Source organism: Carassius gibelio, chromosome B22, assembly GCF_023724105.1.
Source record: "Carassius gibelio isolate Cgi1373 ecotype wild population from Czech Republic chromosome B22, carGib1.2-hapl.c, whole genome shotgun sequence".
NCBI lineage: Eukaryota > Metazoa > Chordata > Actinopteri > Cypriniformes > Cyprinidae > Carassius > Carassius gibelio.
This window is the reverse complement of record NC_068417.1, coordinates 38,267,927-38,330,830: the sequence shown is the minus strand read 5'-3', so window position 1 is coordinate 38,330,830 and position 62,904 is coordinate 38,267,927. Positions and strand designations below refer to the sequence as shown.

The 62,904-nt window shown below is 40.5% G+C and overlaps 3 protein-coding genes across 4 annotated transcripts in view; all 3 read left to right on the top strand.

The window, feature by feature from the left end:
• The first annotated feature begins 5,340 nt into the window (after positions 1-5,340).
• On the top strand, positions 5,341-12,208 carry LOC127987415 (vitellogenin-like). Its single transcript, XM_052589732.1, has 28 exons — positions 5,341-5,474; positions 5,686-5,706; positions 5,819-5,970; positions 6,099-6,350; positions 6,439-6,600; positions 6,691-6,839; positions 6,930-7,080; positions 7,163-7,320; positions 7,395-7,560; positions 7,645-7,770; positions 7,859-8,077; positions 8,163-8,380; positions 8,451-8,548; positions 8,660-8,784; positions 8,852-8,953; positions 9,054-9,173; positions 9,284-9,470; positions 9,559-9,661; positions 9,742-9,927; positions 10,035-10,146; positions 10,253-10,442; positions 10,528-10,808; positions 10,880-10,924; positions 11,011-11,088; positions 11,179-11,385; positions 11,461-11,603; positions 11,699-11,837; positions 11,921-12,208. The coding sequence occupies exons 1-28, from the start codon at positions 5,435-5,437 to the stop codon at positions 12,044-12,046; spliced, it is 4,056 nt and encodes a 1,351-aa protein (XP_052445692.1). The 5' UTR covers positions 5,341-5,434; the 3' UTR covers positions 12,047-12,208.
• Positions 12,209-25,261: 13,053 nt separating this feature from the next.
• On the top strand, positions 25,262-32,092 carry LOC127987409 (vitellogenin-like). 2 transcript variants are annotated; one of them, XM_052589727.1, is made up of 28 exons: positions 25,262-25,397; positions 25,558-25,578; positions 25,689-25,840; positions 25,969-26,220; positions 26,309-26,470; positions 26,561-26,709; positions 26,799-26,949; positions 27,032-27,189; positions 27,265-27,430; positions 27,515-27,640; positions 27,720-27,938; positions 28,023-28,240; positions 28,333-28,430; positions 28,556-28,680; positions 28,754-28,855; positions 28,955-29,074; positions 29,182-29,368; positions 29,457-29,559; positions 29,644-29,829; positions 29,933-30,044; positions 30,151-30,340; positions 30,426-30,703; positions 30,775-30,819; positions 30,895-30,972; positions 31,063-31,269; positions 31,341-31,483; positions 31,584-31,722; positions 31,810-32,092. In XM_052589727.1, exons 1-28 carry the CDS (start codon positions 25,358-25,360, stop codon positions 31,933-31,935), a joined length of 4,053 nt encoding a protein of 1,350 aa, XP_052445687.1. In that variant the 5' UTR covers positions 25,262-25,357; the 3' UTR covers positions 31,936-32,092. The 2 variants fall into 2 exon arrangements, with proteins under 2 accessions (XP_052445687.1, XP_052445686.1); XM_052589726.1 differs by having other exon boundaries at positions 29,155-29,368.
• Positions 32,093-60,704: 28,612 nt separating this feature from the next.
• The window catches only part of LOC127987411 (vitellogenin), a 7,571-nt gene continuing 5,371 nt past the window's right edge, over positions 60,705-62,904 (top strand). The window contains exons 1-9 of the mRNA XM_052589729.1: positions 60,705-60,822; positions 61,031-61,051; positions 61,162-61,313; positions 61,439-61,690; positions 61,779-61,940; positions 62,031-62,179; positions 62,270-62,420; positions 62,503-62,660; positions 62,734-62,899. Coding sequence (XP_052445689.1) covers positions 60,783-60,822; positions 61,031-61,051; positions 61,162-61,313; positions 61,439-61,690; positions 61,779-61,940; positions 62,031-62,179; positions 62,270-62,420; positions 62,503-62,660; positions 62,734-62,899 — 1,251 coding nt within the window. The 5' untranslated portion in view covers positions 60,705-60,782. The remainder of the gene's footprint in view (positions 60,823-61,030; positions 61,052-61,161; positions 61,314-61,438; positions 61,691-61,778; positions 61,941-62,030; positions 62,180-62,269; positions 62,421-62,502; positions 62,661-62,733; positions 62,900-62,904) is intronic.

Genomic DNA, 62,904 nt, shown 5'->3' with positions numbered 1-62,904 from the left:
CAGAGATAGCATTCAATAAAACCTTGAAGCCTTGAAAACACATAGCTTACTGAAACAAGCTTACTGAACACATAGGGACTAGTTTACTGAAAAAAAGTTCTTCTTTCAGATGAAAATAATGACAACTTGATGTCTAGCATTCAATAAAAAAGGTCACCCAAAATACTTGTTTAGAGTAATTGAAAGAATACAGTAACCAATGTAAACTTGAGGGCTAATACAAAGAGTGCTTTTCCAAAAAAAAAAAAAATAATTAACAGTGGGAGCCAGCAGCCTGTCATGGAGAGAAAAAAATCTCAGAATGCTCCACGTGAAACGTTGGCGTTCCGCCCTTTTTCTATTGTGTTTAATGAATTTGGAGGGAGAGAGAGAGAGAAACAAGACAGCGCTCGTGTAGTTTGAAGACTGTGAGTGCGCGAGCGCGCGTGAAACTTTGGTGTTTCGCCCTTTTTCTATCGTGTTTAATGATTTTGATTAATATGCACAAGGGAGAGAGAGAGCAAGAAGCGCTCGTGTTGTTTGAAGACTGTCAGTGCGCGCACACAGCCTGGACTCTCTCTCGTATGTGCCCTGTCAGGAGCAAATAAGGCTTTGACATCCGGCAGAAAAAAAGATCAATGCAGAAAAACCCCTGGATTGGTTATATAACGTTGGACAGAATGTTGATCTGGCCATTGCGTATATTCAGCGCACATAAGGTAAACGTTTTGCAAAAGTTATAGAAATAAAAACAGGTCGATGAATCGATGCACATATTTTGCGTCGACGTCATCGATGACCTCGACGCGCTGTCCCAGCCCTAGTACCTGTTCGATTTTTTTTTTTATATAAATGACTAAATTCACACACTTTTACGATGTTTTTGGTACTCAAATTTTGAAAGTATTTTTTCTGAATTAGCGGTCCAACAGTTTAAGACTTTATAAAGCCGTGATAAGACTTTTTAATACTTTTTAATTAATACTTTTTAATTTTCCCAAAATTGATTTATCACCTTTGAATACTTTTCAAGACCCCGCGGATACCCTGTCCAGGTATACAGACGTGTCAAGGAATTCGGCTACAGTTTTTGTATACCTCTTGTCTTACCTGGGCTAATCAGACGAAGAACTGGACTGTTGTCCAGTGGTCCAAAGTCCTCTTTGCAGATGAGAGCAAGTTTTTTATTTCATTTGGAAACCAAGGTCCTACCATCTGGAGGAAGGGTGGAGAAGCTCATAGCCCAAGTTGTTTGAAGTCCAGAGTTAAGTTTCCTCAGTCTGAGAAGATTTGAGGCCATGTCCACACTAATATGTTTTAGTTTGAAAACGTTTATTTTTCTCTCCATTTTGGCTTTCCGTCCACACTGAGACGGCGTTTTAAGTCAATGAAATCGCCTTCGCATTGTAGTGTGGACTGTGAAAACGTAGGCTTTTGGATATGATGAGGCATGTTTAATCATGTGATGCAGTCCTATGACCAATTCAGCCAAGATGGTGAACGACATTGTACAGCAGTTATTTTGGATGCTCTAATTCTAAACCATTAGAATTTTGGTGATTTTCTATTGCGTTTTGACTGCCTTGTTCAAAATTAATGTACAGTTTGTACTTTATACTCCTGTGTTACTCACAGCAACATCTCCACCTCACTGTCGGTCCATTTAAAAAAACTCAGTGCCTTTCCTCGACATCGTTAAATCCCATCCTACTGTAGATAAACGGTAATATAATACATATATATAATCCCCTTATTAACAACCTAATCATGTGCCTAAAAGAAACACAAATAAAGATAGGTGCAAACAGAATACAGTGACGTCAACCTTGGTTTTGATAAGCAGTTATTTTATGACATAGAATGCGTTGGTGAAACTCATGCATCTGGCAAGAACTTAATACACAAAATAATCATATTGACTCAAGCATTTAACATTTATGAATTAATTAAATGTCAGTAATGAACAAGACTGCACAAATTATAGCGATCACGTGGAAGGTCCGTGTACAGTAAAGTGGATAGTGTACAACACCCCATAATTTATATTCAGCTCTACAGTGCCACCTGCTGACACAGTTTTGTAACTTCTTAGAGAAAATTAAGTAGTTAAAATGAGAAAAAAACTTTCGTTATGTCGAAATAACACAAAAATTAAGTGGTTATAATGAGAAAACGACTTTCATTATGTCGAAACTACAAGAAAATTAAGTCGTTAAAATGATAATAATCAGATAAGAAACTTCCATAATATTGTTTTACTTGAGCCAATGAAAAAATAAATAACTATTTGCTCAAGTTAAAAAATATAGTTGTGAGTTGAACTGAACATCCCTTCACTGTGTCTGCTTGTACAGGGAGTGGACAGGTACTGTACACTCATGCAGGAAAGGGGCTCTTACTTGTGCGCCAGTACACCAACGGCTGTCCGATTCCTGCTATCTGTGCCTCAGACATGTAGCTCTGCACTCCGAGTGCTGAACAGCTGTCCGTGTCCTGCACACAGCTTTCAAAATACTTCTAAATAAATGACATTATAACGAATGATTACAATGGAGTCTGTGTACGCGGACCATTGCCGATTGCGGCATCCCTAGCTAGAAGTAGGCTACTCAAGCCCCTTTTGTTTCTGAATGTTGAATCTTTGCCCCCATGTACCACAAGAGCTGAAGATAACACGGTTATTTTAACAACAGTAACAGAACACATTGAAGCTATAATAGTACAAATAACATTTTTCCAACTGTTTATTATCTGTTTATTTGTAATGAGACAATGCAAAACACTGTTTTCGACTTGCACATAAAAAAATCCCCTTTTTGGATGAAAGTTCTGTACAGTACTAAAATTGGTTTGTCCTTGCTGATCTGAGTTGATCACACTACATGACAAATTATATATATATATATATATATATATATATATATATATATATATATATATATATATATATATATATATATATATATATACTGTATATATATACACTCACCTAAAGGATTATTAGGAACACCTGTTCAATTTCTCATTAATGCAATCATCTAATCAACCAATCACATGGCAGTTGTTTCAATGCATTTAGGGGTGTGGTTCTAGTCAAGACAACCTCCTGAACTCCAAACTGAATGTCAGAATGGGAAAGAAAGGTGATTTAAGCAATTTTAAGTGTGGCATGGTTGTTGGTGCCAGACGGGCCAGTCTGAGTATTTCACAATCTGCTCAGTTACTGGGATTTTCACGCACAACCAGTTCTACGGTTTACAAAGAATGGTATGAAAAGGGAAAAACATCCAGTATGCGGCAGTCCTGTGGGCGAAAATGCCTTGTTGATGCTAGAGGTCAGAGGAGAATGGGCCGATTGATTCAAGCTGATAGAAGAGCAACTTTGACTGAAATAACCACTCGTTACAACCGAGGTATGCAGCAAAGCATTTGTGAAGCCACAACACGCACAACCTTGAGGCGGATGGGCTACAACAGCAGAAGACCCCACCGGGTACCACTCATCTCTACTATAAATAGGAAAAAGAGGCTACAATTTGCATGACCTCACCAAAATTGGACCGTTGAAGACTGGAAAAATGTTGCCTGGTCTGATGAGTCTCGATTTCTGTTGAGACATTCAGATGGTAGAGTCAGAATTTGGCATTAACAGAATGAGCTGCTGGTGGTGTAATGGTGTGGGGGATGTTTTCTTGGCCGCTTAAGGCCCCTTCGTGCCAATTGGGAATCATTTAAATGCCACGGCCTACTTAAGCATTGTTTCTGACTATGTCCATCCCTTTATGACCACCATGTACCCATCCTCTGATGGCTACTTCCAGCAGGATAATGCACCATGTCACGAAGCTCGAATAATTACAAATTGGTTTCTTGAACATGACAATGAGTTCACTGTACTAAAATGGCCCCCACAGTCACCAGATCTCAACCCAATAGAGCATCTTTGGGATGTGGTGGAAAGGGAGCTTTGTGCCCTGGATGTGCATCCCACAAATCTCCATCAACTGCAAGATTCTATCCTATCAATATGGGCCGACATTTCTAAAGAATGCTTTCAGCAACTTGTTGATTCAATGCCACATAGAATTAAGGCAGTTCTGAAGGTGAAAGGGGGTCAAAAACAGTATTAGTATGGTGTTCCTATTATTCCTTTAGGTGAGTGTACATGTATGTATGATATATATATATATATATATATATATATATATATATATATATATATATATATATATATATATATATATATACAGTACAGACCAAAAGTTTGGACACACCTTCTCATTCAAAGAGTTTTCTTTATTGTCATGACTATGAAAATTCTAGAGTCACACTGAAGGCATCAAGGGCTATTTGACCAAGAAGGAGAGTGATGGGGTGCTGCGCCAGATGACCTGGCCTCCACAGTCACCGGACCTGAACCCAATCAAGATGGTTTAGGGGGTGAGCTGGACCACAGACAGAAGGCAAAAGGGCCAACAAGTGCTAAGCATCTCTCGGGGAACTCCTTCAAGACTGTTGGAAGACCATTTCAGGTGACTACCTCTTGAAGCTCATCAAGAGAATGCCAAGAGTGTGCAAAGCAGTAATCAAAGCAAAAGGTGGCTACTCTGAAGAACCTAGAATATGACATATTTTCAGTTGTTTCACACTTTTATTGTTATGTATATAATTCCATATATAATGCCACATGTGTTAATTCATAGTTTTGATGCCTTCAGTGTGAATCTACAATTTTCATAGTCATGAATATAAAGAAAACTCTTTGAATGAGAAGGTGTGTCCAAAGTTATTATTTATGGTCTCTGAATATAGATTTCATCTTTAAATCAATGAAGTCTGCTGTTACTGAATATTCACAATAATACCCGTTCTTAATGCATTTAATAAAAATAACTTGATTTAACCATTATAAAACTATCCACAGATCATGCCACGTATAGTTACAAAGTTCATCCAATGTTTTTGCAGTCTTACATTAAAATAAATAAACTAATATGGACTTTAACAGTTTTTAAGATTAAGGGCCAGGGTAACCTAACCTGGAACTGATAGCTAACAAAAAAAGTAAAAAAAAATTTTTTAGTATAAGTATTATAGCTTACTCTATAGATATATGTATTTATAAAAACTTAAATTTGGTTGCTTAAGCATTGTTTAATGTGTATGATATAGCTGGAAATAGAATTGCCTATTTGAAGATAAAAGTCAAATGAACAGCATTTCACTGTGAATGTAGACATAAAGAATGTCAATTTGTCAGGCCAGGTTAACCTAACCTCTGACTGATATTTCTGTTAAAATAAGTTGACTTTTCTTGTTAAGTTTTCTCTTGTGTGTAATTTGATATGCACTTAAAGACATCGGTTAATAATTAATTTAAGTTTTAATAATTGGTCAGCAAGAAATCACTATAAAAGGTCTGTTTCTCTGAAGTGTTCTTTACAAACCATCAGCCATGAGAGCTCTTGTGCTTGCCCTGACTGTGGCCCTTGTGGGTAAGTCAAAATATATTTATATTTATATATATATATATATATATATATATATATATATATATATATATATATATATATATATATATATATATATATATATATATATACATTTTTATTTTATTTTCTCTCTTTATACTTATTTAAAAAAATAGAACCTCTTGAAAGTATTCTCTCTCTCTGTATATATATTCACATACATATTTTTTTTCAGCATGTCAACAGATCAACCTTGGTAAGTAATATGACTTGGAAAATGAGTTTGTAAGTGGTTACTTACACTGCATTACTGCTTCTTAAAATTAATGGTTATAACAACAGACTTAAAAATAGTCTACCCTTTTCAGTCCCAGAGTTTGCCCCTGATAAGACCTATGTGTACAAGTATGAGGCTCTACTCTTGGGCGGTCTTCCTCAAGAAGGTTTGGCCAGAGCAGGTATAAAGGTCAACAGCAAGGTTCACCTCAGTGCTGTGACAGAGAACACCTTTCTGATGAAGGTAATGATTTAGAACTGTAGAAATTGCTAGATTTTCACACTTAAAGAAAATTACAACAACAAAAATATGCCGTAACTGGATGTTAAAAACAACAATGCCCTAATTTAAATGGAAAATGTCCCTTACAGCTCATGGAACCTGTAATCTACGAGTACGCTGGTATTTGGCCAAAGGATCCATTTTTTCCTGCCACTAAGCTCACCTCAGCATTGGCTGCTCAGCTTCAGATTCCCATCAAGTTTGAGTATGCTAATGGTGTGGTTGGAAAGGTATTTGCCCCTGCAGGAGTCTCCCCTACTGTATTGAACTTACACAGAGGTATACTCAACATCCTTCAGCTCAACCTCAAGAAGACCCAGAACATCTATGAGCTGCAAGAGGTGAGAAATTAATCCTAAGAACATTTATAAAGGCATTAAGAAAGCCTTTTTGAGTTCTGCAGTCTTATTTTTTGACTCGTCCTTCCAGGCTGGAGCTCAGGGAGTGTGCAGGACCCACTATGTCATCAGTGAGGATCCAAAAGCCAACCACATTACCGTAACCAAGTCTAAGGATCTGAGCCACTGCCAGGAGAGAATCATGAAGGATGTTGGTTTGGCATACACTGAGAGGTGTCATGAATGCACAGAGGTAATGAACAAGACTGGAATGACTTGAAATATTCCCTCAACAATATAATTTTTTAAATGTTAAATTCATCACATACCTTTCTCTCAACAGAGAATCAAGAGTCTGATAGAAACTGCAACTTACAATTACATCATGAAACCGGCGTCCGCTGGTGTACTAATCGCTGAAGCAACAGTTGAGGAAGTGCATCAGTTTTCACCTTTCAATGAGATTCATGGTGCTGCTCAGATGGAAGCAAAGTATGACTGATCCTCTGTGAGAAATATGAACTAACAATATGCCCAACACATTTCATTATGTTGACTTTCAAAAATAATTATTTGTTTCAGACAAACCTTGGCTTTTGTTGAGATTGAGAAGACCCCTGTTGCTCCAATCAAAGCTGATTACTTGGCTCGTGGATCCCTGCAATATGAGTTTGCAACTGAGATTCTTCAGACCCCCATTCATCTAATGAAGATCAGTGATGCTCCAGCCCAGGTAATACTTTAACTATCTCAGAGTCAAACCCTTTGAACCACACTGAACATATCAACTGAAACTAGCTCTTACTCTCTTCTAGATCATCGAGATCCTAAAGCACCTTGTTGCAAACAATGTGGACATGGTCCATGAAGACGCTCCACTCAAGTTTGTTCAGCTCATCCAGCTCCTGCGTGTTTCCACCCTGGAGAACATTGAGGCTATCTGGGCTCAGTTCAAGGACAAACCAGCTTACAGGTACAATTTGTCAGCAATACATTAATGGGATTTTTTTAATTTTTTATTTACATTTTAAACAATGACTCTGTTAGGCGCTGGCTCCTGGATGCTCTTCCTTCGGTTGGCACACCAGTCATTGTAAAATTCATCAAGGAGAAGTTCCTGGCTGGTGAACTTACCCTTCCAGAGTTCATTCAGGCTCTTGTGGTTGCTTTGCACATGGTCACTGCTGATCTGGAAACAATGCAATTGACAGCTGTGAGTAAATCTAACTATACTCAAAATGCTGTTCTTCAAATCTTACCCAATTCAAATTAATAATTTTTTTATTTTGCTGAACAGAGTTTGGTTACACACGAGAAAATTGCCAAAGTCCCAGCTCTCCGTGAAGTTGTAATGCTTGGATATGGTTCCATGATTGCCAGGCACTGTGTTGCAGTTCCCACTTGTTCTTCTGAGCTCCTCAGGGTAAACAATTCAAGTCTTACATTTTACCTTTTCAGATTTTCATTTACCTTTTCAGATTTTCTAATTGTATGTGCCTCAATCTCCTCAGCCCATTCATGATATTGCTGCAGAGGCAACTTCTAAAAATGACATTCCTGAAATCACATTGGCTCTTAAAGTTCTGGGCAATGCTGGTCACCCTGCTAGTCTTAAACCCATCATGAAGCTCCTGCCAGGACTGAGAACTGCAGCTACATCTCTGCCCCTTAGAGTCCAGGTTGATGCTATCTTGGCCCTGAGGAACATTGCCAAGAAGGAACCAAAACTGGCAAGTGTCAGTCATTGTAGGAATGAATTATTGTAAAATGGCCCATTTTTTTCCAACAATAAACTGACCTTGTTTCTTGCCACAGGTTCAGCCAGTGGCTCTGCAGCTTGTGTTGGATAGAGCTCTCCACCCAGAAGTGCGCATGGTTGCTTGTATTGTATTGTTTGAGGCCAAGCCATCAGTGGCTCTTGTCTCCAGTCTTGCTGGTGCTCTGAAGACTGAAACCAACATGCATGTTGTGAGCTTTGCTTATTCCCACATCAAGTCCTTGACCAGAATCACTGCTCCTGATATGGCAGCTGTGTAAGAAGTTTTATCATACATTTTATTTATCATGCCAAATGAGCATTTTAATAATAGTTGTCTATTTCAGTGCTGGTGCAGCTAATGTTGCCATCAAGCTCATGAGCCGCAAGCTAGACAGACTTAGCTACCGTTTCAGCAGAGCCCTTCAGCTGGACTTCTATCATAGTAAGTTTTGCAAAATTCTCAAGAAAGCTTACAAATGATGTGTTGGGTGTTTTATTAAAATGTATACTGTAAAAGACTGCATCAATGATATTCTTTCCTATGTCTGTGCAGCTTCACTCATGGTTGGAGCTGCTGGCAGTGCCTACATGATCAATGATGCTGCAACCATCCTGCCCAGAGCTGTTGTAGCTAAAGCACGTGCTTATCTGGCTGGAGCTGCTGCTGATGTTCTTGAGGTGGGTAGAAAATCTGATTCATGCTTAAAAATGTTTCAGCCTTCACTCAATCCATGCTCGCAAACAGATTGGTGTAAGAACTGAAGGAATCCAGGAGGCTCTTCTGAAATCTCCTGCTGCAGATGAAGGTGTTGACCAAATCACAAAGATTAAGCGCACCCTGAGAGCAGTACGTTTTCATATCCAATGCACTGTTTAATTTTATACTTGTAAGCAATATTACAAACATGACAGGGAAAATGTGTATGACTTATGTTTTACCCCTCAAGCTCACAAACTGGAAGGACTTACCAAACAATCAGCCATTGGCTTCAGCCTACATTAAATTACTTGGACAAGAAGTGGCTTTTGTCAAGATTGACAAGACCATCATTGAAGAAGCTATACCGGTATTGTGTTGTAGTTTATCTCTTCTCTTTCATTACTATTTCTTTTTTAGATTTTTCTCACAAATTATTGTCATAATTAGAAATAAGATTCTCATTAACACTATCCCCAGATTGTGAGTGGAACCAAATCACGTGAAATGTTGAAGGCGGCTCTTAAAGCTTTGCAGGAAGGAATTGCCTGGCAGTATGCCAAACCTCTGCTTGCAGCTGAAGTGCGTCGTATCTTGCCAACAGCAGTTGGTTTGCCCATGGAGTTTAGTTTGTACACTGCTGCCGTTGCTGCTGCAAGTGTCAATGGTATGTTTTTTCTTAGAATCTTAAATCCTTTTCTTCTTATATGTTGGGGTCGCCACTTATGTTGATGTGGCTCCTTTCTGCCTTTTAGTTAAGGCCACCATTACACCTCCTCTCCCTGAGGAGATTGAGACCATGACTCTTGAGCAGCTGAAGAAGACTGATATTCAACTCCAGGCTGAAGCTAGACCAAGGTACACTTTTACAGCTACATTCATAGAGATGAGATATAATGCACACAACAAGCTCTTTACAATCTCCTTTATTTTCTCAGTATTGCTCTCCAGACCTTTGCTGTGATGGGAGTGAACACTGCCTTGATCCAAGCTGCTGTTATGGCGAGAGGAAAAATCCGTACAATTGCTCCTGGAAAAGTAGCTGCAAGAGCAGACATTCTCAAGGGCTACTACAAGGTGGAGGCTCTGCCTGTTGAGGTTCCTGAACATATTGCTGCTCTGAGGTAATGAAATCTTAGTGATGCCAGTGAAGAAAAAGTTTTGAACCAATTATTAATTCATATTGTTTCTAAAAAGTCAAATGCAAGTCATCTTCTTCTTGTTCTGACAGCTTTGAGACTCTTGCTGTGGTCAGAAACATTGAAGAGCCTTCTGCTGAGAGGACTGTTCCTTTAGTATCTGAGTTGGCTGTGCAGAAATCCCAGACATCTGCTGAATATATGGTAAACTTTGATCACTCACACAACTTACTGTGTATGGTCTAGTATGCTGAGCATTCATTTGCTTCACATTGTTAGACTCATTATAATACTTGATTTTTCTTTCCAGTCATCTGAGAATTCAGATGAGGTTCCTATGAGAGCTCCTGCTCCATTTGACAAGACTCTCTGTCTTGCTGTCCCATACATTGAAATCAAGGGATGCGTTGAGGTGCACTCTCACAATACTGCTTTTATCAGAAATACTCCTCTGTTCTACATTATTGGACACCACACAGCCCGTGTTACAGTGGCAAGAGGTATACTTACAGAATTTATTACATTCATGAAACTCAATAATTTTCAAATAAAATGATAATTAAGGGTCTGTTGTTTTGGCTTTAGCGGAAGGTCCTGCAGTTGAAAGACTGGAGCTTGAAGTCCAAGTTGGTCCTAGAGCTGCCGAGAGGCTCCTTAAGCAAATCAGTCTCATTGATGAGGAGACTGCAGAAGGAAAGGCTTTCCTGTTGAAACTGAAGGGCATCCTGGAGACTGAAGATAAAAACAGGAACTTTTCTGAAAGCAGCAGCAGCAGCCGCAGCAGCAGTAGTAGGAGTAGCAGCAGCAGCAGCAGCAGAAGCAGCAGCAGTTCAAGCTCCTCAGGGTCCAGGTCTCGTGTGACCAAGGTGAGGATGAGGAATGTCATGTGTGATAAATCTGTATATTAATTTGTACTGAATACTTTATTTATTTTTAGACTGCCACCATCATGGAGGCTTTCGGGAAATTCCACAAGGATCGGGTAATTACTAAAAATATTTTAGTCAACAACATAGTTTCTTTAGATCAAACACTTATCAGACACTTATAAAACCTTATTTCTTGCAGTATTTGGCACCCCATGGTGACTCAAAGAAAGTTAGCAGTGGAAGTTCCGGATCTAGCTTTGAGCGTATCCAGAAACAGGTGAATCAATTAATGTCATTTGTTTTGTCATAATAACAGAAAACTCTAACTAAAATAAGATATTTATCTTTGTATGGTGTATGCTTTCAGGCTAAGTTTCTCGGAAATTCAGGTTCACCTGTTTTTGCTGTCATTGCCCGTGCTGTGAGAGCTGACCACAAACTGCTGGGCTACCAACTTGCTGCTTACTTTGACAAACCAACTGCAAGAGTGCAAATTGTTGTTTCTTCCATCGCTGAAAATGACAACCTGAAGATCTGTGTTGATGGGGCTGTGCTGAGCAAGCACAAAATGACTGTAAGTGTTGAAGTGTGATTAAAAAATTGTAGGGAATAATTTCTTCTCAGGTTTAACTACAACTCTGTTTTTCAGGCCAAGCTTGCTTGGGGTCCAGAGTGCCAGCAGTATGCAGTCACTGCTAAAGCGGAGGCTGGTGTACTGGGTGAATTCCCTGCTGCGCGTTTAGAGCTGGAATGGGAGAGGCTGCCGATTACTGTCACCAGCTATGCTAAAAAGTAAGGTTCATCAGCACAGAACAACAAATGTATGAAGTGATGTAGAAAATGACACTGACTTAATAATTATTATCGGTGTATCCTACCCCAATTAGAATGTCCAAACACATCCCTATGGCGGCTTTCCAGACAGGATTCAGACTTGAAAGAGTAACGAACAGTGAGAAAGAGATTGAACTTACTGCAGCCTTGCCAACCCAGAGGTCCTTGAATGTCATTGCCAGGATTCCAGAGGTGAAATAGTTTCCCTTTAAATTATTATATCTCATGAAGATATAAACAGAAAATACAATTCATTTTTCTCTCCGCTGTTCTAGATGACACTGTCAAGAATGGGTATTCCTCTCCCCTTCACTGTTCCCATCAATCCAGATGGATCTCTTTCCATTCATATTGATGAGGACATTCTCTCCTGGATCCAGAAACATATCAAGGAAGAATAAGAGATAAAAATAATATTTGACATTTTTCTGAAGAAAATGTTGAGCTCTGTTAATGTATATTTAAGTATTCGACAGTTTTATTGAAAGCATTACCGCTGTTGTCATGCACAGTATGTAATGTAATGCAGTTTAATGCTAATAAATACCTTGCAAGTGAAACAATCTCTTTTCAATTTTAATTTTCATTCTCTTCATTTTTTCTAAAGTAACAAGTAAAGTTGCACATTACTATATAAATTTACACAATATTTGATTAACTTTTTTTCAGATGTAATGCAAGTTACTTTTCAGTTTAAATAAGTAAAGTTGCACATTACTATATAAATTTACACATTAATATTTGATTAACTTTTTTTCAGAAGTAATGCAAGTTACTTTTCAGTTTAAATAATTTGCATTAAAACATTTTAAAGTACTGAATAAAATCAAACTTAGTCTTGCAAAATCCCACACTCGTGTGTGCATGGGACAGACACCGGTAAGAAATGAGAAGGCAGGCCAGAGCTTTACTTTAATTTTATGGAAGTATTCTCATCATTTTTATTTTCTGAGAAAAGGAGAAAGGAATAGTTAATTATAGATTATGTGTAGATAAAAAATGTCAACTGCAAAAAACTAAAAACAAAATATCCACATTAATAAAATAACAGCACAAAGGCAGAACAACAGAGGTTCAATCAAAACATGTTATACTACTTAAACAGTAGAAAAACAATTTTAAAGAATGCAACCATCTTGGGTTTCTATCTATTATTTTTATCAAACATAAAAATTCCAGTACGAAACTGTGATACTGATCTAATTAGAAAAAGAAGAGAGGCATTTTTTTTAAGAAAGTGAAAAATAAATATAAAATAATAATAAAAATAATAAAATAACAATTAATTAACTGTAACATGTGGTCTTACAAGAAATCAAGAACCACATAGTACAGACAAAAGTTGAGGTGCACTTTGGATGTTTAGCCATTTGTGTTCGCAGTATATAACAATCCCATTTCCTCCAATAATTTTCATCTTTATTCTTCTGTAACCATAGGGGGAACATTGTTTGTTCAATAGAACATATTTGGCTGACAATATTTAGGAGAATTATCTTAATTTTATTTTAATCTTAATCTTAATCTTAAAACAACATTTAGTAACTGCTTTCTTGCATGCAACTAAAAACATCAAGAAATAGCTATCACTTTTATTCAAAACCTGTGGCGTGACCCCTAGAAACATAGTGGGAAATGACACATCTATGTTAAAGGCTTAAAGCCTATTACCCTTGATTTTAATTGCCCTGCCCTTCCCTTCCCCTAAAACTGCATATGTGGAAATAACCAAAAAATGTGACCAGAGTCTGCTTGTACAGAACCACACTCTCTCCAGCAAGGGTGCTGTTTCCAAGAGAACTTAAATTTCTCTGCATTTCTTAACATTTCAACCCAAAATTAACGAATTCCTCTCCAGATTAATGTATCATAAAATACTTAGTTTTCCATGCAAGAAGCCATTAATCTTCTGATATTTGCTCCCTCATGTCTTTCTCCTATCGCTGCCTGATGTATTCCGCTGAATTTTATTAATTGCAAGGATAGCACTATACAGTTTGCCTATGACCCCTTTGATATTTTCAGCCTCACATGGAACTGTAAAAGTTTGAATAGATTTAGAAAAAAATATCCTCATTGGGGCTTCTGATCTCTTACCTCTATTAATTTTACCTTTATTTGAAACTTAAAATGTTTAACCACCTCCATCCACTGCTTGACAGAGTGGCCCACACATTGATTCTGTATTAGATGTATATCATTTACTTGCTCTATGCATCTTATAACCGATTGTATAGGAGTGTCCATCAAAGACAATTCTATATACTTCCACTTAGCTGCATAATTAGGACAACACAACAATCCTAGTGGATTTAATCTGTTCTGTAAAGAGAATAATTGTTTAAGGTCTGGGATTACCTGGACACATATGTACGGTGAACAAAGAGGAAATAAAGTTTGCTATGATATGTTATGTCTGGGTCCTGTCTCGTGCTTCCAGTTAACATAACATGGTGTCTGAAGTTTAACCTGTTAGCCAGCACCCCCCCATTATGGGACTCACAACTGAAAGTGCTCTACCTAAATTAAAATTGTAACAGTTCCTTACTTCAGTTTGTTACACACATAATTTTGGTGTCTTTGGAAAGAAGACCCTTTGGGCTGTACTTTTTGTCAACCATAGTTGATAATGCTCCAAAATATTAAAAGTTATAGACACTGAAGTGGTTGAATTTTTTTTTACCACGCTGAATCATGGAACAATCTAGAAAAGTAATGTTTGAAAGTCAAATGTCTCATGAGTTTCTATTTCAAATCTGAAGGAGATACCATGAAAAATTAAGATTCCGGCAAATATTTTTCTGAGACTATGTCTAGTCCCCCCGCCCCACCCCCACAAATATAAAAAATACTGTATTGAAGGGTTCTACAAACTATTATATTCATTAAACATACCACTGCATTTTTTTTCAATTATAAAACACTAGAGAAAAACACTTACAGTGATGTATTTCAGCACTAGGAAAATACAATAAGAATCATTTGAGTAAGTAATTTGAGTTAGTAAAATGTAACTTTGTATGCCAATGACAGAACATCATGAGATTGATAGAAATGCAGCATTTACAATGATTTATAATGAAAACAGGTGCTGATGTACTGATGGCCAGTTATAGAGATGGTAATCATTTCACGAGTTCACCCTTACATCTAATCTGAAGGCGAATAGTAGGCATATTTTGGCGTGCTGTCCTGGGGGAGGGGTCCGGGCCCGGAGCATAGCCCAAACCCAAATAACTCCCCCTATCCCTAATTTGAGATAAATAGATTTGAAGTGAGGCTCGGTGTTCATCTTCAGTTCTCTCTTCACAGCAATTCAGTCTGTGTACTGTTTGAGTAAAGGAATTACACAGGGATATTGGTTTGTTTGAACTCAGAGGGAGTGTCAGCCACATTAAAAAAGTTAACAGATTAAGTAATTTGTGGATTAATGAGTATTAGAGATGTGAACCGTTTAAAACGATTCAGTTCGATTTGGTGAACTGAATGATTCGTTCGCGAACCGGATATCCAGACTGCTTTGATTTGAACTCTCTCTCACAACAGACAGGGAAGAGAAGACAATGCTGAATAAAGTCGAAATTTTTGCTATTTTTGGACCAAAATGTATTTCCAATGCTTCAAAAAATTCTAACTGACCCTCTGATGTCACAGGGACTACTTTGATGATGTTTTTCTTACCTTTCTGGACATGGACAGTATACCGTACACACAGCTTCAATGGAGGGACTGAGAGGTCTCGGACTAAATCTAAAATATCTTAAACTGTGTTCCAAAGATAAACAGAGGTTTTACGGGTTTGAAACAACATGAGGGTATGTTAGTAATTACATAAATTTTCTATCTAGGTGAACTAACCCTTTAAACTTTTTAGTGTGTGTATGTCTTTAAGAACTGTATGGTTGGCCTGTTAGGTGATTAGTCAGGTGAAGCAGGTGCATTATAAAAAAGAGCAGCATGGCAATCAGTGAGTCCATTTACAGCTTCCAATCACACCTGGACTGTGGAGTTTCGTTTTTTTTTTCGAACTTACCTTTCTAGATCACTTACAGCAACTTGGATTGTATATAAACAGGGGTACATTCACATTGGGACTATATCACGATACAGGACTGCACTGAATTTCACCTCAACAGAATTGAGGAAAACAGCTGTTTATTAAACACTACTTACTAAAGTGCCATTTCTAACTATTGGCAGAGAAGGCAGTTGACCTTTGCATTATGAAGGGCCTCTATAACTGTACATCAGTACAATATAGGTAATGGCATGTTTCACTTTTACATTTCCCACCAGGCACAATATTCTGATTGTTGCATCTAGCTTTTAAGCCCATAAATGTACTCATTCTAATAAATGTATATTGTAATGTACTCATTTTAATATATATATATATATATATATATATATATATATATATATATATATATATATATATATATATATATATTTCACTAGCTAGGACCACGCCACAAACCAGCTATGCAACTGGGGAAGAGTAGAAAGAGGATGAAGGGGTCGAGGGAATGGGATGATGGTCAGGTTGATCAGGGAATCTTGAATTGATGGCTCAGAGAGACTCAGGGTGGGGGTACCGTCTCTAGCGTATATTTAGGCCAGACAATGAGGACCCCCTTATACAACCTGATAGAAATATAATATGGTATAAGGTTGGTTGAATGGATGAGAAAGGGAGGGAAGGGTGGGTTCTCGAGAGCGAGACTAGCAGAGTGGTGTGAGGTGGCCCGGTATATATGGAGGTTTGGAATTCAGGCGATTGTTTGAGGTGTGGCCCTGCTCCCGAACTTTAGTTAACCTCACTTAACCCCATTTCACTGGCTAGGACCACGCCACAAACAAGATATGCAACTGGGGAAGAGTAGAAAGAGGATGAAGGGGTCAAGGGAATGGGATGATGGTCAGGTTGATAAGGGAATCTTGAATTGATGGCTCAGGGAGACTCAGGGTGGGGGTACCGTCTCTAGCGTATATTTAGGCCAGACAATGAGGACCCCCAAAGTTGGGAAGAGTTGAGATATGTGAGCTCAGTAAGCCTGTTCATACGGAGAGGATGCAGAGGCTGATTAGTTCAGGCGTTAGATGGTTAACGTGGGTTTCTGTTTTTCCAAAGCCTTTAAATATGAATGTGTTGGAAAGAGAGAAGCTGGGCAATCGCAGCCATTGGTTATTCGATGGAATAGTTGATCCCTCAAGTAGGTTTAAATGCATGTGCGGATCTGAGGAAGGAATGAGAGTGAGATGTTAAGTTGAAGATATACAGTGGGTCAGTTGATGGGAAGGAAGCTTTGAGACAGTTCCGGCCGGAGAGGTATCATGAAGATCATGCTTGGAGCAAGGCGATTAAGAATGGCTTCTTGGGAAGCCTATTTGGTGTTTGGTCAGTGGTATGACCGGCGAGAGATGCATGTTTATTCCAGAGCCAAGTCTAACTTCTGGAATGGGAAATGAGACGAGAGTCGGTTTACGAGATTAAGGAGTCGTGGTATAGGAGTTGCTCGGAGGAGGAGTTGTTGTTGAGTAGATTAAGTTGGCCTATGCATGAATTGCATAACTGGAAAAAAAATCGTCCCTTGTTTATGTTTCCAATTTCTACTGCATCGTCTGAGCAGATGAGTAGAATCGGACTATTCAAACCCCCAAGGATGTGATATTATGACTATGGGACACATTTCATAATGCTGTGGAGACTGCTCTTGACTGTGAATTGTAGGAACTGAATTCTGGAGGCTGTTCAGAATCAACCAGGCAACCACCATATTAACTGCTGAAGTCTACTTAGGGTATTGCATCCGTATACAGCTTCTAGCTAGTGGCCTGTCGACTATGTCAGGTTCTTGATAGGAGTGTGGAGGTGCTTTCTGAGAGGGGTGCAGTCTGCTGGTATCGTAGGGTTATGAGAGCAGGAGTTTCTCACGTGGCTCCATCACGGAATGCACAGGTGTGGAGGCGCCTGTAGAAGAGAGGCGGCCCCTGAAGGTGGCTGAAGAAAGGATGATGGGATGGGATGAAAGGATGTCTTGAGTGGGGGAGGGGTTGAGGATGAGAGGGTATGGGAGGGGGAGGGGGTAGGGAAGGTAGGGAAAGAGGAAGGGGGGAAGAAGGGATGTTGGGATGAGAGGATAGGAGGGGGAGGAGGTAGGGAAGGTAGGGAGATAGGAAGGGTGGAAGAAGGGATGTTGGGATGAGAGGATAGGAGGGGGAGGAGGTAGGGAAGGTAGGGAGAGAGGAAGGGTGGAAGAAGGGATGTTGGGATGAAAGGATATTTGTGAGTGGGGTGTGTTGCAAGATGCAGGGAGGGGTTGAAATGGAAAGAGGTTTGGAAATAGAATTGGAGGTTGAAGGAGACTGGCTGGTCTGTGTGAGTGCTGATGGCGGTGCTGATGTAGCTGTATGATCATTTCACCTGAGGTGCTGCTGGTGGTGTTGTTGTAGCTGTATGATCATTTCACCTGAGGCGCTGATGGCGGTGCTGTTGTAGCTAAATGATCACTTCACCTGAGGCACTTCTGGTGGTGCTGTAGTTAACTGCAGGCTCGACCGCTGGGCACTGTAGAGGTGGTGCTGTTGTTAGTTGTGAGGTCATCCACCTGAGGTACCGCTGTGGTGGTGGTGGTGGTGGTGATAGCCGCAGATTTAACAATGGTCTTGCCTGCCGCTAGGGGGTGCTGTGGTTTGATGCTATGGAGGAGAATTCAAGTGACGTCACGTGTGACGGAGAATAGAGTTGCCGGAAGTGCTGGGGGGCTCAAAGTTTGTTATGACAGAAGTTTAATTTAACTGAATATAGTTGAAATAACTGTTTTTTTTCTGCACGATTGAATTGGATACCTTGGATTTAAGAGCGTGTTGAAGGCGACACGTGGTTCAGTTGTCCTCGGCTCTGGATTCTAGAAGACATGCAATGAGAGCACTGAGGAAGCGTGAGCAAGCGGCCGCGATGGGAGCGGGAATTCAGTTTCGGCGTTCACCACGCTAAGGAAGATGGCGAATTAGGCCCGCGGATCTCACTGACAGAGAGCAAGGAGGTTGGGCTCAGGATCCGCCTGAGATGAGTGTGTGAGTGTAAGTGGGCACCCAGAATGTGGATGATCGAACACGAACGCTCTGAAAGAGACTGTGATCAGAATGATGAGAGGTGATCGTCGAGTGTCGTCAGTGACGATGAATCAAACAGCGCGCCATTCAGAACAGGCAAGTACACCTGTCCTTCGAGAGAACGAGACTAGCAGAGTGGTGTGAGGTGGCCCGGTATATATGGAGGTTTGGAAGTCAGGTGATTGTTTGAGGCGTGGCCCTGCTCCCGAACTTTAGTTAACCTCACTTAACCCCATATAAAGAAATTACATTGCTGGTAGGTTATCACTGCACAAATGAACACACTCTCTATGATTACAATAAATAGAAGAGTTCACTTTATCTAATGCACTCACTCATGGCTGATTTAAAGGGGTCATATGATGCGATTGAAATTGTTCCTACTCTTTGGAGTGTTGCAATCTCTTGGTGCATGAAGAAGATCTGTAAAGTTGCAAAGACTAAAGTCTCAAAACCATGGGATAATCTTTATAAAAGTTCAGAGATAACCACACCTACCTAAAATGGCCCATTCTAACACACCCCCACATTTCATGAGTTCACGCTTACATATAATTAGCTGAGGTATGGTATGCATATTTGGCGTGCTGTCCGGGGAAGGGGCTCCGAGCTCAGGAATGGCCCGAACCTAGAGTACCCCCTCTTCCTCGTCTATTATAAAGTGAACTCAAAGTGAGGAGATGGGGTTGAGGAGGGATGCTGATAAACCGTCAATGTGAGGAGGTAAGTCAGCGATATTTATATTGTGGTATTGATTACTAGATTGTGGTCCACCTGTGTTGATTAGGCTAAGTATCTGACACGCTCCTCCAGAATCTTTTTATGAGAACACCATGTCTATGTCACGATGTGGGTAGCAAAATGTTCACTCAAAAACAGAAGGCATAACTTTTATCATAACCTTTATTATTTTAACTTTTTAGTCCAGCCCGGGGTTGTCACATGTGGTTGCCGCTCTCTAGCTAGCCACCACTCACTCTAGTTGGTCATGTGTGGCAAAGTGATTCATTGTGAAAATTAAAACACTTTGTTTGGCTTTCCAAAAGAGGACACGACTAGAAAGTGGTTAAGTTGTATTTACAACACTGTTCCAGAACAGTTCAACCCAAATATTCAGAAGAGTGCAATGCATTTTATCAAGGAGAGAGTAGACTACAATATATGTTTTTTATATTTAAATAATTTGCCACTGATGAATGGAAGTTTGGAGCAATGTAGAGTTGCTCTTGTTGTTTTCATTTCTACAATCACAAAGGCAGACATGGTTTTATGTTTATGTGGCGCGATGCAATGCAATGCGTAAAAAGACCGTATTTGTCATGATAATCAGTAATTATGTCCCTACTGGATGCAACAAATGCCTTATTTATAATGGGTTTTAATGTTTTTGTCTCGTCGCACAGGCTGGTGTTCTGATGGTGAGGGGCATAACATTTCCATCACACGCTTGAGGTATTCAGCCAATCACAACGCACTGTATAGCTGGCCTATCACAGCAAAGCTCACTTTTCAGACAGATGAGCTCTGTAAAAATCTAAGCGTTTCAGAAAGGTAGGGCATAAGCGGCCGCAGACAGACATTCAGGAACAAACTTTTTAGTGCAGCCCCACAGTTTTATAAACTAAATAGCAGTGGTGGGCAGTATGACCAAAATTTAATATCGCTGTATTTTTCAAAATTATACCAGTTTCACTGTAAATGTTTTTTTTTTTTTTTTGGCTACTGCAGTAGATTGTCTTAGAATGGCCTATTTTACTGTCATTATGAGTGAATATTGTAGAAAATTTCCACTCTAAATAGTGACGAAACATGACCCATTAATACATGTTAACCAGGATTCTCTCATTAATAATCGTGACATCATCTGATAAAATTAACATGCATGTACAGTTGATGCATGTTGAGCGGGCTATGCAGTGGTTTTGGCTAAATTACTTTTTTTGTCTCATGGAGCGTACTGTCTGTCTCTGAGTAACAAACAATCAAACAAAAGAACAACAAACAAAAATTAAACAAAGTGTTAAACAAAATTTAGCTAGCTACTGTAATGTTAATCCAAGAAAATGAAAGAAAGAAAATCGCACACTGTTCTTGACTGAATTACTTTGTAGTTTAACAAGAATTAATGCACAGTCAAACCAACAATTATTCAGACACCAGATATAATATTTTAATAATATTTTTTTTTTTTTTTTTTTTACTAGTGCGTGCAGGACACTATAATTAAAGGTCCGTTTTTCGTGCTTTTTTGAAGCTTTGATTCTGTTTACAGTGTGCAGTATAACGTGTTTATGTTTCACGTGTAAAAAAACACAGTATTTTTCAAACAATTTACCTATCTGTATACCGCTGTTTTCACTGTCATAAAAACGGGCTGGTGACTTCCTTGTTCTATAAAGTCCCTCCTTCAGTAATATGTAACGACTTCTGATTGTGCCAGTGGTTCCTGTGTTGTGATTCGACACCAGCTTAGCGCACGCTGCCCTCCTGGAAACGCGATTGGGATGGTTTTGAGAAGCAAGTGGGCAGGAGCGTGTGCTGGAGATGTACTTATAATGCGCATGAAAATCGCATTAAATTTATTTGCAAAGCCCTAACATCTAGTTAACAAAGCTAAATAGTGTTGCCCTTTGTGTAATAAGTTACAGAAACTGTTAAACGCACCAACTTAAATAATAAAATACACTTACCATTTGTGGTCCATAAACAACGCCTTCTCCAGACAAAGAGGGAACTGCTCCATCTTTCAGGAATAATCTTTGTGCGAATCCGGCATTAAACTGATTGAGATTGAGGAAGCTGTCCTCAGCAAAATGTGCTGCACATAGTTTTTCATGTGGATTATAATTTTCAAGAACCGAATTAAACATAAATTGTAACCATTAATCTCCAAGTACAGCGTCCCTGGGAAGGCCAAACAAAGGTGATTGGACTCCCAAGATGAAAATAACAGCGTTTCAACAACATGGCGACAAACACAACATTACACACTAACTAACGTTTAAAACATGGGATCATGAAGAAGGGGACCTTTAATGTAAGTGAGTATAGAAAAATAAAGCGACCTGTGACATATTATACCCCAAAAAAATCTTCATACAGTGGACCACTAGTGAAATTCATTAAAAAAAAAAAAATTGTACAAATAAATATTGTCATATTAACAGTTATCTGAATTTTTGGTTGATTGTTATCCATTACATATCTTTCTATCAAAGTTATCTGACATTATCTAGATGAATTTGATCTGACACAGTTTAACTCAAAGTTTTTGTCATATTTTTTTACCATTATCTAAAGTATAGCTAATTAACTAATAATATGAGAAATGTTGAAGGTGTCTGAATATATTTTGGTTTGGTTGTATATTCAGTTTTTACAGTCCAGACACTACAGTGCTATTTTACATTTAATTATTCGGTTTCTGTACCTGAATGCCTACAAACTAAAAAAAAACATAAACACTGTGTAAATGCCTCAAATAAATAAACAGAATGAGCATACAAATCAAAGAATTTCAAACAGGGCCCACGGGTACAACCTGCACCAGGGCCCCGCAAATCCCAGCTACGGCCCTCACTTGGAGACTTATGCTGTGTAATGTGTTTGAGATGTGCTGTCTTCCTGAATGCAATGCATAACTCACAAAATAATAATAATCCAAATACAAAAATGCATATCGAGATATTAACCTTATATTGCAAATCGGCCTAAAAATACAAAAGTTTTTTTTTGCCCATATCGCCCATCAGCCCTAGCTGTGAGGTTTCTTTTAGTTTTCTTACAGGTGGCAGATGGTGGATGAGATCATGACTGACCCTTGTTACAATCTTGAGTAAAGATTTCCTTCTATGGATTTTATCATTGACACCCAGATGTTTTAAATCCTCCTGCCTTCATTAGGTGATGTCTTAGTCAACTTACACTTCAGACGTAAAAATACAGCAAACTGTGTTGTGTTAACAATGCATGTTATGTGGAAGTCAAACTGACAGCAAAGACAGAGCGTGCGTAGCAGCATCAACTGCAACCTAGCCTTAAGAATAAAATAATAATAATAAGTTCAAAGGAATCGAGCAAAAATAAAACCTACATTTTCACTAGACCATTCACACAGCACCATCTACAGACATCTGTAAATAAATGGAGTGCCCCATTGCAGAGCTGGGAGTAAAGCACACATGTGCAAATCACAAGTCTCAAGTCTTAACCTTCAAGTCTCAACCAAGTCCACATACATTTTTGTGAGAATCAAGTCAAGACACATTCATATATTAAAATAACTTAAAACTACAGTAGTTATGGACTATGGGAGTTTTATTTGCAACAAAAAGTTGCAATATGCATTTCTACTCAAAAAGTGTCCACATACATCTATTACAGTAAAAAGTACAGTAGGTACAAATACAGTAATAAAAGTAAATTACAAATAGAGTAAAAAATCTAAAATAAATAAATATAAAAATTACATAGCCTAAGATGTAAATGTCATTGAAATTAGTCCAACATTAAAGCATGAAAAGTATTTAGGTAGAGCTGTTTCAATATGCCTCAAACACCGAAGAAAACCATTAAACAATTCACGTAAAATGATTTCTATGCCACCAAATGGCATTCGTCAAACAGGCATCACTTTTATGCAACATGAACTCATCGTTAAAGGGATGCTCCACCACAAAATAAAAATGTTGTTATTAATCACCTATGCCCATGTCGTGTCAAACCTTGCACCTGTTTATAATGTACATTATTAATCTTTGTGTGTGTGTTAGGCAGAGCGAGAGATGATTTGAGTGACTGTGATTTATTAATATTTGTGTGTGTATGTGTGTGCATGTTTGTTGTTTTGTTTTGTTTTTTGTTAGGGTTAGGTTTATGGTTGGGTTTGCAACAGCATGATTTTTTTTTCTTTTATGCATCCCCATAAATAATCATTAGGCTTTTTACTCAGAGAGTAACACCGCAGACCAATTAATATACAATGTACTGTACACATGCAACTACCAAAAAAAGCTATGTGCTTTTTATTTATTTTTATTTATTTATCTATTTACTTAGGGTTTTTTTTTAGGGGGGGGGGGGGGGTCACAATCTATTGACAGTGACTAAGTTGGCACTTGGCAACACTGTCAACGTTCTGTTTGCCTGCTGCGTCACTCGTTTAGTTTGCAGTGTGTTAAAAAACAAACAGATATTTATTGAACGAAAGACGATAAAACAATAAATACATTAAATGATTTGTAGTTATTTCAAGTCATTAAAATCACATCCGAGACTCAAGTCATGAATACCAAGTCAAAGTCAAGTCTTTTATGAATATTTGCCAAGCAAGTCTTAAGTCATAAAATTTACGACTTAAATCTAACTTGAGTAAAGTCATCTGATTTGAGTCCCCCACCTCTGCCCCACTGCACCTTAAGTAACATCTGACACCTCAAATAGTGGACCACAGTCCGGTTCCAGATGCGGGCTTGGTTCCAGGCAGACTGTGAGAAATATTTTACTCTTTCTATTGTTTAAAATTAGCAACATGTCAAAACAACAGAATGTACATAATATGTACATAATAATGCATAGTAATAATCATATGGCACAATTGTCTCTAATATTCTAATTAATATTTTCTAAAAGCACTTAATTAAAGTCCCTTCTTTTTCTGCATGTTGCATCTCTGCCACCAAGCACCACAAGAGCTGCAGATAACATGGTTATTTTAACAACAGTAAGAGTAAACAATAATTTTTTGTTAAGTGCTTCCAAATGTTTACCATCTGTTTATTTGTAATGAGACAAATGCAAAACAAGTTTTGACTCACACATTAAAAATTCCCCTTTTTGCATGAAAGTTCTGTACAGTACTAAAATAGGTTTGTCTTTGCTGATCTGAGTTGATCTCACTACATGACAAATTATATATATAATGATGGAATTTATTATGGTCTTTAAATCAATGAAGCCTACTGCTGTTAATGAATATACTCAATAATACCCTTTCTAAATGCGTTTAATAAAGATAACTTGATTTAACCATTATAAAACTGGCCACAGATCACACCACACCTGCTTCCAAAGTTCATCCAATGTTTTTGCAGTCGTACATTAAAATAAATAAACTAATATGGACTTTAACAGTTTTTTAGATTAAGGGCCAGGGTAACCTAACCTGGAACTGATATCTTATATTGGCCCTCAAGCCAGGTCTGTTAACAAAATATATTATTTGTATAGCAAAGTACAATAAAAATTTAATTTTCTGTATTATAGCTTACTCCATAGCTATCTATTTACAAAAACACAAATTTTGTTGCTTTATGTGTATGACAAAACTGGAAAGAGAATTTACTATTTGAATATAAAAGTCAAATGAACAGCATTTCACTGTGAACGTTGGCATGAAGAATGTCACTATGTCAGGCCAGGTTAACCTAACCCACTGATATTTATTTTAAAATAAGTTGACATGGGTGTTTTCTTGTGTAATTTGATATGCACTTAAAGACATTGGTTAATAATTAATTTAAGTTTTAATACTTGGTCAGCAAGAAATCACTATAAAAGGTCTGTTTCTCTGAAGTGTTCTTTACAAACCATCAGCCATGAGAGCTCTTGTGCTTGCCCTGACTGTGGTCCTTGTGGGTAAGTCAATATATGTATATATATATATATATATATATATATATATATATACACACACATTTTTTTTCTCTCTTTATACTTATTTTTTTTTTAAATAGAACCTCTTGAAATTACCCTCTCTCTCTCTGTATATATATTCACTTACATATTTTTTTTTTAGCATCTCAACAGATCAACCTTGGTAAGTAATATGACTTGGAAAATGAGTTTGTATGTGGTAACGTACACTGCATTACTGCTTAAAATGAATGGTCATAACAACGGACTTAAAAAATACTCTATCCTTTTCAGTCCCTGAGTTTGCCCCTGATAAGACCTATGTGTACAAGTATGAGGCTCTACTCTTGGGCGGTCTTCCTCAAGAAGGTTTGGCCAGAGCAGGTATAAAAGTCAACAGCAAGGTTCACCTCAGTGCTGTGACAGAGAACACCTTTCTGATGAAGGTAATGATTTAGAACTGTAGAAATTGCTAGATTTTCACACTCAAAGAAAATAACAACAACAAAAATATGCCGTAACTGGATCTTAAAAACAACAATGGCCTAATTTAAATGGAAAATATCCCTTACAGCTCATGGAACCTGTAATCTACGAGTACGCTGGTATTTGGCCAAAGGATCCATTTTTTCCTGCCACTAAGCTCACCTCAGCATTGGCTGCTCAGCTTCAGATTCCCATCAAGTTTGAGTATGCTAATGGTGTGGTTGGAAAGGTATTTGCCCCTGCAGGAGTCTCCCCTACTGTATTGAACTTACACAGAGGTATCCTCAACATCCTTCAGCTCAACCTCAAGAAGACCCAGAACATCTATGAGCTGCAAGAGGTGAGAAATTAATCCTAAATACATTTATAAAGGCATTAAGAAAGCCTTTTTGAGTTCTGCAATCTTATTTTTTGACTCATCCTTCAAGGCTGGAGCTCAGGGAGTGTGCAGGACCCACTATGTCATCAGTGAGGATCCAAAGGCCAACCACATTACCGTAACCAAGTCTAAGGATCTGAGCCACTGCCAGGAGAGAATCATGAAGGACGTTGGCTTGGCATACACTGAGAGGTGTCATGAATGCACAGAGGTAATGAACAAGACTGGGATGACTTGAAATATTTCCTCAACAATAGAATTTTTTAAATGTTAAATTCATCACATATTTTTCTCTCAACAGAGAATCAAGAGTCTGATTGAAACTGCAACTTACAATTACATCATGAAACCGGCGTCCGCTGGTGTTCTAATCGCTGAAGCAACAGTTGAGGAAGTGCATCAGTTTTCACCCTTCAATGAGATCCATGGTGCTGCCCAAATGGAAGCAAAGTATGACTGATCCTTTGTGAGAAATATGAACTAACAATATCCCAACACATTTCATTACGTTGACTTTCAAAAATAATTATTTGTTTCAGACAAACCTTGGCTTTTGTTGAGATTGAGAAGACCCCTGTTGCTCCAATCAAAGCTGATTACTTGGCCCGTGGATCCCTGCAATATGAGTTTGCAACTGAGATTCTTCAGACCCCCCTTCATCTAATGAAGATCAGTGATGCTCCAGCCCAGGTATTACTTTAACTATCTCAGAGTCAAAGCCTTTGATCCACGCTGAAGAAATCAACTGAGACTAGCTTTTACTTTCTTCTAGATTATCGAGATCCTTAAGCACCTTGTTGCAAACAATGTGGACATGGTCCATGAAGACGCTCCACTCAAGTTTGTTCAGCTCATCCAGCTCCTGCGTGTTTCCACCCTGGAGAACATTGAGGCTATCTGGGCTCAGTTCAAGGACAAACCAGCTTACAGGTACAGTTTATCACCAATAAATTTATATGATTTTTTTTTTAATTATGTATATATTTAAAAAAATGACTCTGGTAGGCGCTGGCTCCTGGATGCTCTTCCTTCGGTTGGCACACCAGTCATTGTAAAATTCATCAAGGAGAAGTTCTTGGCTGGTGAACTTACCCTTCCAGAGTTCATTCAGGCTCTTGTGGTTGCTCTGCAAATGGTCACTGCTGATTTGGACACCATCCAATTGACAGCTGTGAGTAAATCTACCTATACTCAAAATTTTGTTCTTCAAATCTTGCCAAATTCAAATTAATAATTTCTTTATTTTGCTGAACAGAGTTTGGCTATGCATGAGAAAATCGCCAAAATCCCAGCTCTCCGTGAAGTTGTAATGCTTGGATATGGTTCCATGATTGCCAGGCACTGTGCTGCAGTTCCCTCTTGCTCTGCTGAGCACCTCAGGGTAAACAATTCAAGTCTTACATTTCTACCAGTCATGTACTTGTTCAGATTTTTTAATTCTAATTTTCTAATCTCCTCAGCCCATTCATGATATTGCTGCAGAGGCAACTTCTAAAAATGACATTCCTGAAATCACATTGGCTCTTAAAGTTCTTGGCAATGCTGGTCACCCTGCTAGTCTTAAACCCATCATGAAGCTCCTGCCAGGACTGAGAACTGCAGCTACATCTCTGCCCCTTAGAGTCCAGGTTGATGCTATCTTGGCCCTGAGGAACATTGCCAAGAAAGAACCCAAACTGGCAAGTGTCAGACATCGTAAGAATTAATTATTGTAAAATGGCCCATTTTTTCCAACAATAAACTGACCTTGTTTCTTGCCACAGGTTCAGCCAGTGGCCCTGCAGCTTGTGTTGGATAGAGCTCTCCACCCAGAAGTGCGCATGGTTGCTTGTATTGTATTGTTTGAGGCCAAGCCATCAGTGGCTCTTGTCTCCAGTCTTGCTGGTGCTTTGAAGACTGAAACCAACATGCATGTTGTGAGCTTCGCTTACTCCCACATCAAGTCCTTGACCAGAATCACTGCTCCTGATATGGCAGCTGTGTAAGAAGTTTTATCATACATTTTATTTTATTTTTTCATAATTTTTATATATCATGTCAAATAAGCATTTTAATAATGATTGTCTATTTCAGTGCTGGTGCAGCTAATGTTGCCATTAAGCTCATGAGCCGCAAGCTAGACAGACTTAGTTACCGTTTCAGCAGAGCCCTTCAGCTGGACTTCTATCATAGTAAGTGTTTGCAAAATTCTCAAAAGAGCTAAGAAATGGTGTGTTGGGTGTTTCTTAAAACATACAAAAATTCTCCTGACATAGAAGATTTCAATAACTGTATTAAAAAATATGTCTCTGTGCAGCTTCACTCATGGTTGGAGCTGCTGGCAGTGCCTACATGATCAATGATGCTGCAACCATCCTGCCCAGAGCTGTTGTAGCTAAAGCACGTGCTTATCTGGCTGGAGCTGCTGCTGATGTTCTTGAGGTGGGTAAAAAAAAAAAAAGATTAATGCTTAAAAAAAAAAATCAGACTTCACTAAATCCATAATCTCAAACAGATTGGTGTGAGAACTGAAGGAATCCAGGAGGCTCTTCTGAAATCTCCTGCTGCAGATGAAGGTGTTGACCAAATCACAAAGATTAAGCGCACCCTGAGAGCAGTATGTTTTCATGTCCAAAGCACTTTATAATTTTATACTTGTAAGCAAATTACAAACATGAAAGGCAAAATGTGTATGACTTATGTTTTACCCCTCTAGCTCACAAACTGGAAGGATTTACCAAACAATCAGCCATTGGCTTCAGCCTACATCAAATTACTTGGACAAGAAGTGGCTTTTGTCAAGATTGACAAGACCATCATTGAAGAAGCTATACCGGTATTGTGTTGTAGTTTATCTCTTCTCTTTCATTACTATTTCGTTTTAAAATCTGTCTCACAAATAATTATCATAATTAGAAAGTTTCTCAACAACACATTCCCCAGATTGTGAGTGGAACCAAATCACGTGAACTGTTGAAGGCGGCTCTTAAAGCTTTGCAGGAAGGAATTGCCTTGCAGTATGCCAAACCTCTGCTTGCAGCTGAAGTGCGTCGTATCTTGCCAACAGCAGTTGGTTTGCCCATGGAGTTTAGTTTGTACACTGCTGCTGTTGCTGCTGCAAGTGTCAATGGTATGTTTTTTCTTAGAATTTTAAATCCTTTCTTCTTATATGTTGGGGTCACCATTTAGGTTGATGTTGTTCCGTTCATTCCTTTTAGTTAAGGCCACCATTACACCTCCTCTTCCTGAGGAGATTGAGACCATGACTCTTGAGCAGCTGAAGAAGACTGATATTCAACTCCAGGCTGAAGCTAGACCAAGGTACACTTTGACAGCTACATTCGTAGAGATGAGATATAATGCACACAACAATCACTTTACAAATAATCTCCTTTATTCTATCAGTATTGCTCTCCAGACCTTTGCTGTGATGGGAGTGAACACTGCCTTGATCCAAGCTGCTGTTATGGCGAGAGGAAAAATCCGTACAATTGCTCCTGGAAAAGTGGCTGCAAGAGCAGACATTCTCAAGGGCTACTACAAGGTGGAGGCTCTGCCTGTTGAGGTTCCTGAACACATCGCTGATCTGAGGTAATGAAATCTTAGTGATGCTAGTGAAGCAAATATTTTGCATCATTTATTAATTCATATTGTTTCTTGTGAAATGCAAGTCACCTTCTTCTTGTTCTGACAGCTTTGAGACTCTTGCTGTGGTCAGAAACATTGAAGAGCCTTCTGCTGAGAGGACTGTTCCTTTAGTATCGGAGTTGGCTGTGCAGAAATCCCAGACATCTGCTGAATATATGGTAAACTTTGATCACTCACACAACTTACTGTGTATGTGTTAGTATGCTGAGCATTCATTTGCTTCACATTGTTAGACTCATTATAATACTTGATTTTTCTTTCCAGTCATCTGAGAATTCAGATGAGGTTCCTATGAGAGCTCCTGCTCCATTTGACAAGACTCTCTGTCTTGCTGTCCCATACATTGAAATCAAGGGATGCGTTGAGGTGCACTCTCACAATGCTGCTTTCATCAGAAATACTCCTCTGTTCTACATAATTGGACAACACTCAGCCCGTGTTACAGTGGCAAGAGGTATACTTAGAGAAATTATTACATTTATGAAACTCAAGGATTTTCAGATATAAAGATAATTAAGGGTCTGTTGTTTTGGCTATAGCGGAAGGTCCTGCTGTTGAAAGACTGGAGCTTGAAGTCCAAGTTGGTCCTAGAGCTGCCGAGAGGCTCCTTAAGCAAATCAGTCTCATTGATGAGGAGACTGCAGAAGGAAAGGATTTCCTGTTGAAACTGAAGGACATCCTGGACACTGAAGATAAAAACAGGAACTCTTCTGAAAGCAGCAGCAGCAGCCGCAGTAGCAGTAGTAGGAGTAGCAGCAGCAGCAGCAGAAGCAGCAGCAGTTCAAGCTCCTCAGGGTCCAGGTCTCGTGTGACCAAGGTGAGGACAAGGAATGTCATGTGTGATAAATCTGTATATTAATTTGTACTGAATACTTTATTTATTTTTAGACTGCCACCATCATGGAGGCTTTCGGGAAATTCCACAAGGATCGGGTAACTACTAAAAATAATTTAGTCAACAACATAGTTTCTTTAGATCAGACACTTATAAAACCTTATTTCTTGCAGTATTTGGCACCCCATGGTGACTCAAAGAAAGTTAGCAGTGGAAGTTCTGGATCTAGCTTTGAGCGTATCCAGAAACAGGTGAATCAATTAATGTCATTTGTTTTGTCATAATAACACAAAACTCTAACTAAAATAAGATATTTATCTTTGTATGGTGTATGCTTTCAGGCTAAGTTTCTCGGAAATTCAGGTTCACCTGTTTTTGCTGTCATTGCCCGTGCTGTGAGAGTTGACCACAAACTGCTGGGCTACCAACTTGCTGCTTACTTTGACAAACCAACTGCAAGAGTGCAAATTGTTGTTTCTTCCATCGCTGAAAATGACAATCTGAAGATCTGTGTTGATGGTGCTGTGCTGAGCAAGCACAAAATGACTGTAAGTGTTGAAGTGTGATTCATTGTAGAGAATAATTTCTTCTCAGGTTTAAGCATAACTCTGTTTTTCAGGCCAAGCTTGCTTGGGGTCCAGAGTGCCAGCAGTATGCAGTCACTGCTAAAGCAGAGGCTGGTGTACTGGGTGAATTCCCTGCTGCGCGTTTAGAGCTGGAATGGGAGAGGCTGCCGATTACTGTCACCAGCTATGCTAAAAAGTAAGGTTAATCAGCACAGAACAACAAATGTATGAAGTGATGTAGATGAAGTTTTTTTCAGGAAAACTTAATTATTATCGGTGTATCCTACCCCAATTAGAATGTCCAAACACATCCCTATGGCGGCTTTCCAGACGGGATTCAGCCTTGAAAGAGTAATGAACAGTGAGAAAGAGATTGAACTTACTGCAGCCTTGCCAACTCAGAGGTCCTTGAATGTCATTGCTAGGATTCCAGAGGTGAAATAGTTTCCCTTTAAATTATTATATCTCATGAAGATATAAACAGAAAATACAATTAATTCATTTTTCCCTCCGCTGTTCTAGATGACACTGTCAAGAATGGGTATTCCTCTCCCCTTCACTGTTCCCATCAATCCAGATGGATCTCTTTCCATTCATATTGATGAGGACATTCTCTCCTGGATCCAGAAACATATCAAGGAAGAATAATAGATAAAAATAATATTTGACATTTTTCCGAAGAAAATGTTGAGCTCTGTTAATGTATATTTAAGTATTCCTCAACAGTTTTATTGAAAGCATTACCGCTGTTGTCATGCATGTAATGTAACGCAGTTTAATGCTAATAAATACCTTGCAAGTGAAACTATCTCTTTTCATTTTTTATTTTCATTCTCTTAATTTTTTCTGAAGTAACAAGTAAAGTTGCACATTACTATATAAATTTACACATTAACATTTTAGTAACTTTTTTTCAGAAGTGATGCGAGTTACTTTTCAGTTTAAATCATTTGCATTAAAACATTTTAAAGTACTGAATTAAATTGAACATAGTCTTGCAAAATCCCACACTCGTGTGTGCATGGGACAGACACTGGTCAGAAATGAGAAGGCAGGCCAGAGCTTTACATTAATTTTATGGAAGTATTCTCATTATTTTTATTGTCAGAGAAAAGGAGAAATGAATAGTTAATTATAGATTATGTGTAGATAAAAAATGTCAACTGCAAAAAACTAAAAACAAAATATCCACATTAATAAAATAACAGCACAAAGGCAGCACAACACAGAGGTTCAATCAAAACATGTTATACTACTTAAACAGTAGAAAAACAATTTTTTTTAAAGTTCAACCATCTTGGGTTTCTATCTATTATTTGTGTCAAACATAAAAATTCCAGTACGAAACTGTGATACTGATCTAATTAGAAAAAGAAGAGAGGCATTTTTTTAAGAAAGTGAAAAATAAATATAAAATAATAATAAAAATAATAATTAATGACAACTGTAACATGAGGTTTTACAAGAATTCAAGAACCACATAGTACAGACAAAAGTTGAGGTGCACTTTGGAAGTCTTGGAAGTCCTGCCCTTCCCCTAAAACTGCATATGTGGAAATAACCAAAAAATGTGACCAGAGTCTGCTTGTACAGAACTACACTCTTTCCAGCAAGGGTGCTGTTTCCAAGAGAACTTAAACTTCTCTGCATTTCTTAACATTTCCACCCAAAATTAACGAATTCCTCTCCAGATTACTGTATCATAAAATACTTAGTTTTCCATGCAAGAAGCCATTAATCTTCTGATATTTGCCTCCTCATGTCTTTCTCCTATCGCTGCCTGATGTATTCCGCTGAATTGTATTAATTGCAAGGGTAGCACTATACAGTTTGCCTATGACCCCTTTGATATTTTCAGCCTTACATGCAACTGTAAAAGTCTGAATCGATTTAGAAAAAAATATCCTCATTGGGGCTTCTGATCTCTTACCTCTATTAATTTTACCTTTATTTGAAACTTAAAATGTTTAACCAACTCCATCCACTGCTTGACAGAGTGGCCCACACATTGATTCTGTATTAGATGTATATCATTTACTTGATCTATGCATCTTATAACTGATTGTATAGGAGTGTCCATCAAAGACAATTCTATATCCTTCCACTTAGCTGTATAATTAGGACAACACCACAATCCTAGTGGATTTAATCTGTTCTGTAAAGAGAATAATTGTTTAAGGTCTGGGATTACCTGGACACATATTGTGATGGCTAAGGCCACACTTGCAGTATGAATCGGGCTAGTTTATTTTGTTGTAGATTTCTAATTCATTTTCTTTTGTAGGAGAAATTGATTTTGTTTAAGGGATTAATTTTGTAAGGGGCACTTTTTATAATGTAGAGTGAAGTGCTGCCTTTCTAAGGAACTTTTCACAAGAGGAGTAGACAAATGAAAGTACCAGGATAGTTTACTCCGAACATATAGCCGGCATTTATTGAACATCAAATATCAACCAGTATGACCTTGTTTATTTTTATTTTTTTTGTTGTGAAATCAGTATTCCTCTTAGTCTTACATTTTTTCACACAAATTGAGAAAATATAAAATAAAATCACCTCAGAGCTCTGATGAAATAACCTCAAAATAATAAACCAAAGTCCATCTACCCGGGTAATATGCTTTTTTTGTTTGTGTGGTGGGATCTCGCGCTTATCTGTACGATGCAATGAAGAAATGGTAAGTAGAAGCAGTTCGTGTTGTAGGCCAAACGATCCTTCACACCCTCTGCTCTTCTGCCTCACGTGTCCAATGGTGAATTTGTCCAATGGAACTCTCTCTCTCTCTAATCCTACATCCCAAAAAAGAAAAAAAAAAAAAAACAATGGAGAAAAATCACACAAGTAGGTAAACTCCTTGACGTAATTTCGACCCTTTGCTCTATTATTCCTGCCTTAGAAGTAGGTTTGGTGAGAAAAACCCGTTTAACTAGCTCTTAAATGTAATATTTTACTTTTTTTTCCTCAATGTGGAAAGTCTAAATGGGGCTTCAGCTCACTATCGTTCTGCTGTTTGCGATTTTTCTGTCTTCTTCTCTTAAGAATGAGTGTAGCAGTTTTTCCTCTGTGCAGCGCCACTGCTGCCACCTATTGGACAATTACTGCATGTAGGGATAACATGACTGAAAGCAATCAATAAATCAGACATTAAACTAGAATAAAGTAATCCTGTTAGTAGGCTATTTTCGAGTGGGTTACACCCCCCCCTCCTTAATCTACATGCATCCTTGCATGTTGCATGTTACACTATTACAGATGTTAAGGGTGTTTAATGACATATGTAAGGTACAGTGTCAATGGAAAGGGTTTGGGAGAAAGCTTGGTCTAACCCAGTTAAAATGGAGTGCATAACTGTGACTAATGGGTTCCCTAAAGTTGGGTAGGTCAGCTTTTTGGGAGCTGTTCTATCCCTAGAGGATCTTCTCAATGCCACCTCTTCTTCAGAAGCAACCTCGTTGTGTTCTTTTACATTTCCACTTTCCTCTGTAAACACCAATCCAATTCCTAGTCCATCTCTAGGACTACAATGCTCACTTCGGTCCAATTCAGGAACAGTAGGAGGATTTCCTTCGGCTTGTACAATCTCAGGTGCAGGTGAGTGTTGAACTTGACTAGCCTCACTATTTCTATCACCTCTAACATCCTCGGGTTCAAATGCTGGGGCTGCAGGGTTCAGTGTGGAGACATCAAAACTCACATTAGCTTCCTGACCTCCAGAGACAGGCTGATTTTCCATCTGGGTATCCTCTTCAGTGAATTCTACAGCATTAAACCTTTGCTTTAGTCTGGTTTCTTCTTGTAGAATCACTCGATCCTGTCCAACAATAGCTGAAGTCGAAGGTTGATCGTAAAGGGAGTAATACTCGGCCTCATCCTCCTCTTCAGACAGTTCCCCCTCTTCTTCAGCTCCATCATCAACAGGAAAGGGTGAGTGATCATGTTTCTGTTTGGACTTAGACACTCTGGGACATACTTCCTTGACAGTTGATGGAAGAAATCCACATGGCAAAAGTAGGTCTCTATGTAAAACTCTTTCGACGACATAGACAGGGGAGTCTTGGATCTGTCTAACAACAGTGTATAATGTTTCACTCCATCGATCAGTGATCTTATGTTTCCCTCTGATGCCGACATTACGCACAAGGACTCTGTCTCCCGCTACCAATGTGGACTCTCTAACTTTGCTGTCAAATCTCTGCTTGTTCTGTAAAGCATTCTTCAAACTGTGTTCAGTGGCCAGTCGATAGCTTTCAGTTAGACTCTCCGTCAACTTATTGACCTATTCAGAGTGGGATAGTTTACTGCTTCCCTCAGGGCTCAGCCCAAAAGCGATGTCGACTGGGAGTCTTGGCTGGCGACCAAACATCAGCTGATACGGGGAATAGCCAGTAGTATCATTTTTAGTGCAATTATACGCATGGACAAGGGGCTGCACAAATTCCCTCCACCTCACTTTGTCTCCCTCTTCTCATGTACCCAGCATCTCAAGAAGTGTCCTGTTAAACCTCTCCATGGGATTTCCATGTGGGTGGTAAGGTGTTGTCCTCGTCTTCTTAATACCAAGTAGCATACACAGGTCTTTGATCAGGGCTGATTCAAAGTCGCGGCATTGGTCGCTGTGCAATCGCTCAGGGAATCCGTAATGAATGAAAAAGTTGTTCCATAGAGCTTTCGCCACTGTTTTTGACTTTTTATCTGCCTTTGGAACCGCTACTGCGTATTTAGTGAAATGGTCTGTAATGACCAGGATGTCTTTTGTTCCTTTTCCATCAGGCTCCAGTGAAAGATAGTCCATACAGACCAACTCTAAAGGGCGGCTTGTCTTTATATTCACCAAGGGAGCGCATCTCTCAGCCCGTGCCTTTCTCCGTATACATCTCTCACAGGTCCTGATTTTCTCAGTCACGTCCATGGCCATACGAGGCCAATAGAATCGGGCACGAACTAAGTCCAAAGTTCTGTCAGTACCCAAGTGTCCGACAGCGTCATGGAGGTTCTCTAGAGCTGTCTTTCTGTATTTCGTTGGAAGGACAAGCTGATGGAAGGGCTCACCTTGACTTATGCGTTTTCGGTATAGGACTTCATCAGAGAAGACCAGTTGCTCCATTATTCTCAACATCAACTGGACCTCTCTGTCCTCCTGACGCCTCAACCTGTATGAAAGTCGCTTTCTTGCATTGACAAGCTCTATTACTCTACTGATGACTGGATCTTGCCTTTGCTCATGTGCCCAATCTTGGAGTGACATTTGCGGCAACGTACATGACCCAAGTACATCAGCTTGACAGAATCCCACAGGAATGGCAGAGGCCTCAATTGATAAACATTCAACTGGTACCGGCGTATGGAAGTCCGGCTCTGTACTTGCTGCTGAGATGTGCTGGTGCCTTTGACACACTGCCTTCACAGCATCAGATGGAAAATCGGCCCCTCTGTCATCCTGTAGGAACTGGGCAAGAAAACGCTGAATGCGATCATCCTCATCCTGAGAAGTGAAGTCAGGTTGGTATTCGTCATGAGAATGTGGACGCCTTGAGAGACCATCTGCGTCTTGGTTCTTCCTCCCAGCTCTATACTGAATATTAAAGTCAAAGTTGGAAAGGGCAGCCAGCCAGCGGTGGCCTGCAGCATCAATCTTGGCAGACGTCAGTACATATGTTAGTGGGTTGTTGTCTGTCACAACAGTGAATTTCGCTCCGTAGAGATAATCAAAAAAATTCTCTGTGACAGCCCACTTTAAAGAGAGATATTCAAGTTTGTGTGCAGGGTATCTTCGTTCACAGCGGTTGAGTCCCCTGCTCGCATAGGCTATCACTCTGAATTTGCCCTCTTGCTGTTGATATAAGGCCGCACCAAGGCCATGAGTGCTTGCGTCTGTATGTACTACGTAAGGCTTCTTATGGTCGGCAAACCTGAGAATCGGAGCTGTTGTGAGCTTTTGAATGAGAGTCTTGAATGCATCTTCACAGGCTGATGTCCATTTCTCATTATAGTCTTCTGAAATCTACACTTGAGGGACGTATTGAGCTGCTATGTGAGGAGGCTGACTTCCTTTTTGGTGGCAGGTAACCAGCTGTTAAGTCATTCAGAGGCCTGGCGATTTTGGAATAGTCCTTTATGAACCTCCTATAATAGCCGGCAAATCCAAGGAAAGACTTAAGCTCTTTGATGTTATTAGGCCTTGGCCACGTCGTCAGAGCAGCTATCTTGGCTGGGTCAGTCTCTACCCCAATAGCAGACACAACATGACCAAGGTATTTAACAGATGTTCTGAAAAATAGAAATTTCTCAGGTGAAAGCTTTAAGCCAAATTCCTTCAACCTCTGGAGAACTCCGAGTAATTGATCTTCATGTTCCTCAAGTGTAGCAGAGAAAACGATAACGTCATCAAGAAAGACTAAGACTTCTCTCAAGTTCACTCCACCCATACACTTTTCCATTACTCTCTGAAAAGTACTTGGGGCATTTATAACTCCCTGTGGCATCCTGTTGAACTCCCAGAACCCCATAGGTGTCACAAAAGCTGTTTTGCACTTGTCCCCCTCCTCCATTTCTACTTGATAGTAGCCAGACTTGAGATCCATAATAGAGAATGCCTTGGACCCATTCAAGGCTGAGAAGGCTTCTTCTATGTTGGGTAAAGCATATGCATCCTTGATGGTTGGTCTATTCAATTTTCGGTAATCGACGCATAGCCTAATATTACCGTTCTTTTTCTTCACCACAAAAATTGGCGAAGCAAAGGGGCTTTCTGACTCACGTATGATGTTTGCATCCTGAAGCTCTCTTAAATGACGTCTGACAGCCTCATAATCAGATGGGTGAATCGGTCTGGGCCTCTGTTTAAATGGAGATGGATCTGACAAGCGTATCCTGTGTTTGATTTCAGTGGTATGACCAAAATCAAGGTCATTGAGTGCAAAAACATCTGACATTGAATTAAATTTTCTGGTGATTCTCTCCTTCCACTCCTCAGACAAGGGAGAGTCAGCAAAATCAAAGGTGAGTTCACCTGAATTAGACACATGCATGGAGTTGCACGTCGTGAAGAATGGAGTCAGGTGGGATGGTTCACTCAATGTGACTCTGTCATCATGACCTGGCAAGAATGACACAGATTTAGGAAAAGATAACTCAGCAATGTTATGACCTGCTGATATTTTGATGTCATGTGTGGTCTCATTTTTCACCAAAACAGGCATCTTGAAGGACGGAAAGGGCAGGCTTGTCATGACGTAGCTACAGAACAAGAGACCAGCAGGTAAGTTGGATTGGGGGGGCTCTACTATAAGGGGAGCATTGGTAGCTACTGGGACATGCTTGGCGCATCCAGTTAAAGCCACTCTTTCACCTACAGGAATGATGACACTCTTTTTGCTCTGTAGCTTCACAGTCCCAATTCTACAATTTTGTTGATTTATTTTGAATCTTTGATATAAATGTTTCACAAGTGGGGAACATTGACCACCGTTGGTTCTATCTTTTACGCAGTCATCTTGAGTAGGTGCACACTTTTCATACAGTGGGTCCAGTGTGTAACGGTCATGGAAAGATTTTAAAATTGTGCTAACCTGGGAACCTGAATCTAGAAGGCTATCACACTGAACTCCTTCAACTACAACAGTTGATGTGCATTTTGGCCCTATCAACCCTCTTGGGAGAGCGCCATCCAATGACTGAGTTGAGGAATGTGTTTCACAGACAACTGTTTTCTTGCCTCTGTTTTGTGTGGGACATTTCATTTCATTTCCGGGTGCAGTTAGTCCCTCCACTGCGACCCGGTCCAGTTTAAATGGTCATATGTAGTTTCCCATTCTTTTTGTCTTGCTTTGTGTTCTTTATATTTCTGATCAACCAACAGTTTATTTGGGGGGTTTTCACACTGTCTTGCTAAATGGCCATCATTGCCACATTTGAAACAGAACCAAGCCTTTGGCCTGGGTTTTGGCGCTGTTTGATGGGCTTGAATTTCAGCTACCCTAACTGAGGGGGTTTCTTGAGCTTAATTCTGGGTTTTGCTAGCATGCTTTTGCCTCTTTAGATCTTTCTTTGTGGTAAGTTGCATTTTTAGTTCAGAGACTTGTTTCCGTAAAGCTTCAGTTTCTGAGATGTATGTCTGGAGGACATTTGCACTTGCACCATCAGATAAAGGCGGTTCATGCACAAGTTGCATATTCATAGAGGATTTGGGCTTTGTGCTCCCTAAATGGAGTTGCATGCGATCTTGCTTTGTAGTTCTCCTGTCTTCCTCTGTTCTAACTTGTAGCAGGAAATCAGAGAAATCAGGTGGGTTTTCTGTTTTAAGCCCTAATTGCAGTGCCAGAATAAGGTACTGGTCCCAACATCCATGCCGAAACTGTCGCAACAGCTGTTTATTGGCGTCTGCTTTCACAATCCCACCCCTCTTCATAGCTGTAGTGATCAGCACCTGTAACCGCTGCAGGTATTCTGAGGCTTTCTCTCCTGTGTTTTGATGAGTGTTAAGGAACCTTGCGAAGATTTCTTCCCCATCTTCAACTAACCCATATGCTGAGTCGAGGAGCTTCACATAATCACGAGGAGCTGCATCTGGGCCTAGCTGCCTAATTAATTCAGAGGCTGGTGGAAGCAGGCTTTCTAGGATTTTACGTCGCTGCACGTCAACAGGGGTTTTATCTTGAATCATAAGCTCCACATGGAGAGACCATGTATGAAAATCAGCTTCATTTGTAGGTCTAGGAAGTTTGCCTGAAAAAGGACGAAGTCGCTTAGATCCCTGGCTTGATGCATTTGAGTTGTCTTTTTTAATAACATGCTCTAGAATGATCCTCTGAACATCAGGTGGATTGATTATGTCATTGTCTGAGGCTCTTTGGTTGATTTGAGCTGACTGTGTTGTCTGTTTCCTTGTTTTAGTGGCGAATGTAGGGGAAGCATGTTAGGTTGGGTAAAATTTAGTGTGTGCTTTACGGACTAAAGGGGTCCAACTGTCATCAGAATTTGCCTCACTATCAGAGTTTGAACTGTTACTTGAGTACCAGGAGCTCTGCTCGCACTGTGGGTAGGGATTTCTCAGGAGTAGGAGCTGCTTTATAAGCCCTACCTATACGCCACATAATGTTAGGATCTCTAACACTGGGTAGATATTGTGGGAGTTTAGGAGTTAAGTCTATGACTGATTGCTCAGACTCAAACTAAACTACAGCTTTAACTCCATTCTCTTGTCCTGTCTGCCTTACCCTAAGAACTTTGTTCACAGGCTCAAAAGCTAAACAGGATTCAGTTATCTGATCATCAGTATCAGTTGTGGTTATACCCTCAACGTACACAGCCCTTTTCAAATTCACACCATACTCTTGTTCAGTATCCATGACTGCATTGAATTTGACACAATTTTACAAATGCAAACTGAAAAAAAATGTTAACAATAAAAAAATGTTACAGTGGGTCAACAATCAGGCTTAACCGGCAATGTAAACAAATACTGATTTAATCTAATTTCTCCTCCTGGCTGATGGCTCAGCAAATTATGTAAGGGGCACTTTTTATAATGTAGAGTGAAGTGCTCCCTTTCTAAGGAACTTTTCACAAGAGGAGTAGACAAATGAAAGTACCAGGATAGTTTACTCAGAACATATAGCCGGCATTTATTGAACATCAAATATCAACCAGTATGACCTTGTTTATTTTTTTTGTTGTGAAATCAGTATTCCTCTTAGTCTTACATTTTTTCACACAAATTGAGAAAATATAAAATAAAATCACCTCAGAGCTCTGATGAAATAACCTCAAAATAATAAACCAAAGTCCATCTACCCGGGTAGTATGCTTTTTTTATAGTGTGGTGGGATCTCGCGCTTATCTGTACGATGCAGTGAAGAAATGGTAAGTAGAAGCAGTTCGTGTTGTAGGCCAAACGATCCTTCACGCCCTCTGCTCTTCTGCCTCACGTGTCCGATGGTGAATTTGTCCAATGGAACTCTCTCTCTCTCTAATCCTGCACCCCAAAAAAAAAAACAATGGAGAAAAATCACACAAGTTGGTAAACTCCTTGACGTAATTTCGACCCTTTGCTCTATTATTCCTGCCTTAGAAGTAGGTTTGGTGAGAAAAACCCTTTTAACTAGCTATTAAATGTTCCTCAATGTGGAAAGTCTAAATGGGGCTTCAGCTCTCTATCGTTCTGCTTTTCGAGATTTTTCTGTCTTCTTCTCTTAAGAATCAGTGTAGCAGTTTTTCCTCTGTGCAGCGCCACTGCTGCCACCTATTGGACAATTACTGCGTGTAGGGATAACATGACTGAAAGCAATCAATAAATCAGACATAACGTAATCCTGTAAGTAGGCTATTTTCGAGTGGGTTACAATTGTTTGTTTATAAATTGAATGTATTTATTTTGTCTCTCTAATATTTACCCCAAAGATTTAGTGTTAGTTGTGAATGTTGTCCCATTGAAGATCAAAGAGCGACATAATTTATTACTAGAGTGCGCGCTAGGGATTGAATAAAACCACAACTGCACAAGATGTGTGTTATTTTCTTTAATTAGTTTAAAAATTGAGTCTTACCCGTGGTTCTGCCGGGATCCATGACTGCAGCATGGAACCAAGCTGTAATTAAAAGAGCGTGGCATTTCCTGATGTCCTTTATATCCTGTGTTAGGAATTATGGGAAATGTAGTTTGGGTACCACAAGGGTTTGGATTGCTTGTTAATTGTAAGATTGTCATAATAAAGGGCATTCTTTCCATTTTATTTTATTATGGCTTTATGGTGAATGGAATTTAATTTTTATAGAGTTTATTTGTGTGTATATTATACTTTTCTTTTTCATTTAGTTTTGATGTACAGACTTGAGTCCCCCTGTAATTATAAAATGGTTTGTTCTGGTTTGTTAAAAGGGTGTGATTTTTGTCTAGGGCTGAGTCAGTTCTGGTGATGGATCCCTGGAGTAACATCTGAGGCCCAGAACTCCGTAGCATGTTGATTTTATTTATCAGTTAGTTTTTCTCCCCTTTTCTTTCTTTTATTTTGTTTCCCGATATTTTCTGGCTACTATTGTGAACTGTATATGAGTGTGGCAGTTAATAAAAAGGTAATTTTGAAGATCCTATGAATGTCTCCTGAAGATTTCATGGAAGAACCCTGACAAGATTGTGGCAGCGGTGGGATTCTGTCCAGGAGGAGGTTGTTTATAGAGAGTCAAATGCAGATGGAATGGCGCCAAAGAAAGCAGTGCGTGCTGGTGTTCCTGCTGACATCGAGGGCATACCAGATGGGGAAGAAATACTGACAGAGGATGCAGCAGGTGCGGCGGGCCATATGACTGAAGAAGAGTCGGAGGATCAAGTGCTGGAACTTAAACAGATGTTTCAACGGTTTATGCAAGATCAGCAAGAGAGAGATGCACGTCAAGCACAAGAGGCAGTTTGACAAGAGACAAGATGGAAATCTCTTCAGCATCAGTTCCGTTTATTTCAAGGTGAGGTCGGCCAGCGAACTTCGTTGGAGGATTTGCGAGACAGGGGAGCCGTTGAGCCAAAGGAATCGTCAAGAGCTTCTAGTGGCTCTTATAATAGGAGCCATGGATATGTGCTGCAGGAACCAAAGATGCAACAACTGAGTGAGTCAGATGACATCGAACATTACTTAACTGCATTTGAACTGATTGGGCCATTAGACTCCTTCCGTTGCTGACCGGCAATTTCTACGAATGCTTATCCCAGAAGTGCAGACCTGGATCAAAGAACACAGTCCGTCTTCAGCTGAGGAGGTGGCCCGTCTAGCTGATGTTTTCGTGGCTGCACGACGTAGAGCTGAGCCCTGGAGTCTCTCCCATTGGAAGACAGCCTGGGACAGATCTTACAGACGACCGAGTACAGCATTTCAAGGAAGCAGGTCTGCAAATGAGGCAAATGTAACATGAACTGAGAAGTTTGGTGCCTCTGGTGTAGAGACTATTAAGTGTTATAAGTGTGGTCAGTTAGGTCATAAGAAGCCAATGTGTCCCCAGTTGACAAAAAACACTTGGTAATATGTTATGCACCTCGAGAAACCCTACCTGAAACTGTTAACCTTCCCATTCCAAGTCAGGTGATAAGTACTGTTGAGTGGAATGGAAAAAAATGCACTGCCTTAATAGATACAGGTTGCACACAAACCCTAGTAGAATCCGAGCTGGTACCTGAATTATGTGCTAGTAGTGATGCTCCGGTAATAGTGAGATGCGTTCATGGGGAGGAGCGGCAGAATGCGGTCACGGATGTATATCTGGGGATAGTGGGGCAAACCTATTTGATGAAGGTAGGACTGGCACAGAACTTACCATACCCAGTAATTTTAGGTCATGATTTCCCTGCTTTGATGGATTTGGTACCTTTTCAGGATAGCTGTAATGTAGTTCTGACACGGGCACAAAGCAGGCAGAATGAATGTGAGAGAGGAAAACTCATTGATGTTTATGCCTTTCTTTGACTCTGAATTGTCTATGAACCAATGTAAAGTAAGGAAGTCTAGGAGGGAAAGAAAACAGGAAAAAATTAAAAGAACCATAGTGCAGGCTAGAGGACTAAAAGAACCTGAGAAATTGTTGAACGCCAATCAAATTCCCATCCCTGAAGATATGAGGCAGTTACAGAAAGAGGATACAGAAATTTCAAAATTGTACTCTGAGGTTGTTGAGGCAGGGGGGAAAGGGTCGAAGGTATTCAGGATTCAAGGGAGATCTTTTTGTGTAATGAATGACTTGTTGTATCGTAAAACAGGAGATCAAATACAAATGGTATTGCCTGTTAGTGTACGTAATACAGTGATTACGATGGGGCATTCCATCCCATGGGCAGGACATCTGGGTAGGCGGAAGACTCACTCTAGAATTGGTAAGCATTTTTACTGGTTGGGTATGTCTAAGGACATTGCTGAGTTTTGTAAAGCATGCCCTGAGTGCCAATATAGCGGAACTCGCCAACCCCATGAAGTCCCATTAGTTCCTCTACCAGTCATTGATGTTCCCTTTCAGCGGCTGGGAATGGATATTGTAGGTCCACTGGAACGAAGTAAGACCAGCTATAAGTACACGTTAGTTATTTGCGACTACGCGACACGGTTTCCAGAAGTGTTTCCCTTAAAAAACATCAAAGCTAAAGCTATTGCCTCGTGTCTGGTTCAATTATTTTCAAGAGTAGGTATTCCAAAAGAAATACTGACCGATAGAGGAACGAACTTCATGTCTCAGCTTCTGCAACAGGTGTATCAACTGTTGGGGATAAACAGGTTAAGAACAACTCCCTATCATCCAGAAACAGACGGGCTAGTAGAAAGATTTAATCAGACTCTAGTGCAAATGCTTCGCAAATTCATGAACGAGGTGGGAACCGACTGGGATCAGTGGCTACCATACCTCATGTTTGCTTATAGGGAATCACCACAGGCATCAACCTGGTTTTCGCCGTTCCAGCTGATGTATGGTCATGAAGTGCAAGGACCATTGTCCCTGGTAAGAGAATTGTGGGAGGGGAACTCTGAGACGTCAACTAAAACGTGTGTTATTGATTAGGTGTTAGCCATGAGACAAAAATTACAACAAATGACCGAATTTGCGTCTGCCCATTTGAAGGAAACACAGAGAACAAAAGACATGGTATGACAGGAAGACAAAGTCACGGTCTTTCGAGCCAGGTCAAAAGGTTCTTGTGATGCTTCCTACCTCAGAAAATAAACTTTTGGGTAAATGGCAGGGGCCGTTTGAAGTAACTAAAAAAAATGGGAACAACTACATATGAGATTGCGACCCCAGGACAGGCACGAGCACATCGGGTGTTGCATATTAATTTGTTGAAGGAATGGTACCCACAGAGCGAAAGTACCGTTGTTAATTTAGTCCGGTTGATTGAAGATGAGGAAGAGGCGGAAGAACAATATTTACCTGGTAGTCAGCCCTCACCACCTGTTTATCTTAATCATCTTTCGGTAGAACAACAAGCACAAATTCAGCAATGATGTGATCCAGAGTTGTTTAAAAATCAGCCAGGCTACACGACACTGATAAAGCATAGAATCGTGCTAAAAGAAAATGCTTTGAGTTACCGCATCCCTGAACGATTGCTGACTGCTTTTGAAGATGAGGTAACATTGATGCAACAAATGGATATAGTGGAACCATCAAAAAGTGAATGGTGTAATCTAGTGGTGTTGCTGCCAAAAAAGCATAATACCCTCAGGTTCTGTATTGATTTTTGTTATTTAAATTCTGTCTCTAAATTTGATTCATATCCAATGCCTCGTATCGAGGAGTTAATTGAAAAACTGGGTAAGGCTAAATTTATCAGTACCATTGATTTAAGTAAAGGGTATTTGCAGGTGCCTTTGGATTTAGAATCCCGAGAGATGACTGCTTTCCGTACAACAAGGGGGTTAATACATTTTCGGGTGTTACCATTTGGGCTGCACGGAGCACCTGTATTGGATGGTTTTGGATGGTATTGGATGGTTTAGAAGAATTTGCAGCAGCTTACTTAGATGATGTTGTGATATTTAGTACTTCATGGGAGAGTCATCTTCACCATCTTCAAACAGTCTTCCAACGAATTAAAGTTGCCGGTTTAACCATTAACCCTGCAAAATGTTCTTTAGTTAAGACTGAGACTGAGTATTTGGGGTATACATCAGGCAATGGAGTAATTAAGCTGCAAGTGCTGAAAGTAGGGGCGATTCAGTCTTGCCCACTTCCAGCTACAAAGAAACAAATTTGGTCATTTCTTGGTTTGGTCGGTTGGTACCGGAAATTTATTCCCCATTTCTCGACCATTGCGGCACCATTAACGGATTTAATTAAAAAGATGAGTCCCACCAAGGTGCAATGGACAATACCTGCAGAAAAAGCATTCCTAGAGTTAAAAGGGATGCTGAGTCACGAAACTGTTTTGCGCAGTCCTGATTTTGAAAAGTCATTTGTACTTCAAACAGATGCATCTGACTTAGGTTTAGGAGCGGTCCTGATCCAGGAAGAGAATTGAGGAAGGCATCCTGTGGTATATTTGGTATATATAAATTATTTCCCAGAGAAACTAGGTATTCTGTGGTGGAGAAAGAATGTTTGGCGTGAAATGGGCTCTTGACTCGTTGAAATATTATTTGCTCGGCCGATATTTCGTTATTGAAAAGGATCATAAAGCTTTTAAATGGTTGAATAGAATGAAGGATACCAATTCTCGTTTGACACGATGGTTTTTGTCTATACAACCTTTCCGCTTTACAGTGAAGCATCGTCCGGGGGTAGAAAATGTAGCAGCCGATTTTCTTTCCCGCTCACCGTGTGTGAATGCATAGGTGGGAGGAAATGTGATGGCTAAGGCCACACTTACAGTATGAATCGGGCTAGTTTATTTTGTTGTAGATTTCTAATTCATTTTCTTTTGTAGGAGAAATTGATTTGTTTAAGGGATTAATTGTTTGTTTATAAATTTAATGTATTTATTTTGTCTCTCTAATATTTACCCCAAATATTTAGTGTTAGTTGTGCATGTTGTCTCATTGAAGATCAAAGAGCGACATAATTACTAGAGTGCACGCTAGGGATTGAATAAAACAACAACTGCACAAGACACAGTGAGAGTCCCTCCATCTGTCGCATTATTTTCTTTAATTAGTTTAAAGATTGAGTCTTACCCTTGGTTCTGCCGGGATCCATGACTGCAGCATGGAACCAAGGTGTAATTAAAAGAGCGTGGCATTTCCTGATGTCCTTTATATCCTGTGTTGGGAATTATGGGAAATGTAGTTTGGGTACTACAAGGGTTTGGATTGTTTGTTAATTGTAAGATTGTCATAATAAAGGGCATTCTTTCCATTTTATTTTATTATTGCTTTATGTTGAATGGAATTTAATGTTTATAGAGTTTATTTGTGTGTATATTTTACTTTTCTTTTTCATTTAGTTTAGTTAGAGTGTGGCAGTTAATAAAAAGGTAATTTTGAAGATCCTATGAATGTCTCCTGAAGATTTCATGGAAGAACCCTGACACATATGTACGGTGAACAAAGAGGAAGTAAAGTTTGCTATGATATGTTATGTCTGGGTCCTGTCTCGTGCTTCCAGTTAACATAACATGGTGTCTGAAGTTTAACCTGTTAGCCAGCACCCCCCATTATGGGACTCACAACTGAAAGTGCTCTACCTAAATTAAAATTGTAACAGTTCCTTACTTCAGTGTGTTACACACATAATTTTGGTGTCTTTGGAAAGAAGACCCTTTGGGCTGTACTTTTTGTCAACCATAGTTGATAATGCTCAAAAATATTAAAAGTTGTAGACCCTCAAGTGGTTGAATTGTTTTTTTTTTACCACGCTGAATTATATATATATATATATATATATATATATATATATATATATATATATATATATATATATATATATATATATATATATATATTTGAGCATTAGGAAAATACAATGAGAATCATTTGAGTTAGTAAAATGTAACTTTGTATTCCAATGACAGAACATCATGAGATTGATAGAAATGCAGCATTTACAATGATTTACAATGAAAATATGTGCTGATGTACTGATGCCCAGTTATAGAGATGGTAATCATTTCACGAGTTCACCCTTACATCTAATCTGAAGGCGAATAGTAGGCATATTTTGCGTGCTAGTTAAGATGATTAGCTAAACGAGATGCACCTGTGCCAAAATATACCTGTGCCAAATTGGATGAATATCTGATCGTGGTCTTCCTGAACTAAAACCACATTTCACGAGTTTACCCTTACATTTGAAGGCGAATAGTAGGAATATTTTGGCGTGCTGTCCTGGGGGAGGGGTCCGGGCCCGGAGCATAGCCCGAACCAAAATAACTCCCCAAAACAAGCTTAAAGGCATAGGACAGCAGCTAGAGAGCTAAATTTAGTTGCCCCCCAAAATATGCGTGTTGAGAAGAAAAATGCAGAGCGACCGGGAGAGCCGTGCAGTGTTCAACGAGAGCTGCGGCTCACAACATCTCGAGAGGAGCACGATGCCAGATATCAAAAAATGAGGGACTCTTGTTGCCTCCGAAAGGAACTGTGGCTCTGCTGCACCGGAAGGGAGTCCTCTCTTGCAGCTGAGTATGAGGCGCGGTATGGTGCATCTGATGGAGGGCTCTCTCCGCGACTGAAGAGAGCCAGCGGCTGTACCCCATCGGGAGGGAGATCCCTGGCCGCCATCGAGTATGCAACATAACTCGGATGGGGGGTTTACACTGCGACCGAAGGGAGCCGTGGGTCTGCTGCACCAGAAGGGTGAGCCCCGTCAGATGCTGATTAGGCAATGAGATTCAAGCCGCGGTTTGGCGTGTCGGATAAAGGGCTCCTAATGCAACCGAAGGGAACCAGCGGCTGTCCCCCATCGGGAGGGAGATGCCTAGCCACCACTGAGCATGCAACATAACTCAGATGTGGGGTTCACACTGCGGCCGAAGGGAGCCGTGGGTCTGCTGCACCGGAAGAGGAGCACTAGTCCGATGCTGAGAAGGCAAAGAGACATGGCTGATGGAGGGACTCCCGCTGTATCCGAAGGGAGCTGCGGCTCTGCTGCACTGGAAGGGGGAGACCCCCATTGCGGGTTTATGTGAGGCATGGTTTTTTGCCTTGGAGTGTTCTCCCAGCCTCCGTAGGGGGATCGCAACTCTGCATTGGGAGTGCTGCCCCAGAGGGGAGAGCCCTGATTGATGGTAACTGGAATACGACTGTTGGAGGGACTCTTGCTGCGTCCGAAGGGAGCTGCGGCTCTGCTGCACCGGAAAGGCGAGTCCCCCTTGCGATGCGAGGCATGGTTTGATGCCTCTGATGGAGGGCTCTCACTGTGACCGAAGGGAGCCAGCGGCTCTAATCCACCGGGAGGGAGAACCCTGTCAGCCCTTGAGCATGCAACATAACTCCGACGGGGGGTTCACCCTGCGACCGAAGGGAGCAGTGGGTCTGCTGCACCGGAAAGGAGAGCCCCGTCAGATGCAGAATAGGCAAGAAGATTCGAGGCAGGGTTTAATGCATCGGATGGAGGGCTCCAGCTGTGACTGAAGGGAGCCAGCAGCTCTATTCCCCTGGGAGGGAGATCCCTGTCCGCCATTGAGCATGCAACATAACTCAGCGAGCCGTGGGTCTGCTGCACCGGTAGGGGAGCCCCGTCCAATGCAGAGTAGGCAAGACGACGCGACTGATGGATGGACTCTCACTGTATCCGAAGGGAACTGCAGCTCTGCTGCACTGGAAGGGAGAGTCCCCCTTGCGGATGGGTATGAGGCATGATTTTAAGTGTCAGATGGAGGGCTATCACAGTGACCAAAGGAGGCCACGTTCCTGCTGAAGGGAGAGCCCTGTCCGATCCTGAACAAGCAGAAAAAATGTGACAGATGGAGGGACTCTCACTGTGTCCGAAGGGAGCTCTGCTGCACCGGAGGGGAGAGTCCCCCTTTCGACTGAATAAGAGGCGTGGTTTGATGCAGCGGATAGAGGGCTCCCACTGTGACCGAAGGGAGCCAACGGCTCTGCTGCACGAGGAGGGAGATCCCCCATCTACCCCCAAGTATTCATCATACTCAGAATGACAGACTGAAGAATGACCCTGCAACCGAAGGGACCCGATGGGTCTGCTGCACCGGGAGGGGAGCTCCATCTGATGTGGAGTAGGCAAGAAAACGCGACTGATGGAGGGACTCTCGCTGCGCCCAAAGGGAGAGTCCCCCTTGCAACTGTATACGAGGCGTAATTTGATGCATCAGATGGAGGGCTGTGACAATGACCGAAGGGGGCCTGTGGCTCTGCTGCATCGGGAGGGAGATTTTTTTTTTTTGTAAATGTCTGATGAACAACAATCAAGGGCCTCTATCTGATTATGTGAGAGGCCCCTTTTGAGCTGCTTAAGTTTAGGGCTGAAACAATTCCTCGACCTCGAAGCCTCTTTTAATTTATTTTAAATCTCACATCAGGTTCTTTCGCAATGTTTCTTTTTTTTTTATGTGAACTGTAATGTGTAACTAATTTTTTTTTTGGCCGAAGGAGACAAGTGTACTGCAAGGAGTGCAGAGCAGTGTTTTGATTTGAGGGCATAAAGAGAACGTTGTGGCATGTGTCCATTGCAATATAGAGCTGGCATACCACAACTAGCGCCCTCTGATTTCTGCGATGAAGAAAACGCAGAGGGAATCACGGAATCCAGTCATAAAAACGTAATTTACAGTTTAACCCGGAATGGCACAGAATTTGCCAATTTTTGTATGAATTAATCAAAATAGGTCATTGCACTTACATCAAATCATGATATGGACTAATATCTGTAAATATTAAGCCAGAACAGTCTATCTAAATGTAAATCCTGCATGTTCTGTTTGTCTCTGTTAATGAATGGAGCAGAGCCCCAACTTAAGTTGCTGCCCCAATTTTTTTTTTTTTTTTTGTTTAGGCTCCTGCGGGAGTGAGAACTGCTGCGGCAGTAGGGAAGGATGGAAAGGGCTTCTGCGGGAGCAGACACTGTTGCAGCAGTGGTGAAATATAGGTAGAGGCTCCTGCGGGAGCAAACACGGCTGCAGCAGTGGTGAAATATAGGTAGAGGCTCCTGCGGGAGCAGACACTGCTGCGGCAGTGCAGAAAAAACAGAAAAGGCTCCTGCGGGAGCGGACAATGCTGTGGCGGTGGGGAGATACAGAGAAGGCTTCAGTGGAAGAAGACACCGCTGTGGCAGTGGGGAGATACAGAGAAGGCTCCTGCGGAAGCAGACACTGCTACGGCATTGGGGACATATTGAAAAAAGGCTCCTGCAGGGGCGGGCACTGCTGGGATGGCTGAAGTAAGTATTTACCGTTATAGATAGATAGGGGGATGTTAGAAAGTGTTAGCTATGGTAGATAAGGGATGGGCTGGATTTAGAGGGGCTGGCTTAAGAGGGTTCGGTGAATTTTTTTTTGTGCACTAATAGGTCTTGGTACCCTCTGCCTTCTGACAAATCTGGAGCTGGAGGCCACTGAACAGAAAAATGGTTAGTAGCATGAGGGAGCGGAAGAGTTAAGGGCGCGTTTACGAATGGAGGCGCCCTCACGTTTGCTTCAGCTGCTGTAGCTGTGAGTCGTGGGAAGGGGCTGGAGTGTGTGATGTCTTGAAGAACCTGTGTAGCCTGCACTGCTAGCAAAGGCAGCCTAATGCTAATGTCTGTTACGTGAGCTGGAGGATGCTGAAAAGAAAAGGGGGTTAGGAGTAACAGGATGGAAATACTGGGATGTGCAGGCCCGTGTTTCAAGTAAAAGTAGCTTGTTGCCTGCTTCGGCTGCTGTAGTTGTTGGCTGATTTGACAATTGCTCAAACCATGTCTGAATTAATACATTCCTGTTGGAAAAGCCTCTTTTCGACTCGTTTTGGCCTTCAGGCCTTTTTAAACAGCCTCCAAAGCAGATAAATTTGGGATGCTGTTTTCGCGTTGTAGGATGGACTGTGGAAACCGACGCTTTTGAAACGATGTAGCATGTTAAGTTTTGTAAAACATTGTACCAATAGTAGGGTGACCACCTGCTAATAAGCCCATGGGGGGACAAGGGGTATGTTTCTGAGGGACAATGTGGGTCACCTTGCGCGGCAGGGCCCCCACCCCATGGGCAGACTCACTGATAGTGGTTTACCCATTTCTAGCACATACCACCTTACATGGTATATTAATAATGCCCTATTCCCCTAAACATGTGTAATTGCTGATGTATGCTCATGACAGAATTGACAGATGCACTTCCACTTACAATTTACTTTATTTAATTTGATTTATTTTTCATTACAATTTATTCATTTTAAATAAATTATAATATAAAATTATAGGATTAAAATGAATTGTAGTTGCTCAACACCACAGGAACAGTAAAAAAAAAAAGTCTAAACTCAACACTCCAGAGGTTCACGTAACGAGAAAGGGGAGGAAGGATGGTGAGCTTGCATGTTAGTAAAGGCAGGCGCATGAAAAAAAAAGTTTGATACAGGACACACCTTCTCTTTTTTAATTGATGATGGCGGTGCCTCAGAATCTCTTTCTCCATTTTTCGAATTGGAAAGCGTGCATCTAAAAGTTCCTTCCCAGTGTGTCTGGTATACACGTGCATGCGCTGTCATGACAACAACGAAAAAAGTTGACAACAACCTAGTCAGCAGTTCAACTTAGGGGTGGGTGTGGCAAAAGTAGCGTTCTGAACTGTCAAGTAATGTTCGTTTGGCTGCCTGGGGCTCGAGGATATAGAGCAAAAACTTTTGAGCAAGCATTGATTATGCGTGACACAGTCTCAATTTGTGGGACGAATGAATTGGGCTTCAAACGCTGTGCGCGCACGCGCTATGCGGGACGGGTGGTCACCCTAACCAATAGACATGTCTATAGCAGTAACGTTAATTGCAGTAATGTGATATTCAAATTCAAGCAGTTTCTAAAGATATTTACTTTGCATGCTTTTCATAAGAAGATGTCACAGGTCGGAGCGGACCACAGATGTCGTGAGCCTCGCCCCTCCCTAGTTCCCACCTCGAGGAGGTCCCAAGAACACCCCAATGACCAGACACACGAGAGAGAGTGAGTATGATTAAAACAAAATTATTTAAAAGGTGTGAAGGGAAGCGAATCTAAAATCCACTCTCGGGGCCAGAGAGTATAGATCCGAGTCGCTTCTGACTCTGTCACGGGGACTCTCAGGTAAGCCTGTAGGTACTTTGTGTCCTTTCCTTCACGTGACTCCGAGTTTTTCTCAGTAGTGCCTTTGTGTTTCTCCTGCAGGAGAACCGTCGGTGGGGCCCTTCCAGTCCCTGCACGCAGAGTAAAGAAGGCAAGTAATTGATGAATTGGGTGGGGTGCGTACCTGACGCCGTTCGCCACGAGATTCTGGGTCCGCGGTTGGAAACACCTAAAAGGTCCACAGGTAAGTATGCAGGTGAATATATTGGGTTCTTGGCCTTCGGTGTATAGTTAAATATGCAAGAAAGATACACAATCCTTAACTTCCATTTTTGTCCAGGTAAACCCTACGGATGGAGTTTGCAGGTGAGTATGCAAGGGCGATGCACTGGTATTTCACTCGGGGCGTACAGGTAAGTATGCAGAAGGACAACTGGGTATTTACTTTGGGCGTACAGATGAGTATACAAGGGCAATACGCTGGCTCTTAGCTGTGGGCGTACAGATGGGCATACAGGTAAGTATACAAGGGCAATACGCTGGCTCTTAGCTTGAGGCGTACAGAGGGGTATACAGGGGCAACTGGAGCTTTGCTCTGGGCATGCAGGTGGGTATACAATGACAATACCGAATGGATACAATTCACAGACCTTCAAAAAGATGGACGATCAGGCTTTAGCCCTTTTCAGCTCGGGAGTCTAGAGAAGGTGTATATGTCACGACAACTGTGGTCTTCTTCACCGGGGCAGACTTCCCAGACCAACACTCAACACGGTCACCTCCAACCGTGGAAACACTCCCACGACGACTCAGAGCCTCAAGCTCAGACCTGTAGGACTGGTAACAGACAGACAGAGTTCCTTCACAAATTTACTTAGCTTCAGTGAATATATGGAGAAAGACGCACCACCTCTCGAATTTGACCAAGAGTGGATAGAAGTACAGATTGAGGTTGCTAAACGTTGGGCCTTCCACGGCCTCAGCTGGTGCCACCACGCTGGGTGACTTCAAGTAGGTTTGTGCCACCGGGTATGTACCTCAGGAATTACTCGAACGCTTCCCTCTCCTCTCTTCCAGACAACGGACCAGAGATCTAGACAGGGTCGAACCTCTGAAAGCACTCCACAAACAGGTATTCATACACAAGGGCTACACAGCTGAATGTACATATAGCAGCCAACACTTCTCTCAGTCGTCGTCCCCCACAATATGCACACTGTTCATTACTTGCTATTGTTGACACGTCACCACTCGGCGGAGTAGGAGTCCACAACACCGGTGCACGTTCTTCTCCACAGGGTTTTCTCTCCCAGCCTAGAGGGTGATTACTGACGACATGACACAGCACGACACTGCAGACTTCAAGTGTACACACATCAAAGAAAAGGGCTCACCCACTGCACTCCACACACTCACAGTGAATTAGGGTCAAAACCAAATAGGACCAGGGATTAGTTCCTGGACGTTGGGGGCACCGATGCAGCAGACGGCCAGAGGAAATGTCACAGCCACGACAAGGCACCAGACTCCTTTATCGCTGGTTCCGGCTCACCCACCAATCCTATTACGGTGGGGCCGCTCACACTGGTCACAACTCACAAGAGGTATATGGATATTCCACACTTGCAAAATAACTGTAGACTCGATGAATATTTCAGTGTACTCACACTTCCATTAACACTGGATCTTTCCACTTCTCTTCCAGATAACCGACATCTGACACAACTGGCAGCACGATCTCCTTCCTGCAATCCTAGCAGATCTTCAATGTGTGATAACTTCACATCACACAATGCATCTGAACACAATGCTCCAATAAAGATATTCATATACTCAGCCCTGTGTGTGTATCTCTCTTTGCCCAAGCTCCACAGTACATCTCTCTCTCTCTCTCTCTCTCTCTCTCGCTCGCTCTCTCTCTCTAGCTCTCTCTCTCCAGCTCGCTCTCTCCAGCTCGCTCTCTCCAGCTCTCTCCTCCGCTCCGTTGCACCCACAATAACTACTGGGAATCACCAACCACTTCCTGTGTTTCTTATGCCCTATTTATGTGTCTCCTCTTCACCGAATTGCCCAATCAGTGATCGCCACGCTCAACAAGAAACCTGTTCCCAATAACACGCCGATTTGGATTCGCCAGCGTTCCCGGAAGCGGCAGTGTTTGCGATATATGGTCCAGGTGGAACTAATCTTCCTCATTTTTGGTTCCGCCCCGTCACAGTCACTCCGTGACAAAGACAATAGAAAATTTACTCACACTTGCTGTCTTGTGGCAAAACACAAGGGTAGTTGCCAGTAAATCATGCCAGTAAATGGTGAAATATGTCCCTAAATAATTGATCCTGCCAGAATAACTGCATGAAACTTATGTCTGTATCATCTCAGTGAGGTTTAAACATGCACACTAAAGCAAATGTAATGTCTTCAGACATTTCAGTGTGGATGACAACTCTTGAAAAATGCCTTTGCTTCATGGTTAAAAAGTGGCATCGTCATCCGACAGAGTTAATTCATAACATCATTTAACAAACTTTTGCGTCTTCATAATCGCATTCTATATATAAAGTCTATTTAAATTGTTCAGATGAGCAAAGCACAAGGTTTTATTGCATAATTAGCATTTTAATTGTTTGGTCAGACAGTTCATATATTGGTCTATATATTCACATTCATAAATCGGGGATTAAACGTGGAATTATGTTTTGTATGCTTCATATGTAAACAAGCATATGTGCACAGTACCTATTACTGCGCTTTGCATTTTGCAATATTGACATGCTAAATGGCTAACTGACCCAGTTTACTCTCATCAATTTTGTTTACGAACGAGATAAGATATGTACCAGTTCATGGCATTTACGAACGACATGACGTGTTTAATCAACTCGACATGTGTACCGGTTCAGTTCTTTCGTTCACGTATGAGAGCTCTTGATCTCTTTCAGGCTCATATGAAACTCGCTCAGTGTGGATCACAACTCTGGAAAACTCTTCATTAATGAGAGTAAACCGAGAACGATTCGTTCGCCTAAAAGATTAGTTCAAAAAGAACGATTCTTTCACAAACGACACATCACCACAATGCACGTTCTTCGCCGCTAGTGGAGGCAGCATCGAACTGTGTCACGGCCGAAAAAGTGAGAGAGGCTTGCTGCTTGTGGGTGTGTTTATGACTAGTTATTACAACGCATCTGGTATGTACTGCGTTTCCATTGTTCATGTTTTGATGTACTGCTAACACAAATTTAGTAAATACATTCTTTATAAGCTTTCCATTGAAAACAGCGATCTGTCGTCGATGCTTGAGGTTTAGATCTTTATAATGTTACATAGTTTGTCAAGATTACATTTGTCCCGTTTCATTTAATCTATTAATAAATATTGACACATGCGAACAAAGGGAGTTGAGGAGCCAGCGTCATGGTGCGGGTTAACAGGTTAAAAAAATAAGAGTTAGTTACGATGCCACTATAAATTCCCAGGAGAGAGTGTGAGCACATATCTGTTAAGTTGACTGATACAAAGTATTATAGAATTGCGATAGGACTAGACAAGCAGTCACTAGAATATCAACCGGTGCTCACACTGGAAAAAGCCATGATTAATGTGAGGCAAAGTGAAGCTGTGAAGAGACAGCAACCCTTCCTGCGTGGAAGTTCACGTAAAGTGCAAACGGCAGAGGATGTTCATGCTTTAAGTTCTATCTAGTTGTTTTCAAAGGCCTGGGAAAATTGAAAGAGCCATACAAGATTGAACTAGAGCAACGTCATCTCCACGTAGAATTCCACTCCCTCCAGTCCCACAAGATTAAGTGAAGATTGAAATGCATGGGATCCATAGGAGTGATACAGAACTAAAAAATATTGCTACTTATTATGCAATCACATTATAATTGCTGTTAATAGTGTTCATCGTCTGGTTGACTATGTCTTTACACTATGACTATGACATATTTCTTAAAATTCCTGTCATTTGCACATAAACTGATCTCCACTTATAAGCTACTACTAAACATTATAAAAAGGCCCCTTTTCCTATTTGTTGGGGTTAAAGGTCACTCTTGAAACAGATCACAAGCCTCTAGTCTCTTTGTTGAGCATCAAAGCATTGTACCAACTCCTTCCACGTCTTAAGATTTCATCTTAGACTGATGCGCGTCGATTATGGTATAAAAAAGTCACCAGCAGAAAGAGCTGCGATCATATTGGCAAGACTGAGGGCATTTTTTCATAGCTGGAGACCTACTTTTGAAAGGACAAAGGATTGTCATACCAAGATCCATGTGGCAAGAGATACTGAAAAGTATTCACAAAGGCCACCAAGGGATTGTAAAATGGAGGGCCAGAGCATGTCAGTCGGTGTGGTGGCAGGGTTTATCAGTACACCATTAGATGGTGGAACAATGCAGTGTCTGTGCTCAACACAGTAGCCGTGTTTCCACTATCGAGCTAAAACCGGGTGTGCTAGTGTGTGCCAGGGCCAGTCGCGTTTCCACTGTCACTTCCGGGGCTTGATCGTGCCTCGCCGGGGCTTCCTCGGGGCCAACGGCCTGGGTTTTTTGGCCCGACGAAAACCTTGGGCCAAAGCGGGCCAGCTGGGGCTAGAGGAGGGGTTATGAACAAAGGCGGAGTTTCTCCATTTCTAGAGAGCGCCAGCGCGGATCATTTCAGAAAGATAACAGCTTTAACACCAGTATTAAAGACTTTTTAAAATAAGTTGAGCTCAAAACTCACTCTTAGTCAGCAGCGAGTGTTTGAAATAACTTGATCCGATGTGGATTATAATCACTAAACAAGGCAGAAATATTTAAAAGCGATGTAAAAGACTATGCACGCTAAACTATAACGTTACCATAGTAAACATGGTAAATATGACCGCTTGGATAAATCAGACGTCAGCTTCTTATTCTCTATTACAATTGTCTATTTATTAAGCAACATTTTATCTGTCGTCTCGTTTCGTGAGTTTAGCTCCACGTTGCATATCTTCAAAATATAATAATGATTTTTTTTGGGGAGCTTTTATAAAAATAGAGAGTCTGCGCTGAGGATCATTTCAGAAAGATAACCGCTATAACACCAGCATTAAACACTTTTTTTAAATAAGTCGAGCTCAAAACTCTCTTTCAGTCAGTAGCGAGTGTTTGAAATAACTTGATCCAATGTGGATTATAGAATCACCATACAAGGCTGAAATATCTATAAGCGATGAAAAAGATATGCACGCTAAACATGTTACCATAGTAAACATGGTAAATATGACCGCTTGAAGAAATCAGACGTCAGCTCCTTATTCTCTATCACAATCGTGTATTAATTAAGTAACTTATATTATCTGACACAAGCCTCGTCTCGAGAGTTTAGCTCACGTTGCCCATCATAAAAGAATATAGCCTAATAATGTTTTTTGTTCGGGAGCTTTTATAAAAGCAGAGATATTATCATTCATTCAAATGTGATGTATAGGCTACTGTGGCTAATAAACAGAAACAGACTCGACTGAATAAGCAGGCTATTTTCATGAGCGTTAAAAATAAATAAATAAAATAGAAATAAGTGTATTTATGTGTGATTAATTTTGAGTCCTGATATATTAAATCAATATGATCAATGTATCACTTATTCTATAGTTGAAACATGGATGCTTTTGAATTTGAATATATAACAAAGCATGCAAACAAACGGCCTCTTTTATCATGTTCTTTTTGTGATGGCACATGTTCCAGTGATTTATTTCTTAGTTTTCTGATAACTTCTCTTTGATGGTGAAATTTTGAGGTTGCATGACGTTGTTCTGAGAGGCGTGTAAAGGGCGTGTTTTAGTGACGTGCAGCGGTGCTTCAAGCTCCACTGTGGAAACCCTGCGCAGAGCATCACAGTCCCGCCCACAGCCCGAGAGAGCTCTGATGCCGGAAGTAAATTTCCCATTCATTTCTCCCATTGACTTTCGGAAAAATCCGTATCTAAAGAGTTTTAGAACATGTGTGAGGATAAACAGCTACGGCTGAACTCATAAGCTTATAACATATCATTTCAAGTGAAATAATTAAGACATAATCCAAAAAAAGTCAAAGGTACAAGACTGTGTACATATTTTCATTTCGAGCGCTGGGAACTACTCATCGCATAAACCACCACGCCTCATTGAATTCAACTGAAGCCACAACCGCGCGAATGAGCCTTTAGAGCGACTTCCAAATCTGATGACGGCCGCCCACGCGAACTTTTTCCTCCAGTGAATTTTATTTTATATAGTGAATGTGCAGTAATATCAGTTCTTAATAAAATAAATAAATAGGGTTTTATATATGTATTGATTTTTATATTTATCACTGTGTATTTTATATTGTGTGCGTGTGTGAAAGTGGTTAACAATAAAGTCAGCAATGTTGCAGTGCTTTGTACCCAACTGCAATCACCGCTCAGTCGTCAACACATGTCGTTGCCATTACACAAATGTTCAGTACATGCACAAAAAGGTATGCCTAGGCTAAATATTGTTTTGACAGTGGCATTATAAAATGCTTGATATGACTCATACAATGTGAAGGCTAAAGAAGCCTTGCTAAAGTTGACGATAATGCTAACTAACGTTACCAACCTCCCTGCAAAACTCTCGTGGCAGCCATGGAGATCATGATTGCCCTGATAAGTCTACCGTGCAAAAACACAACACAGGTTTTTATTTTATTTATTTATTTTTTATTAAATGATCTTCAGTCTTCATGGACCTTCGCAGGGTTTAACCATACGGTTACATGAGCTCCACCAATCAGATGCATCACTGTGGGATTGTTCAGGATTGTGGGTAATGAAGTACTTAGCCAAGACATCGTGAATAAAAGGCATTTTTATCAAAACAAGGTTAGTGCCCCATGATCCTTTTGCGTTTATATGAGCATATACTATCGCTTAGTACAGCCGTAGCTGGTTTTAAGTCTACCATGTGTGGTTACGTTTTTATGGCTTATACCCCAAATGTCAATGCAGAAATTGCATTGAATTTTTACTTCCGGCACCAGCTGTGGGCGGGACTGTGATGCTCTATTCTGGCCTCGGTGCTACTGGCCCGAGGCTATGAGCCCCGCCCGGCCCGCTTTAAGCCCTGGCTCGCACTGGCCCGACAGTGGAAATGCGGCTAGTAATGCGTGGAAAGAGCCATTGCTGCCAACGCCCATTCCAGAAAGACCATGGCAACATATTGGTACTGATCTTTTCTTCTGGGAGAAAGAGAGCTATCTGCTTGTCATTGACTATTTGTCTTGGTACATTGAGGTGGCAAGACTTAAAGTATCTACCTCAAGCATTTTGCAGTCTTACATTAAAATAAGTAAACTAATATGGACTTTAACAGTTTTTTTAGATTAAGGGCCAGGGTAACCTAACCTGGAACTGATATCTTACAGTATATTGGCCCTCAAGCCAGATCTGTTAACAAAATATACTATTTGTACAAACAAACCAAAAAAAAAAAAAAAAGTCTTTTAAAAATGTAGTTTTCTGTATTATAACTTACTCCATAGCTATCTATTTATAAAAACTCAAATTTTGTTGTTTTATGTGTATGACAAAACTGGAAAAATAATTTACTATTTGAATATAAAAGTCAAATGAACAGCATTTCACTGTGAACGTTGGCATGAAGAATGTCACTATGTCAGACCAGGTTAACCTAACCTCTAACTGATATTAGTTTTAAAATAAGTTGACATAAGTTATTTCTTGTGTGTAATTGGATATGCACTTAAAGACATCGGTTAATAATTAATTTAAGTTTTAATACTTGGTCAGCAAGAAATCACTATAAAAGGTCTATTTCTCTGAAGTGTTCTTTACAAACCATCAGCCATGAGAGCTCTTGTGCTTGCCCTGACTGTGGCCCTTGTGGGTAAGTCAATACTATATATATATATATATATATATATATATATATATATATATATATATATATATATATATATATATACATACATTTTTTTTCTCTCTTTATACTTATTTAAAAAAAAAAATAGAACCTCTTGAAATTTCTCTCTCTCTCTCTCTCTCTCTCTCTCTCTCTCTCTGTATATATATTCACATACATGTTTTTTTTTCAGCAAGCCAACAGATCAACCTTGGTAAGTAATATGACTTGGAAAATGAGTTTGTAAGTGGTTACTTACACTGCATTACTGCTTAATATTAATGGTCATAACAATGGACTTAAAAAATACTCTATCCTTTTCAGTCCCTGAGTTTGCCCCTGATAAGACCTATGTGTACAAGTATGAGGCTCTACTCTTGGGCGGTCTTCCTCAAGAAGGTTTGGCCAGAGCAGGTATAAAGGTCAACAGCAAGGTTCACCTCAGTGCTGTGACAGAGAACACCTTTCTGATGAAGGTAATGATTTAGAACTGTAGAAATTGTTAGATTTTCACACTTAAAGAAAATAACAACAACAAAAATATGGAATAATTGAATGTTGCAACAATGCCCTAATTTAAATGGAAAATGTCCCCTTACAGCTCATGGAACCTGTAATCTACGAGTACGCTGGTATTTGGCCCAAGGATCCATTTTTTCCTGCCACTAAGCTCACCTCAGCATTGGCTGCTCAGCTTCAGATTCCCATCAAGTTTGAGTATGCTAATGGTGTGGTTGGAAAGGTATTTGCCCCTGCAGGAGTCTCCCCTACTGTATTGAACTTACACAGAGGTATCCTCAACATCCTTCAGCTCAACCTCAAGAAGACCCAGAACATCTATGAGCTGCAAGAGGTGAGAAAGTAATCCTAAATACATTTATAAAGGCATTAAGATAGCCTTTTTGAGTTCTGCAGTCTTATTTTTTGACTCATCCTTCAAGGCTGGAGCTCAGGGAGTGTGCAGGACCCACTATGTCATCAGTGAGGATCCAAAGGCCAACCACATTACCGTAACCAAGTCTAAGGATCTGAGCCACTGCCAGGAGAGAATCATGAAGGACGTTGGCTTGGCATACACTGAGAGGTGTCATGAATGCACAGAGGTAATGAACAAGACTGGAATGACTTGAAATATTTCCTTAACAATATAATTTTTTAAATGTTAAATTCATCACATATTTTTCTCTCAACAGAGAATCAAGAGTCTGATTCAAACTGCAACTTACAATTACATCATGAAGCCGGCGTCCGCTGGTGTACTAATCGCTGAAGCAACAGTTGAGGAAGTGCATCAGTTTTCACCCTTCAATGAGATTCATGGTGCTGCCCAGATGGAAGCAAAGTATGACTGATCCTCTGTGAGAAATATGAACTAACAATATGCCCAACACATTTCATTACGTTGACTTTCAAAAATAATTATTTGTTTCAGACAAACCTTGGCTTTTGTTGAGATTGAGAAGACCCCGGTTGCTCCAATCAAAGCGGATTACTTGGCCCGTGGATCCCTGCAATATGAGTTTGCAACTGAGATTCTTCAGACCCCCCTTCATCTAATGAAGATCAGTGATGCTCCAGCCCAGGTATTACTTTAACGATCTCAGAGTCAAACCCTTTGATCCACGCTGAAGAAATCAACTGAGACTAGCTTTTACTTTCTTCTAGATTATCGAGATCCTTAAGCACCTTGTTGCAAACAATGTGGACATGGTCCATGAAGACGCTCCACTCAAGTTTGTTCAGCTCATCCAGCTCCTGCGTGTTTCCACCCTGGAGAACATTGAGGCTATCTGGGCTCAGTTCAAGGACAAACCAGCTTACAGGTACAGTTTATCACCAATAAATTTATATTATATTTTTTTATTATGTATATATTTTAAACAATGACTCTGTTAGGCGTTGGCTCCTGGATGCTCTTCCTTCTGTTGGCACACCAGTCATTGTAAAATTCATCAAGGAGAAGTTCCTGGCTGGTGAACTTACCCTTCCAGAGTTCATTCAGGCTCTTGTCGTTGCTCTGCAAATGGTCACTGCTGATTTGGACACCATCCAATTGACAGCTGTGAG

Bases quoted from the DNA above. Each gene is read 5' to 3' on its own strand.
- LOC127987415 (XM_052589732.1), top strand. From the start codon at position 5,435: ATGAGAGCTCTTGTGCTTGCCCTGACTGTGGCCCTTGTGG. The intron at 7,771-7,858 runs GTAAACAATTCA...CAATCTCCTCAG, and splicing joins GTTCTTCTGAGCTCCTCAGG to CCCATTCATGATATTGCTGC. The intron at 9,471-9,558 runs GTATGTTTTTTC...TCTGCCTTTTAG, and splicing joins TGCTGCTGCAAGTGTCAATG to TTAAGGCCACCATTACACCT.
- LOC127987409 (XM_052589726.1), top strand. From the start codon at position 25,358: ATGAGAGCTCTTGTGCTTGCCCTGACTGTGGTCCTTGTGG. The intron at 25,579-25,688 runs GTAAGTAATATG...TATCCTTTTCAG, and splicing joins ATCTCAACAGATCAACCTTG to TCCCTGAGTTTGCCCCTGAT. The intron at 29,369-29,456 runs GTATGTTTTTTC...CATTCCTTTTAG, and splicing joins TGCTGCTGCAAGTGTCAATG to TTAAGGCCACCATTACACCT.